This window comes from Mesoplodon densirostris, chromosome 17, assembly GCF_025265405.1.
Source record: "Mesoplodon densirostris isolate mMesDen1 chromosome 17, mMesDen1 primary haplotype, whole genome shotgun sequence".
Taxonomy (NCBI): Eukaryota; Metazoa; Chordata; class Mammalia; order Artiodactyla; family Ziphiidae; genus Mesoplodon; species Mesoplodon densirostris.
In genome coordinates, this window is record NC_082677.1 from 3,166,910 (window position 1) to 3,227,857 (window position 60,948).

At 44.2% G+C, this 60,948-nt stretch overlaps 1 protein-coding gene across 2 annotated transcripts; it reads right to left on the reverse strand.

Annotated features, from left to right (window-relative positions):
- Positions 1–31,478: 31,478 nt before the first annotated feature.
- MTMR6 (myotubularin related protein 6) lies at positions 31,479–60,648 on the reverse strand. 2 transcript variants are annotated; one of them, XM_060079906.1, is made up of 14 exons: positions 60,481–60,648; positions 48,901–49,017; positions 46,987–47,149; positions 45,424–45,581; positions 45,080–45,208; positions 43,631–43,765; positions 41,356–41,488; positions 40,276–40,385; positions 39,740–39,865; positions 37,149–37,198; positions 36,513–36,713; positions 35,999–36,130; positions 35,785–35,911; positions 31,479–33,705 (listed from the first exon to the last, which is right to left on the reverse strand). In XM_060079906.1, the coding sequence occupies exons 1-14, from the start codon at positions 60,502–60,504 to the stop codon at positions 33,445–33,447; spliced, it is 1,866 nt and encodes a 621-aa protein (XP_059935889.1). In that variant the 5' UTR covers positions 60,505–60,648; the 3' UTR covers positions 31,479–33,444. The 2 variants fall into 2 exon arrangements, with proteins under 2 accessions (XP_059935889.1, XP_059935890.1); XM_060079907.1 differs by lacking the exon at positions 31,479–33,705 and adding an exon at positions 33,715–34,338.
- Between the last annotated feature and the right edge of the window lie 300 nt (positions 60,649–60,948).

The following is a 60,948-nucleotide window of genomic DNA, read 5'->3' on the forward strand; positions in this document are numbered from 1 at the left end:
CTCCATCATTAGGCAAAGCGTCCTCGTGTCCCAGAAAGTAGGTCTGCAGCTCCATCTGTCACAGTATTCTGCGATTATCTGGAAACCCGTAGTGAGTCCCTTTTGCAGGAGTGATGACTAAAGATGAAATTTATAACTAGGAATTGCAGAAGCCCATCTATCCTCCGATACTTACAGAAGTGCTGGGGACATGAAACAGGATGCTCTGGGGTTCGGCCCCGGCAGCTGCAGCCCACGATGAACCCGACTGGGGCATGTACGGCCCGTGCAGGGGCCCCCCACACACCCCTTCCTCTGCCCCTCTCCATCCCTGAGCTGCTTGTCCCCAGGAGCCCCGGGCACTGCAGTGAGGCGGCGGGGAGGGAATTGCCCAGGATTCAGTCGATCCAGTCTGATGGGATCATTGAAGCATTACCCCCAGGGGTCTGCTTATTCTCTTTGGCAAAAGCCTCAGTCCTCAGATGTTATCCCCTCTTCCCGCTCTCCTCCCAGATGGCTGGGCAACCTCGTCTCCCCTGGGGGCCTCCAGAGACCCTCTGGTCCTGACCTCAGAGCAGCTGATGGGGCCAACCCCAGAGCAGCTGAGGACTTACACGGCCTGTCCGGAGTGGGGGCATTGTGCCTCTACAGGGTCCTTGCTGTGTCCCTCATACCACACAGGCTTCCACCCATCGGTGAGCCCTACCAGGGGTATGAGGGCATGGCCGGGTCCCAGCCTCACGCCATAGTGGAAGGGGCCACACGGGGGACCAGCGACAGTTACAAACCGCACTGGGGACCAGGCTTCACAGAAGAGGCATCTGTTTCTCAGCAGCAGAAGAGAGAAGATTGACATCAACACTGGTGACATCTCCCTTTATCACGGGTGGTGGTGCTGACTGGGACAAGCAAAGGGTCGGGGTCCCTTTCACTCTCAGAGAAGTGAGGGATCAGTTTGCCATCAAAAGGATGCTGTAAAGCAAAGATCCTGGATGTGACCTCTTCCATGAAGCCCTCCAGGGTTCCTGGTCAGTGGGCAGCACAAGGGGAGGGAAGCCTGACAAACTGTCACAAACCAGAGGAGGTTACAGAGACATGACAGCTAAATGTAATCTAGGAACCTAGACAGGATCCTGGAACAGAGAAGAGCATTGGGGGAAACTGATGAAATTTGAGGACAGAATGCAGGTTAGTGGTAACGTACCAGTGTGGGTTCCTGGGACAGACCTGCTGTAGTAAGACATCGGCAACAGGGGAAACGGGAACGGTGTGTCTGGAACTCTCTGCATCTCTGTAAACTCTGACCTAAACCTAAGGCTATCCAAATATTAGCTGTTTTCTAAAAAATTAGATGAGTCACAACTAAAACAGTATTAACCCATTTATATAAATAAGACTAATGAAGAGACGAAAAAAAAGTCTAAGCTGCACAACACCTGGACCCTGTAATTTCAAAGAGCAGTTAAGACGGCACAGGTGGAATCAGAAGCAGATAACGACTTCGCCAAACGTCAGTTACCTCAGATTTGGGACTTAGGATGCTGAAATGATCAGTGGCTGTACATGGAGTAATTAATTATAAAAGATTAACTAGACTATGATTCAATTTAAATTTTGAGTTTCGAGGTATGCTTCAAGATGGTGGAAGAGTAAGACGCGGAGATCACCTTCCTCCCCACAGATACACCAGAAATACATCTACATGTGGAACACCTCCTACAGAACACCTACTGAACGCTGACAGAAGACCTCAGACCTCCCAAAAGGCAAGAAACTCCCCACGTACCAGGGTAGGGCAAGAGAAAAAAGAAAAAACAGAGACAAAAGGATAGGGACGGGCCCTGCACCAGTGGGAGGGAGCCGTGAAGGAGGAAAGGTTTCCACACAGAAGGAGCCCCTTCGCGGGCGGAGACTGCAGGTGGCGGAGCAGGGGGAGCTTCGAAGCCGCGGAGGAGAGCGCAGCCACAGGGGTACGGAGGGCAAAGCGGAGAGATTCCCGCACAGAGGATCGGTGCCGACCGGCACTCACCAGCCCGAGAGGCTTGTCTGCTCGGCCGGCGTGGCGGGCGGGGCTGGGAGCTGAGGCTCGGGCTTCAGTCAGAGCGCAGGGAAAGGACTGGGGTTGGCGGCGTGAACACAGCCCGGAGGGGGTTAGTGCGCCACGGCTGGCCGGGAGGGAGTCCGGGAAAAAGTCTGGACCTGCCGAAGAGGCAAGAGACTTCTTCTTCCCTCTTTGTTTCCTGGTGCGCGAGGAGAGGGGATTAAGAGCACTGCTTAAAGGAGCTCCAGAGACGGGCGCGAGCCACGGCTGAAAGCGCGGACCCCAGAGACGGGCGTGGGACGCTGGGGCTGCTGATGCCGCCAACAAGAAGCCTGTGTGCGAGCACAGGTCACCCTCCACACCTCCCCTCCCGGGAGCCTGTGCAGCCCGCCACTGCCAGGGTCCCGGGATCCAGGGACAACTTCCCTGGGAGAACGCACGGCGCGCCTCAGGCTGGTGCAATGTCACGCCGACCTCTGCCGCTGCAGGCTCGCCCCGCATCCGTGCCCCTCCCTTCCCCCGGCCTGAGTGAGTCAGAGCCCCCGAATCAGCGGCTCCTTTAATCCCGTCCTGTCTGAGCGAAGAACAGACACCCTCAGGTGACCTACACGCCCAGGCAGGGCCAAATCCAAAGCTGAGCCCCGGGAGCTGTGAGAACAAAGAAGAGAAGGGAAATCTCTTCCAGCAGCCTTGGGGGCAGCGGATTAAATCTCCACAATCAACTTGATGTGCCCTGCATCTGTGGAATACCTGAACAGACAACGAATATCCCAAATTGAGGTGGTGGATATTGGAAGCAACTGTAGACTTGGGGTTTGATTTCTGCATCTAACTTGTTTCTGGTTTTAAGTTTATCATAGTTTAGTATTTAGCGTTTATTATCATTGGTAGATTTGTTTATTGAATTGGTTGCTCTCTTCCTTTTTATATATAGATATATATACTTTTTCCTTTTTCTCTTTTTGTGAGTGTGTATGTGTATGCTTCTTTGTGTGATTTTGTCTGTATAGCTTTGCTTTTACCATTTGTCCTAGGGTTCTGTCTGCCCGTTTTTTGTTTTTTATTCAGTATAGTTTTTAGTGCTTGTTATCACTGGTGGATTTGTTTTCTGCTTTCTTTGCTCTCTTCTTTCTTTTTTAAATCACTTAAAAATTTTTTATTCTAATAATTTTTAAAATTTTTTATTTGAATAACTATTTTATTTTTTAAATAACTTTATTTTATGTTATTCTTTCTTTCTTCCTTTTTTTCTCCTTTTTCTTCTGACCCATGTGGCTGACTGGGTCTTGGTGCCGGGTGTGAGGCCTGTGCCTCTGACATGGGAAAGCCGAGTTCAGGACATTGGTCCACCATAGACCTCCCAGCTCCATGCAATATCAAATGGAGAAAGCTCTCCCAGGGATCTCCATCTCAACACTAAGACCCAGATCCACTCAACGACCAGCAAGCTACAGTGCTGGACACCCTATGCCAAACAGCTAGCAAGACAGAAACACAACACCACCCATTAGCAGAGAGGCTGCCTAAAATCATGATAAGGTCACAGACACCCCAAAACATATGACCAGATGCACTCTTGCCTACCAGAAAGACAAGATCCAGCCTCATCCACCAGAACACAGGCACCAGTCCCCTCCACCAGGAAGCCTACACAACTCACTGAACCAACCTTAGCCACTGGGGGCAGACACCAAAACCAGTGGGAACTATGAACCTGCAGCCTTCACAAAGGAGACTACAAACACAGTTAAGCAAAATGAGAAAAAAGAGAAACACACAGCAGATGAAAGAGCAAGGCAAAAACCCACCAGAATAAACAAATGAAGAGGAAATAGGCAGTCTACCTGAAAAAGAATTCAGAATAATAATAGTAAAGATGATCCAAAATCTTGGAAATAGAATGGAGAAAATACAAGAAACGTTTAACAAGGACCTAGAAGAACTAAACAGCAAACAAACAGTGATGAACAACACAATAAATGAAATTACAAATTCTCTAGAAATAATCAATAGCAGAATAACTGAGGCAGAATAACAGATAAGTGACCTGGAAGATAAAATAGTGGAAATAACTACCGCAGAATAAAGAAAAAAGAATGAAAAGAATCGAGGACAGTATCAGAGACCTCTGTGACAACATTAAGCACACCAACATTCGAATTATAGGGGTACCAGAAGAAGAGAAAAAGAAAGGGACTAAGAAAATATTTGAAGAGATTATAGTTGAAAACTTCCCTAATATGGGAAAGGAAATAGTCAATCAAGTCCAGGAAGTGCAGAGAGTCCCATACAGAATAAATCGAAGGAGAAACAAACCAAGACACATATTAATCAAACTATCAAAAATTAAATACAAAGGAAAAATATTAAAAGCAGCAAGGGAAAAACAACAAATAACATACAATGGAATCCCCATAAGGTTAACAGCTGATCTTTCAGCAGAAACTCTGCAAGCCAGAAGGGAGTGGCAGGACATATTTAAAGTGATGAAAGGGAAAAGCCTACAATCAAGATTACTCTACCCAGCAAGGATCTCATTCAGATTCCACGGAGAAATTAAAACCTTTACAGACAAGCAAAAGCTAAGAGAATTCAGCACCACCAAACCAGCTTTAAAACAAATGCTAAAGGAACTTCTCTAGGCAGGAAACTCAAGAGAAGGAAAAAACCTACAATAACAAACCCAAAACAATTAAGAAAATGGTAATAGGAACATACATATCGATAAATACCTTAAATGTAAATGGATTAAATGTTCCAACCAAAAGACACAGACTGGCTGAATGGATACAAAAACAAGAACCATATATATGCTGTCTACGAGACACCCACTTCAGACCTAGGGACACATACAGACTGAAAGTGAGGGGATGGAAAAAGATATTCCATGCAAATGGAAATCAAAAGAAAGCCAGAGTAGCAATTCTCATATTAGACAAAATGACTTTAAAATAAAGACTATTACAAGAGACAAAGAAAGACACTACATAATGATCAAGGGATCAATCCAAGAAGAAGATAGGACAATTGTAAATATTTATGCACCCAACATAGGAGCACCTGAAAACATAAGGCAAATGCTAACAGCCATAAAAGGGGAAATCGACAGTAACACAATCATAGTAGGGGACTTTTACACCCCACTTTCACCAATGGACAGATCATCCAAAATGAAAATAAATAAGGAAACAGAAGCTTTAAACGATACATTACACAAGATGGACTTAATTGATATTTATAGGACATTTCATCCAAAAACAACAGAATTCACTTTCTTCTCAAGTGGTAATGGAACATTCTCCAGGATAGATCATATCTTGGGTCACAAATCAAACCTTGGTAGATTTAAGAAAATTGAAATCGTATCAAGTATCTTTTCCAACCACAACTCTATGAGATTAGATATCAATTATAGGAAAAAATCTGTAAAAAATACAAACACATGCAGGCTAAACAATACACTACTAAATAACCAAGAGATCGCTGAAGAAATCAAAGAGGAAATCAAAAAATACCTAGAAACAAATGACAATGAAAACACGATGACCCAAAACCTATGGGATGCAGCAAAAGCAGTTCTAAGAGGGAAGTTTATAGCAATACAATCCTACCTTAAGAAACAGGAAACATCTTGAATAAACAACCTAACCTTGCACCTAAAGCAATTAGAGAAAGAAGAACAAAAAAACCCCAAAGTTAGCAGAAGGAAAGAAATCATAAAAATCAGATCAGAAATAAATGAAAAAGAAATGAAGGAAACTATAGCAAAGATCAATAAAGCTAAAGCTTGTTCTTTGAGAAGATAAACAAAATTGATAAACCATTAGCCAGACTCATCAAGAAAAAAAGGGAGAAGACTCAAATCAATAGAATTAGAAATGAAAAAGGAGACGTAACAACTGACACTGCAGAAATACAAAGGATCATGAGAGATTACTACAAGCAACTCTATGCCAATAAAATGGACAACCTGGAAGAAATGGACAAATTCTTAGAAAAGCACAACCTTCTGAGACTGAACCAGGAAGAAATAGAAAATATAAACAGACTGATCACATGCACTGAAATTGAAACTGTGATTAAAAATCTTCCAACAAACAAAAGCCCAGGACCAGATGGCTTCACAGGTGAATTCTATCAAACATTTAGAGAAGAGCTAACACCTATCCTTGTCAAACTCTTCCAAAATATAGCAGAGGGGGGAACACTCCCAGACTCTTTCTACGAGGCCACCATCACCTTGATACCAAAACCAGACAAAGATGTCACAAAGAAAGAAAACTACAGGCCAATACCACTGATGAACATAGATGCAAAAATCCTCAACAAAATACTAGCCAACAGAATCCAACACCACATTAAAAGGATCATACACCATGATCAGGTGGGATTTACCCCAGGAATGCAAGGATTCTTCAATATATACAAATCAATCAATGTGATACACCATATTAACAAATTGAAGGAGAAAAACTGTATGATCATCTCAATAGATGCAGATAAAGCTTTTAACAAAATTCAACACCCATTTATGATAAAAACCCTCCAGGAAATAGGCAGAGAGGGAACTTACCTCAACATAATAAAGGCCATATACAACAAACCCACAGCCAACATCATTCTCAATGGTGAAAAACTGAAACCATTTCCTCTAAGATCAGGAAGAAGACAAGGTTGTCCACTCTCACCACTATTATTCAACATAGTTTTGGAAGTTTTAGCCACAGCAATCAGAGAAGAAAAAGAAATAAAATGAATCCAAATCAGAAAAGAAGAAGTAAAACTGTCACGGTTAGCAGATGACATGATACTATACATAGAGAATCCTAAAGATGCTAACAGAAAAGTACTAGAGCTAATCAATGAATTTGGTAAAGTAGCAGGATACAAAGTTAATGCACAGAAATCTGTTGCATTACTATATCCTAATGATGAAAAATCTGAAAGAGAAATTAAGGAAACACTCCCATTTACCATTGCAACAAAAAGAATAAAATACCAAGAATAAACCTAGCTAAGGAGACAAAAGACTGGTATTCAGAAAACTATAAGACACTGATGAAAGAAATTAAAGATGATACAAACAGATGGAGAGATATACCATGTTCTTGGATTGGAAGAATCAACATTGTGAAAATGACTCTACTACCCAAAGCAATCTACAGATTCAATGCAATCCCTATCAAACTACCAATGGCATTTTTCACAGAACTAGAACAAAAAATTTCACAATTTGTATGGAAACACAAAAGACCCTGAATAGCCAAAGCAATCTGGAGAAAGAAAAACAGAGCTGGAGGAATCAGGCTCCCGTACTACAGACTATACTATAAAGCTACAGTAATCAAGACAGTATGGTACTGGCACAAAAACAGAAATATAGATCAATGGAACAGGATAGAAAGCCCAGAGATAAACCCATGCACATATGGTCATCTTATTTTTGATAAAGGAGGCAAAAATATACAATGGAGAAAAGACAGCCTCTTCAATAAGTGGTGCTGGGAAACTGGACAGCTACATGTAAAAGAATGAAATTAAAACATTCCCTAACACCATACACAAAAATAAATTCAAAATGTATTAAAGACCTAAATGTAAGGCCAGACACTATCAAACTCGTAGAGGAAAACATAGGCAGAACACTATGACATAAATCACAACAAGACCCTTTTTGACCCTCCTCCTACAGAAATGGAAATAAAAACAAAAATAAACAAATAGGACCAAATGAAACTTAAAAGCTTTTGCACAACAAAGGAAACCATAAACAAGATGAAAAGACAACCCTCAGAATGGGAGAAAATATTTGCAAATGAAGCAACTGACAAAGGATTAATCTCCAAAATTTACAAGCAGCTCATGCAGTTCAATATCAAAGAAACAACAATCCAAAAATGGACAGAAGACCTAAATAGACATTCCTCCAAAGAAGATATACAGACTGCCAACAAATACATGAAAGGATGCTCAACATCACTAATCATTAGAGAAATGCAAATCAAAACTACAATGAGATATCACATCACACCAGTCAGAATGGCCATCATCAAAAAATTTACAAACAATAAATGCCAGAGAGGGTGTGGAGAAAAGGGAACCCTCTTGCACTGTTGGTGGGAATGTAAATTGAGACAGCCACTATGGAGAACAGTATGGAGTTTCCTTAAAAAACTAAAAATAGAACTACCGTATGACCCAGCAATCCCACTACTGGACATATACCCTGAGAAAACCATAATTCAAAAAGAGTCATGTACCAAAATGTTCATTGCAGCTCTATTTACAATAGGCAGGATATGGAAGCAACCTAAATGTCTATCAACAGTTGAATGGATAAAGAAGATGTGGCACATATATACAGTGGAATATTACTCAGCCATAAAAAGAAACGAAATTGAGTTATTTGTAGTGAGGTAGAAGGACCTAGAGACTGTCATACAGAGTGAAGTAATTAAGAAAGAGAAAAACAAATACCGTATGCTAACACATATATAAGGAAGCTAAAAAAAAAAAGGTTCTGAAGAACCTATGGGCAGGACAGGAATAAAGATGCAGATGTAGAGAATGGACCTGAGGACATGGGGAGGGGGAAGGGTAAGCTGGGACGAAGTGAGAGAGTGGCATGGACATATACACACTACCAAATGTAAAATAGACAGCTAGTGGGAAGCAGCCGCATAGCACAGGGAGATCAGCTCTGTGCTTTGTGTCCACCGAGGGGGTGGGATAGGGAGGGTGGGCGGGAGACGCAAGCGGGAGGGGATATGGGGATATATGTATATGTATAGCTGATTCACTTTGTCATAAAGCAGAAACTAACACAGCATTGTAAAGCAATTATATTCCAGTAAAGATGTTAAAAAATAAAATTTGAGTTTCAAATCTTGCTGCCTTTTTTCCTGGGGAATCCCGGTTGAATCTATCTGTGAACTGTGAATCGAATTGGCAGTGACACCCGAGGAATTTGAATCAGAAAGTTCTCCTCCAGGAAGGGATGACCAGCCCGCACTGCTCCTCTCTTTGCTTTCGGCTACTTGATGGGACCTAACCCACCGGCAGCAGCAGCAGCGAATCCTAGGTTGTGGGAGCTGAACGGGGATTTACAGTTTTGGAGCTTGAACTCGGAAGGTGCTGGTGAAGATGACGTGGGTGATGCTGGGAGGGGCCGCATTTTCCCACGGCCGTTTCTCCGCGGAGATGGTCCTTGGATGCTCACTCGGCCTTGGCAACGGGGTTGCCGACTTCCAGTCCCGCTGCGTCTGAGTGGCAGCTCAGTGGGAAACCCAGCTCAGCACAATGAAAGCCCTGGTCCTCAAGGCTGAGGCAGGAGTACACGCAGCTCTTTTCCCAGGCCTCCCGAGGAAGGGGGAGGGGCAAGGCCACGGGTGCTGTGAAAGTGCCCTCTTTCCTGCAGGCATCCCGCTGTTGCATTTCCCATCGCCTTCAGTAAGCAAGCATTCATACGCTAAAAGTGGTAACATCGGGGTTTTGACAGTGTGTTTGATTTTGTCTTCCTAAGAAAGGATTTGTGATGAAGACAAAGGTTCCTTTCATCCCATTCTGGGGAGGTTGGCAGGGAAGAGGTTACATCCCCAGCGAGGGGCTGAAATTTTATTCCAAGTGAGCTGGGCAGTCATTGGGAGGTGCAGCCATTCAAGGACGGTGTGTGCTCCGGAACACAAGAGGCTTGCCTGGAACTGGGGGAAAGTTTATGAGCTCTATCTTCTCCCTCATAAATTTTCATAGCGTGGTAGAAATGTAGGGTCAAAAGAAACAATTTCCCACAGTAAGATGGAATCAGGTTTTAATTTGGGAAGGGGGTCCTGGCACTCTGGGCCGTCAATACCAATATTGATTTGGTATTGTAGTAGAATGATGGTGAACAAGACTCAGCCCCTGCCCTTAAGATGCTTATAGCCTGGGGTTGGACAGAGGCAGTAACAGGTACTGGTTGGAAAAGATTTGCTCCCAGTTCACCTGGCTTTATTAAGTTTTATTAACTCACCCCAAGTGGAAACATCTACAGAATGACACCCGCATTTTCCCTGGTACTGAGATCTTGCAGCTCTTTATGTGGTGAAGACTCCTTCAAGCATCTTTAAAGTGTTTGTGATTTAAGAACAACTCTTTCTGTTGGCGCTAGTGAATTAACCAAGGTCCACACCCACCCACTCAGGTGCCGGGAAAGTTGGGGCACTCACAGTTTGATTTGGTGAACCCCCCTGTTCATCTTTCTATGTCTTTTCCACTCCCTTGAGGATTCCAACATCTTTCATTCTCTCTCCCCACTCTATCCTCTCAGGAAAAGAATCTGAAACTTAACCCACACCGAGATTTAAGGAACTAATGAAGCTCAAAGTGTGCTGCAATGAGGGGCAAAGTTGTTTTCATGGTTTTGGCCTGAGTTCCCCTAAATTCCACATAGGTGGTTAATATATGTGGAATAACAGAATAAATGAACACACAAGCAAAAAATAAAATAAAACAATAAGAGGTATTGGAAAGCCCAAAAAACGAAGGGGAGTTAGGCAGGCAGAACAGTAGCATTCTAGTGCTCCAAGGAAGGTTGTTAAGCAATCAACAAACACACAAACAAAGAAAATATGTTATAACAGCAAAATATGTAGAGATTTTCAGAATCATCCATGCCAAAGACAGTAAACAACCTGATCCCAGCACAAAAGGGGAAGCAGAGTTAGGCAGACAGAGCAGTAGCACTCTAACACTCCAAGGAAGGTCATTAAGCAATCAATAAACACACACAGGGCCTCCCTGGTGGCGCAGTGGTTAAGAGTCCGCCTGCCGATGCAGGGGATACGGGTTCGTGCCCCGGTCTGGGAGGATCCCATATGCCGCGGAGCGGCTGGGCCTGTGAGCCATGGCCGCTGGGCCTGCGCATCCGGAGCCTGTGCTCCGCAACGGGAGAGGCCACAACCGTGAGAGGCCCACATACCGCAAAAAGAAAAAAGAAAATAAATAAATAAATAAATAAACACACACAAAGAAAATATAACAGCAAAATAAGTGGCGATTTTCAGAAACAAAGATCATCCATCCCGAGAGAAGACAGTAAACTACATGATCCCAACACGTGTACACACTACACTGCCCTTCATTCATTTTGCCAAAGCGTTACCGTGGCCTGAGGCCTGCAGCAGCCATAGGCTCACAGGTGTCCGGAGCCACTGGGCCAGAAGGTGACCCTCCTGGCAGAAACTCTTTGACAGGATTTTGTACCCAGCGTGTGTGTTGCTCCTTCCGTGGAAGCTGAGCCTCTGATCTGGGATGTCGCTGCCGGGAGAGGTTAGGGCGTTTCAAGTCACCACAATCTCCCAATGCCTTTGCCACCTACCTGTACCCCCTTCTCCCATCCGGTTCCAGTCATGCGATCCATCACTTCCAGAGACCAATTAACTCTTGATTTCTTTTCCAAAAAGAAACGCTTAAAGGTCTTAAATTATTCAACTGGTGCCAAGTGATATTGACCCCTTGAGTAATTCTCTTGTCAAGCCGCCCTTTAAACAGCACGAGAACACCGTGCTGTATGTTCATCACCCCGCTCCTCAGACGCCCCCGCACACACCCCTGCTTTATCCAAGTGACTCTCACCTTTAAGATCAGTTTCAAGCAGGGCAGCTTCCTCAGCCTGTGCACTTCCCCGTGGGCAGGTACTGTGCGGTAGACTTCCCAGAGTGAGGAAGAGGGAGAACCACATCAATGGGAAACTATAATAGTTTCTTAATGAAGAAGGTTCTGGTCCCATTTCTGAATTATGACAAACAGTTTGGTTCAGATCAGATAAAGAATGCAGCAGCATGCTGGTGTAGAAGCAAGCTATCAATTTTTAGATATTCGTTATCTTGCATCCAGCCAGTTTGCTGATTCTTTATCAGGAAATGCTTCTTCAGTTGATTGTCTGGGGTTTTCTTAGGTAGTCAACAATATTGGCTGTGCTTTTTTCCCCCTCCTTTTAAGTAATTATATATCTTATATATCTTATTTCCACTTGATATCTAAGTGCATTGCCCAGAGCTTCCAGGAAATGGTGAGTAATAATAACGATGTCAGACATCCTTGGTTTACCCATGGTTTTAATGAAAATACTTCTAGGTTTTCACATTTAAGTCAGCTGTTGCTCAATAAAGCTACATATTCTATCCCAAATTTGCACCTTCTTATCTCTAGTGTTTTAAGGCTTTTTCTTATCTCAATAGGGCAAGAGCCTTGAACTTCACAAATCTCTTCAGCATCTAATGAACTTTTCCTTTTAAGTTACCGATTTGATTTATTAATATATTAGTATTAGTGTAGTTATTTTTGTATTCCAGTAGTAAATCCTACATGATCATAAATGATTCTTTAAATGTGCTGCTAAATTTAATTTGCTAGTATCTTATGTAGGATTTCACACCTATGTTAAAAGGTCAGGTTGATCTACAGATTTCTACTCTGAAGTTTGGGGAAAATAAATCTTTAACAAATTTTAAAAAAATTTTAATTATTGGACTATTCAAGTTTTCCATTTTGTCTGGTTAAAATTTTTTCTATTTACTAGCATTTATTGTATTTTATAATCTTTTAAAACTCCTCCATACTTATTCATTCCTTACTTCAATAAATATTGTGTTTAACTTTATAAACTCAATTCATAATAAGGACTCTGCCAGGGAGACTTGACATTTTAGAGGTTAAATCACTGTGCCTGGTGTTGATTTAGGTGCTGATGATACAGTCGTGAAAATACCCAGAGATCTTTTCTGATGGAGCTTCCATCCTAGTGGGGGAAGCCATAGATGAAGTAAACAAATTGATAGCAGACAGTGACATGAAGATGACAAAGCGAGGGCATGTGATGGGGACAGGAGAACATGGCTGCCTGGGACACAGTGCTCAGAGCAGCTGGGGTTTCATGGGAAGCAGGCCTGTGAAGGCCAAGGGCCAGCACTGCCAAGGCTCCCAAACCAGAACAAGCGTGGTAGGTTAAAGGACAAAAAGAAGGGCAGGAAAGGGCTTCCCTGGTGGCACAGTGGTTGGGAATCCACCTGCCAATGCAGGGGACGCAGGTTTGAGCCCTGTTCCGGGAGGATCCCACATGCCGCGGAGCAACTGAGCCCGTGCGCCACAACTACTGAGCCCACGTGCTGCAACTACTGAAGCCTGTGCACCTGCACGCCTGGAGCCCGAGCTCTGCAACAGGAGAGGCCACCGCAATGAGAAGCCCGCGCACCGCAACGAAGAGTAGCCCCCGCTCACTGCAACTAGAGAAAAGCCCGCGTGCAGCAACGAAGACCCGAGGCAGCCAAAAAGAAATTTAAAATTTTTTAAATTTAAAAAAAGAAGGGCAGGAAGGAAAGGCAGGCAGCTGATGAGCAAGGAGGCCAAGAGACAGGCACAGGTGAAGTCCCTCTTGGGTATCTCTGGAAGGCTGGATGGATTGCTAAGGGCAGTGGGAAGATGCTGGAGGACTTTTTGCATGGCTGGACAGGATCCATGCACACTTTCAGAAGGGCAGTCTGGTTGTGGTAGGGGTGTTGGGGCAGAGAACCAGAGAGGCTGCGGGGAGACTAGTTCAGGGTTGAGGGGTTGCGTGGGCAGGAGGTGAGGGTGTGGCCATGTCCCTCCTCTCATTTTGCCTGTTCTTTTCCTCCCCTGAGTAGATATTCTGGAAGTTTGCCTGCTTGATTTCTTTCATCTAAGAAGCAGCTCTTGGCTTTCCTGATGTACTCACTCTTCTGATGTTCTGTTATCGATAATTCATTAATGGTGTTTTAGCCTCTGTGATTGCCTTCTGTCTACTTTTCTTTTGACATGCTGTTCCTTTTGCTATTTTCTGAGTCTTACCTCATTCGTGTTTTGCTTTCTTTAAAAACAAAAACATTTAGAGACTTCAGTGTATCCTATAAATCTGATAGATAGCAAAACCTTAGTTTCAGCAGACATTGCCAGTTAGGGCATTAACATCAGGGATCCAAATTTCACTAGATCCAGGTCCAACGTGGACAACTGTGATTCTTTTTGAACCCTCCGCCCTTTGAGTAACTCTCCACCCTACTGAAACAGAGCAGGACCCTGTGGTCCTCGCCCCCCCACCATGTCCTCAGCCTTCCTCTTGTCTGTGGAAAAACTATAGGCAAAGAATAAGTTTAAATCACAGAAGTGAGAAAATGCAGAAACAAAGGAAAACAGTCCAACAAGACAAAATAATAATAGTTTAGTCAGTAAGCAAAGTCAAGGACCTTTAGTTCCTCCTCAGGGAATATTCTGAGCCCTATCCTGTGAGCTGTCTCATAGATACTGAAACCCTCACCAGGTGGAAGAAGTTAACTACATGATGACCAGACGGTAGCCATGACAGAAGCTGCCACAGTTCCAAGAATTGGCCTCAAGGAAATGGGAACAAACCGACCCTGGAACTGCAGAATCAAGAGGATGCTGATCAGACCACCAGTGACCAATTTCAAGATGACTGTCAGAGCTGACTGTGCTGTTTTCTGCAGGTAGCCCCTCCCTCTGTCTATAAAAGCTCTTGCCCGCTGATTGTCAGCATCCGAAACAAAGCAAACTTTCCTTTCCACCAACCTTGCCTCTTTACTGGCTTTTTTTTTTTTTTGCGGTATGCGGGCCTCTCACTGTTGTGGCCTCTCCCGTTGCGGAGCACAGGCTCCGGACGCGCAGGCTCAGCGGCCATGGCTCACGGGCCCAATATGGGATCCTCCCAGACCGGGGCACGAACCCGTATCCCCTGCATCGGCAGGCGGACTCTCAACCACTGCGCCACCAGGGAGGCCCTCTTTATTGGCTTTTGAGCAGCGAGCAGCCAGACCCCACTTTGGGTTACACTATGGAACACAGCCTGCCTAACCCATATTAAATGATAATCCCAGATGCCTTCCCAGTCCCCTGTGCCAGGACACGGGAGTTAGACTCTAAGCCAGAAGCCAGGGAAGGGAGAATCAGGGCTGCGCACCCTGCTGGGATGTGGCAGCAAGGGCCACCATCACACACAGGGGCCAGGGAGCTGATGGGAGCCGATGGGCAGAAAAGTTCCACGAAGGAGAGACAACCAAACACGTCCAAGGTCCCTGGAAGACCAGATAAGGGGGGCCAAGAGAATTGGCCACTGGAGGTGGCAAGAGGGAGGCCACGGGAGGGGAGGCCCTTTCCGATGGCGTGTTTCTCAGTGAACAGGGAAGGCCAACCACCTGGAGGAAGGAGGTACCACGGAAAGTCGGAGGTTTGAGGGAAGGTGGCTGTGAGAACCCCCCAGAAAGAGAGACTGTCCCCTGCTGCGCTTGCCAACTTTTTGAGATTTCTTGAACATGTGAAAATTTTTTAGCAGCCAATCTCCGTGGCGTGTGTGTGCGTGTTTGTTTCAGAGAATGCAAGAATACAAGTTAGATAAATTGCATCCTAGTCTAAAGCCAGTATGAGGAGAGAGAACCGTGGGTCGCCAGAAAGGTCCCCGGGTCCCAAGGGTCTACGGAGGGAAATTCAGGACTGTGATCCCTCTGGTCCTGAGCAAAGCAGAACCACCCCCTAGATATGGCCTCATCTTCCATCAGGAAACTGGACTTCATATGTTTGGAAATTGAATTTCACTGATGTGGATGCCCAATATATTTTTTCCCTCCAGTATAGCTTTATAACTGCAAAAGCTAGTGGAGGCTATTTCACAAACCCCATTTTGCTTTTGCTGAATACAGCACATCTCCCTCCTGGTGAGCACATGTTTTAGCTGTCTCCATCTGAGACCCCCACTTTCCTCTGTGGGCCAATGCCTATCTTTTCATAAATTAATTAATTAACGAATTTATTTATTTAATTTTTGGTTGCTGCGTGCAGGCTTTCTCTAGTTGCGGTGAGCAGGGGCTACTCTTCGTTGCGGTGCGTGGGCTTCTCATTGCAGTGGCTTCTCTTGTTGCGGAGCATGGGCTCTAGGCACGCAGGCTTCAGGAGTTGTGGCTCACGGGCTCAGTAGCTGTGGCTCGCGGGCTCAGTAATTGTGGGACGTGGGCCCAGTAGTTGTGGCTCACTGGCTCTAGAGCACAGGCTCAGTAGTTGTGGTGCACGGGCTTAGTTGCTCCGTGGCATGTGGGATCTTCCCGGACCAGGGCTCGACTCCGTGTCCCCTGCATTGGCAGGTGGATTCTTAACCACTGTGCCACCAGGGAAGTCCTCAACGGTCTTAGTTTATTGATGGCCTCTTCCTCCCCAGCAGCCCCCTCTGAGTCTCCTGAAGTGTCTCTTGCCCCAGCCATACCTTCTAGTTCCCTGGGGTGTCATCCTCAGTTCTTTTCAACAACGAGTGATTTTCCGCCTGTTATATGTCAGACGCTGACGATACAGAGATGAAATAAGCCTGAGTCCTTGTCCTGAGGAGCTGACATGTTTGAGGGGGCAGGTGTGCAAACATCTCACCCCACGGTGCTACACTCAAGATAACAGAGCTCTCTCTGAATTTCTGGGAGATCACAAGGGGACCACTCAGCCCCGCCTGGGAGTGACGGGCAGTCCTCCTGCTGATCATGAATTCAACGAGTCATTGGCCTAAGACGAAACCTGAAGGATGAGTAGAAGTTAGCCCAAAAGAAGAACTAGGGCTTCCCTGGTGGCGCAGTGGTTGAGAGTCCACCTGCCGATGCAGGGGACGCGCGGGTTTGTGCCCCGGTCCGGGAGGGTCCCACATGCCGTGGAGCGGCTGGGCCCGTGAGCCATGGCCGCTGAGCCTGCGCGTCCGCAACAGGAGAGGCCACATCAGTGAGAGACCCGCGTACCGCAAAAAAAAAAAAAAAGGACTAGGTTACACTAGTAACCAATAAACTTGCCCCCAGCCGCAGGCAGGTCTCCTCAACCCCCAGCCCACGTCCAGTGACTCCCCAGCACACCTGGATAAAATCCAAGGACCCCACCCGGGGCCACGCCTCACTGCCCACCTCTCCTCCCCGCGCTGCCCTCCCACATGATAAAGGGGCTTTTTACTTTATCCTGAGTTCTCTTTTTAGGAAGACCAAGTTAAAAAATAAGACTATGATCATATGACTTTTAATGAATGAATGTCCTCTTAGTTTAAAAAAAAAAAAAGGTGACGGGACAGTGACGGGAAGAGTGGGGTGCGGGAAACAGGGGCACCTGCACCGCACCACACCCTTCCCTTCGACCGTGTGGGGAGAGAGCCACGCCCGAGGCGGTTAGACACTAAGTGGGTGCCCTCCGCGCCTCGACTGCTCATCATTCACAGGCTGCCCAGCGCAGACCTCTTTCCTGAGCCCTAGGCTCTGGGATCCAACTTCCCACGGACCATCTCTGCCTGCGTTTCCCACGGTGGCCTCTTCAATTCTTACGTGCAAAGTAGAACCTGTGGTCTCCCCTGTACACCCCACCCTGGCAGCTTTATTTCTCAACTGAAACTGATACCACCCCCACCGTCCCCGTCGGCAGAACCCCTCCCCCTCCCCCAAGCGCACTTGGATGGGCCTTTGAGACGTTTCCATTCGCCCCCCTACAACCTTCCGCACTCCTTGCCCTGTCCACGGCCTGGAGGTTAACGTTTTGAGCGGATCCTTTATCATCTTCACCTGAGCTACTGCACGGGCTTCCTCACTGGGACCAGCTGTCCTAGCCTGGGTATCCCCCCCACTCTCTCCCTGATAGAGGCTCGACTGGCACCTGTTGAGTGGGAAGTGGCTTTGGGAGGTGCTCACGGGAGCCTGGAGGGAGGTGGGCGGAGCAAAGCCAGTACAAGGATGAGTTCCTGAGGCCACCTGGGTGGGCAGCTGGGCCCCTCCCACTCGTCAGGCATGTGCAGGTTGCCTCTCTGGACTGTCCTCCACCCAGGAGGGACCGGGACAAGCACTGACCCACTGGCTCCCATCCCTCACCACTAGGGTGTGAAATCCTGCCCTTCGGAGGCGCGGGGAAAGGGAGTGGAGTGAGGCACCGGGGGCATCGGACCCTCCCCCAATCGCATCCACCTTCCTTCCCAACGGCTTCCTAAAATAGAAATCTGCTTACACAGCCTCCCTTCATAAAGCCCTCCAGTTCACTGAGGCTCACGACACAGCACCACGCCCAGTGGACTAGAGGATAAAGCCCGCCTGGTCGGGCCACCACTGCCCTCCCACCTTGCCCCCTCCTCCCAGGCCCACCGCCCCGGCTCCATGTCAGAGCACCTGCATCGCCTGCACTACTATCATCCTCGTCCAGCCTTCATGTTTGTTCATCCGTCCACCTCTTCTCCTCCACCTGGTGGATTCCACTCATCGTCTAAAACTCAACCCAACTACCACGTCTCCTGTAGAACCTTCCTGGCTCCTACACACGTCCCCCACCAGGCCCACAGAGAATCAGCTAAGGCTCCGCCCCCTTGTTCCTATAACACACAGTTACGAGGAATAACGCACACAACTCAAATTCCACCTGTCCACTGTCTTGCTTACATGCCCGTCTCTCCCCTACCAGCTACCCTTGAGGGCAGGAACTCCTGTGTCTTATTTTTGTATTTTTAGTGCCTTAAACAGGGTTTGGCCCATAGGTCATGCACAATGTTTGTTGAACAACAGCATGAATTTGTCACTTATAATGAATCAGCCACTTTGCTAAGTATTTGATGTGTGTGTCACTTAAAGGCAGGCAGGAATCAAAAAGCTGCCCAAGTAAACTGCACCTGGAAGGCCACCAGCAGGTGGGCAGGGCAGGCGAACACAACCAGGCAGATGCAAACAGCTGAAGACCCCCATCGCTCTACTGCTTGTCTTCTCCACCACACACAGCAGCTTTCTCGCTTTGCTGTTCACGTTTTACCCTTTAAAATATAGTCCCATGAGAGCAACTACTGTACATTGTATAAGTTCAGAATCCCCAGGAACTTGAAAATGCTTTAGAGAAAGAATTGGGAGGGGAAATGAAGAGAGAATAGGAAATCAGGGTAAAGCATTCAGGGCAGCAACCAAGGAAGAATGCACCAAACACAAGCTCTTCGCAAAGAGGACAGCGCTTTGGAGCAGCTGCTGAGGAAGTGGAGCATTAAACGTTTATTAACATTGCCCGTTTTCAGAAACCGCTTGGCTGAGAGAGCCTGACCTGCCTTCTGAAGCCGTGGTCCCGGCCCTTCGGCTACTGGGGCTGCCCTCGGAGCACACTGCCCAGGCCTAAGGAGGAGAGGACGCCAGACTCAGTGTCTAATACCCTCGGTAGCTCTCTCCCCACACTGTCGGACGGAAGGGCGAGGTGCGGCACAGAGCAGCCCCGTTTCCTGCATCCCACTCTTCCCATCACTGTTTTTTTTTTTTGTTTTGGGTTTTTTTTTGTTTTGTTTTGTCTTGTTTTTTAACTAAGAGAAAGCTGTCAAACGGCACAAGGGCTCAGAGCCGTGGTGAAACATTCCCGCTGGGATCCTATGTTCTCATTATCGGTAACAACATTCAGATTTTGAAATCCTAACTCATTGCCAAGCTCTGTAAGATACTAAAATATTTAAATACTCTGCTAGAATTATGAGGAAGGGAAGGGAAAGCACATTAAGAGAGAAAAGGAATCATCCTAGCAAATTGGGGGAAATGACAGGCTATTTGAAAATGAAAAGTGTCGTTCTCGGTATGTATCAATATTTTAACGTGATTCTGTCTCACTCCCTTCCTTTTAACTCCATCTGAAACTAGAAAGAAATAAACCTAAAAAGGCTGGGCTTGTATCTCCATCCACCATCCAATCCATAAAGCTCTCCTGCCCAGCTGCCTGGTACCCGGCCACGTGCCCCTGAACGGCGGATAAAAAGAGGAAGACGCCCCATCGTTTTAAAGGCTGACAGTCCAGGACCAAGTCCCCCAGGAGATGTTCTTTCTCTGGGTCCATTCCATAGGCTATGTATGCTCAGGTTTTTTAAATTGTTGGTCTTTCATATACTTCCATTCCTTTAATGGAAAAGTTATATAGATAACGAGTTTCTTTTCTTCCTAGTCCTAAGTGCAGTCTGCATCCATGGTCCCTACTTACTCTCTCCTTCAACTACAAAGCCGCTGAAATCTGATTTCTGCCTCTGCCATCTGATATTGAGACTGCTCCTGCCAGATGACAATGGCACAGAGAATTTCTACTCCTTAAATTAAACGACCTTTATGTGGCATTTGACATAGTGAATAAGTTTCTGAAACTCTTCTCACTGGAGCCTGTCTCTTTGGTTTTCCAAAGAGTGATCTCTCCCTCTTGCTGTGTTTCCTTGGGCTCCTGTTCTTCTGTCTGCTTCTCAAGGTGTCATTCTCAGATCTGTCTCATGCTAAGACCTCCCGATAAATTGTAGGCACACCCTTAGCTTAATCCTCCGCTACCAACCGGTGGCTTCCAGGCTTCCCTCTCTAGTTGAGGTCTCTTCCCTTCATACCAGTCCCATGGTCCAATATTTATAAAATATCTCCACTTGGATGTCCCATTTCCAATATAATGTACCTAAACCCAAGAGCTCCTTTCCCCCACACACCTGCTTCGCCTCTTCTTCTCCTTACCTGGGTGAGTGGTGGTCCCCTGCAACCCAGGGACCCTACGAGAAATCTGGAAGTCACGCTGACTCACATCTGTGCACAGCCCAGGCCCTCAGCAGACCCTGCCTCTCCCAGCCCTTCACCTGCTCAGCCCCACCCGCTCCACAATCCAAGTCTTACTTCAGGCCTTCATAACTGCTCTCCTGCCTGATCTCAGCAGCCTCCCTTTGACCCCCTCCAGTCCAGAGAAATCCTTCTGCAATGCCAGTCTGACCTCATGTCACTCTTCCTTCAAACTGCCTTTCCATCTTCGCCAACAAAACATTCAACGTCACTTCTTTACTAGTCTCTCCTCATGCTTTTCATTTCGCTCACATTCTGAGCTACTTACAATTCCCCACAAAAGCCATGATCTCCCGTATTTCTGTGCTTTTGTTCTAAAAGGATAACTTTTTTCTTGACCCGGCCACAACCTACAGGTTCACCCCAAGCCTACTCCGGTGCGCAAACAGTTCAAAAGGAAGCCTTTGACGACCCCTCCCCAAGCTGGGTTAGGATTCCTCTAGGCTGTAACGGTAATGATTTGCAGCAGCTGCAGCAAAAAATAACAAAACAACGAGTAACATTTACTGAGGGCTAATCAGCCCCGGCGGTTCTCAGACCTAAATGTGCCTAAGAAGCACCTGGAAATATGTTCAATTCCAATGTTCAGATTCCTCCGGTGTGGAACTGGGATCTCCCTGTTCAACGATGTCTTCGAAGCGGCTCTGACGCAGGTGATCCAGGAACGATAGTTGGAAAAACACTGAACCGCTGGCTCCCCTGCGATTCACTCAGAACGTTGCCGCCTCATTGATATTCATGAAATAGCTTTTGTAATTGTAAAACATCAAGTACGTGGCGCCAAACGTGCTTCGCACGTACCTGTCAACTGTGTTAAACCCAGTGAGGCTGGTATTATCTATACATAAAGGGACAAAAGATTACAGAGATTAGCTGGATCAGACTCACGCATGGGAAGGACAGGGGACGAGCCTGGGCCTCGTTGCAGGTTACCGTCTTGGGTCATTCACTCCTATACGAAAGCAGTAACCCAAACTTTCAGCGCTGTCCCCATGACAGTCAGCTGCATCAAAGCCTTGGCCTGATGGACATAGATACACTACCAAACGTAAGGTAGATAGAGAGTGGGAAGCAGCCGCAGAGCACAGGGAGATCAGCTCGGTGCTTTGTGACCACCTGGAGGGGTGGGATGGGGAGGGTGGGAGGGAGGGAGATGCATGAGGGAGGGGATGTGGGAACAGATGTATATGTATGACTGATTCACGTTGTTATAAAGCAGAAACTAATAAAAAAAAAATCCTTGGGGCTTCCCTGGTGGCGCCGTGGTTGAGAGCCCGCCTGCCAATGCAGGGGACATGGGTTCATGCCCCGGTCCGGGAAGATCCCACATGCCGCGGAGGGGCTGGGCCCGTGAGCCATGGCCGCTAGGCCTGCGCGTCCGGAGCCTGTGCTCCGCAACGGGAGAGGCCACAACAGTGAGAGACCCGCGTACTGCAAAAAAAAAAAAAAAAAAAAAAAAAATCCTTGGCCTGGATTTGAAGACCCTTAAGAGGCTGCCCCTATGTGATAGTTCTTTTTTTTTTTTTTTTTGCAGTACGTGGTCCTCTCACTGCTGTGGCCTCTTCTGTTGCAGAGCGCAGGCTCAGCGGCCATGGCTCACGGGCCCAGCCGCTCCACGGCATGTGGGATCCTCCCAGACCGGGACACGAACCCGTGTCCCCTGCATTGGCAGGCGGACTCTCAACCAAGGCGCCACCAGGGAAGCCCCCGTGATAGTTCATTTTATGTGTTAACTTGACTGGCTAAAAGATGCCTAGATAGCTGGTAAACCGTTATTTCTGGGTGTGTCTGAGGGTGCTTCCAGAAGAGATGAGCATTTGAATCCGTGGACTGAATAAAGCAGGTGACCCTCCCCAGTGTGGGTGGGCACCATGCAATCCGTTGAAGCCAGAATAGAACCAAAAAGTGGAGGAAGGGTGAATTCACTTTTTTTCCTTCTTTGAGCTGAGACATCCATCCTCTCCTGCCCTTGGACATCAGCTTGGGTCTTTGGACTCAGACTGGGACTTACACCCTCAGCCTACCTTTCCCCCTTTCTCAACTGGGACTTACAGCCTCAGACTACCTTTCCCCCTTTCTCAACTGGGACTAACGGCCTCAGCCTACCTTTCCCCCTTTCTCAGGCCTCTGGACTCGGACCCAATTACACCACTGGCTTCCCTTGTTCTCCAGCCTGGAGACGACAGATCTTGGGGATGGACATGTCAGCCACCATGACGGTTCTGGTTCTCCAGAGAAACAATACAGATTTTGGTACCGAGAGTGACTCTAGAGGATCGGAATTTTAAGGATAAGTTTTCTGAATTGGTTCTTAGGATTCTGGAATCTTCTCTCTAATCTGACTAGATTTAAAGATGCTAATGAGTCTATTTCCGGTAGTAAAGAGAGCACTGAGGGTCCATGGGGTGAACTGTTTATAGAGATATGCAAAGTGCCTGCATTGCATATGCTTAATCAACCACTTCTAAGAAGCAAGGAGCTAAACGGCTGTACATGATACTTTCAAATATGTTCGGAAATCCAAGGAATGTAATGACACTGGCGGGGTCCTCCTACTGTCCAGGCAAAGTGGTGAGAGAAGAAGATGAGGTCCTTCATTCCCAGCACACCCCACCCTGAATGCCCTCTGGTAATTCTCTCATCCACACCCCCTTTCCTCTTATATTGTAAATCTCTTCTCTAATGCCTTCTTAACTAGCACAGGTACTCAGCTCTTCCTTAAATAAAATCCTAAGATCTTACAGCTATCGGGTACTTGGTAAGATGGCCCTTTACCTCATAGGTGAGGAAACTGAGGCTCCGCGCAGGGAAGGGCCTTACCTGGGGGCACAGTGGCCGAGCCAGGACGAGGTCCTGGTTCTCCTGGCCTGAGGCCAGGGCCCCTTCCACACAAAAGACAGCCTCCCTTCACTAAGCTAACCAACAAAATAAAATGCCTTGCTCTCCCTGAGGAGGAGATGTACAGAGCGATGGGAACGTTCTACGACCAACTCGATAAATTTCCTGAACATCATTGAATTGTGGACTTAAAACGGGTGAGGGCTTACCTGGTGGCTCAGTGGTTGAGAGTCCGCCTGCCGATGCAGGGGACACGGGTTCGTGCCCCGGTCCAGGAAGATCCCACATGCCGTGGAGCGGCTGGGCCCGTGAGCCATGGCCACTGAGCCTGCGCGTCCGGAGCCTGTGCTCCGCAACGGGAGAGGCCACGACAGTGAGAGGCCCACGTACCGCAAAAAAAAAAAAAAAAAAAGCTATCAAAAAAAACCCGGGTGAATTTTAGAACAGGTAAATTGGGCCTCAATAAAGAATGGAAGCTCGCCCTAGAGCGTGGGGCAGACCGGGAAGTGAGTGCAAGCACACGGAAGGCAGACAGCCGTGAGCCGCAGTTACCGTGACTGCTTCCTCCTCGAGCTGGGGGTCCCCGTCCTTCCTGTCGTGTCAGCCCTCTTACTTGCTGCACTGGAAGGTAAGCTCCCTGAGGGCAGGGCGGGGACCCTCTGGGCCTCGTCCTCTCCCATCTCCCCAGCTGCCCACGGCAGGCCCTTCGAATATTTGCCAAATGAATGAATGCGTAGGAAGCACGCAGCCTGTTTCTTACCATCCACTCGTTCCGGCGCAGAGAATCTGGCTTCTCCCCCCGGCAGGGGCTGACGGCCTGCCCAAAGTCCACAGATGCAGAGGGGCTTCGGGGCGGAGCTGGGATCCTAACCACTGCTCTCCACTGCCTCCCATAAGCCCCGAACGCATGTTAGCTGGTGTCATCACCAAATCTGCAAATAGCTAGACTACCTGCATCCCAAGAGACAGCCAAATTAATTTGCATCATTCCTTCATTTAAGCGAGGCACGTGTACATTTTTTTCTAAAGCATAAGAAGGGTTTAGGAGTAACAGAAAGAGTGTGGATTTTGGAATCAGAACACGGAAGTGTGAGTCCAGACTGCTTGGCCGTGTGACGGTGGGCAGGGTCCCCAACTGCACAAAATGAGGAAAACGCCACCATCCTCGCAGGCTCACCGTGAGACTTTAAGGGAACAATGCCTGTGACGCACACAACACCCAACCTGGCACGCACCCCGCCCTGGCACTCAAGAAGGGCCAAGCGAGACCCGGGGGAAGTGCATCAAAGGGGAGGAAGTCAGAAGACAGCATGGGTGAGAAAAGGCAGGGAGAGGGGCAGAAAGTGGGTGGAGTACATCTGTGTACGTTTAAAACACACACACACACACACACACACACACACACACACACACTTGAAGGGCGAGCATCCTGAGAGGCACAATAGCTGCATTAAATGGCTGCTTTGCGGGGACTGGAAGGAATACAAGGGAGATGAGAGGGTCACACAGAAAGAGACCGCGGCCTGTGTGAGCAGCTGGTGACGTGCGACCCCACTCACCACCCCACAGAGCTCTCGTTCGCGCGCACACGCGGGCAAGGGGGAGGGAAAGAAAGTCCAGCCTCTCTGCCCATCGACTTCTGTCCCCAGACTCCCTGATGTTCTCTCTCCCGTCTACCAGCTGCTCACCCACTCTCCCCCCGCCCCCACTGGCTCCCACGGGCCTAAGACCCTCCGCAAATCCCCCCGGCCCTCCTCTGCCACAAACGACCCAGCCACGGCCCTCCTTCCCCTTCAGAGGCCAAGACCGCCTGCCAAGGGCTTGTTTCTTGACAGTCTGCCCGAAGTCTGCTATTTCTAAAGACCGTGTCATTGCACAAACTAAAGGCTTCAGGATGTACACCTTCCTACAGGAACTGTCTTGCGGTTGATCATGTAAGAACAGAGGGCAGGAAAGCGATCCACTTCATCTGGGAAGCTTTGGGAAAGTAAACAGAGGAACAGATCTGGACAAGCGAGACCCCACTGCTTAGGTTTCTGCTGCCCCAAACAGGGAGGCACGTGTGGCTCTGGAGCACGTACGGTGCGGCAAGGCCAAGTTGGTGAGAGCGCTGTAAGTGCAAAGGGTACCAGGTTTTGAAGACTGAGCACCAAAAACGATGTGAAATGTCACATTTATGACCTTTACCTCAAGCACTTGTTAAAATGATAATATTTTGGATACACTGGGTTAAATAAAATATATCACCCGTTACTTTTTAAAACATGGCTTCTTAGAAATACTAAATCCTTGGCTCACACGATACTTCTATGAAAGAGCACTGGTCTGGACCCCTCACCACTGTCTTCAGTCACTGCTTTACCACAGGAACACCCTCTGATAGACACACAGGGCAATCTAGAAATCTGAATAACAGCTTCCCTCTTGCCCAATTTCACACCCATGGTATTCAACACGTCTCCAACTCCATGTCTTTTACAGTATTCTGCCTTTGCTTTCAGATGGCTAGAAAGAGTCTAGAATTTCTCATGTATTTTACATGACCCTTTTAGCCACATTTATTTTAATTTTCACATTTTTGGTAACCACATCAAAAGAAAAATTTAAGATGAGCTGAAGGATGACGGCTCCGTTTATGAGTCTGAGAAACGCTTTTCTGTCCTCTTCCTCTCTGGAGTGTCAGGTTTTCATGGTGGTCACTCTTCTAGTTTACCAACGCATGTCAAAAGTCAACCATAAACAACAGCTGGGCCAAAGCCAAAGACACGGTAAGAAAAGAAACTACAGACCAATATCCCTTATGGACACTGATGCAACAATCCTCACCAAATACTAGCAAACTGAGTTCAACAGCACATTAAAAGGATTATAGACCATGACCAAGTGGGATTTATTCCCAGAAAGCAAAGATGGTTCAACGTACAGAAATCAATCAATGTAATATACCACATTAACAGAAAGAAGGAAAAACCCACATAGTCAATCTTAATTAATGCAGAAAAATCATCTGACAAAATTCAACACCCTTTCATGATAAAAAAAAAATACACAACCAATTAGGAAGAGAAGGAAATTTCCTTAATATGGTAAAGGCCATAAACGAAAAACCCATAGCTCATACCGAAAGATTGAAATCTTTCTCCTAAGATCAAGAACAATATAAGGATGCCTGTTTTCACCACTTCTATTCAACATAGGGACTGGACATTCTAGCCAGAGCAATCAGGCAAGAAAAAAGAAACAAAAGGTATCCAAAGTGGAAAGGAAGAAGTACAACTATCTCTGTTCACAGGTTACATGATCTTACATGTATAAAACCCTAAAGATTCCACATACAAAAATGGTTAGAGCTAATAAATGAATTCAGAAAAGTTGCAAGATACAAAATCAACACACAAAAATCTGTTGTGTTTCTATATGCTAAAAATGAAAAATCTGAAAAGGAAATTAAGAAAATAATTCCATTTCTAATAGCATCAAAAAGAACAAAATACTTAGCAATAAACTTAACCAAGGAGGCAAAGACTTGTACTCTGAACACTATAAAATGTCGCTGAAAGAAATTTTTAAAAACACAAATAAATGGAAATTCCTTGTTCACAGATCAAGACTGAATATTAAGACATCAACAGTATCCAAAGCAATCTATTGATTCAATGCAATGCCTATCAAAATTCCCACAGCATTTTTGCAGAAATAGAAAAGCACATCCAAAAATTCATATGGAATTCCAAGGGATCCTGAACAACCAAAACAATCTTGAAAAAAGAAAAAAGTAAAAAGGCAACTACTGGGGGCTTCCCTGGTGGCGCAGTGGTTGAGAGTCCGCCTGCCGATGCAGGGGACACGGGTTCGTGCCCTGGTCCGGGAGGATCCCACATGCTGTGGAGCGGCTGGGCCCATGAGCCATGGCCACTGAGGCTGCGCGTCTGGAGCCTGTGCTCCGCGACGGGAGAGGCCGCAACAGTGAGAGCCCTGCGTACCGCCAAAAAAAAAAAAAAAAAAAAAGGAAAAAAAAAAGGCAACTACTGGGATACAAATCCAAATATATAATTACCAAAAGAAATGTTCTAAAATATTTAAAAAACAAGACTACATAGTAAGACAGTAATTATACAAAGTTACACTAAATATACTCATAATAAAGACAGTAAAATATGGCAGAGCTGGGCTTCCCTGGTGGCGCAGTGGTTGAGAGTCCGCCTGCCGATGCGGGGTACGCGGGTTCATGCCCCGGTCCGGGAGGATCCCGCATGCCGCGGAGCGGCTGGGCCCGTGAGCCGTGGCCGCAGGGCCTGCGCGTCCGGAGCCTGTGCTCCGCAACGGGAGAGGCCACAGTGGTGAGAGGCCCGCGTATCGCAAAAAAAAAAAAAAAAAAAAAATATGGCAGAGCTAACACCAGACACGAGTCCATGTTGATTATAAATGAATGAATTGAAATTTTGATAAAATATATCTGCACATTATATCATAGGGAAAGGGTTAGTCTCCCTAAAATATAAAAAAAGATCTTAAATAAAGAAAAAAACCACTACCACCTGTTAGGGAAAATGAGAAGACATGGACAGGCAATACACAGAGAAAGTAAAAATGACCTTAAATATATGGAAAAAGAAAAAACAAAATCGATGCCTTACCCACCAATGCTACAATATCTCCACCACACACACATACACACACACACATATATTCACACACAAATACACACACATTTTGAACTATTTGGGTAAAAACACAAATTAAAAAATCACAATTTTGGAACACCCAATGAAATAACTGATTCAGGCAAATATCAGTGGATAGGTTGTCAGGGAATAGGATATCCATTTTGATGCCAAAACATTACCCTGCAGAGCATCTGCTAACTCCAAAGGGAAAAAATGTACCTTTATATTGGTGAGATCAACCAAGCGACCAAATTCAGCACCCTAAAAGTGAGCAGCCTGACATGATAGCCTCCTGAGGGGTTCATTGTGAAGTACACGGCATTTTTCCTGAAACGTTAATATGAATCTCATCTTGTGCCTACTTTACAGGAGGTACAGCAGAGAGAGGAACAAGCTAAACCACACCACGAGGAAACAGCTAGACAAGCACAGAGGGCGGGGTGGTACTTCACAGCTGGTCTGGCTCAAGGAGTCAATGCCAAGGGGCAAAGGGGAGGCGACTGTTGGAGATAAAGAGAGGAAAGAGCTCTGGCCAAACACGATGAACCGTAACCAGACACGAGCCCGAGCACAAGGAACAGGCCACCTGAGGACAGTGAGGGACTGGTCTTCAGATGAAATCAGATTCGTTCCCCTCTTAGCTGTGCCCGTGGTTTCATCGTTCAGGATGGATGGACCAGGTTACCCAGAGTAACAAACAGCCCAGACTCTCAGTGGCTCAGGACGAAAGTCTATTTCTCACTCCCACCCGTGAAGCACCGTTTCAGAAGCAAGATGCTCCCCATCTACTGCTCTTCATACAAGATAAATTCAGCTTTTCCTTTGAGAATGAGAGATGCCTACTGATCAGGGCAGGTGGCTGCAGGCAGGGCGCCTCAGAGAGTGATTCTCCTGCCATTTTGCATCAGAATCTCCAAGATATTTTAAAATGCAAATGCTTTATCGCTATGTAAATGCTTTTTTAACCCCCCCCCCCCCAGTCCCAACCAACACTTGCTGAATCAGAAACTCAAAGCTGGGGCCTCACGAGTCTACTACTAAGTCTTACAGCTCCTGAAGGCTGCTTTCAGTTACACATCCCACTATTTTATAAAAGTTGCTGTGCAAAGGATATTTTACTTGCTCAGTGATAACTAGAGTAGCATTAATACTGTTTATAAAAATGGCAGAAATTCATGTTTTTTTTTAAATAAGACGGCAAGCACTATAGTATACTTTTTTAGAGATAATCAACCATTCTAAATTACAGTCTTTTTTCTAGTACAGGTTCCTAAAGCATATAGTGACTTTTTTTTTTTTTTTTTTTTTTGCTGTACGCAGGCCTCTCACTGTTGTGGCCTCTCCCTTTGCGGAGCACAGGCTCCGGATGCACAGGCTCAGCGCCCATGGCTCACGGGCCCAGCCGCTCCGCGGCATGTGGGATCCTCCCGGACCGGGGCACGAACCCGTGTCCCCTGCATCAGCAGGCGGACTCTCAACCACTGCGCCACCAGGGAAGCCCTATAGTGACTTTTAAAAGAAATTTTATTGGAGTATAGTTGATTCACAATGTTGTGTTAGCTTTTGCTGTACAGCAAAGTGAATCAGTTACACATATGCATGTATCCACTCTATTTTAGATTATTTTCCCGTATAGGTATAGTGACATTTTTAAAAAGAGGTTCTACATTTTATTTAATTAATCGAGGTATGCTAATGCCAACTGGACAACTACACAGAGCAGCTAACAAAATAGCTCAAACCTGGGTCATGAAAATGGACCGCTGTCATTAATAGGCTGCAACTGCTCTGTGTGGAACTGCAGGTGACTGCAGGCATTTCATCCAACTTGGAATGCCAACTGGAAATTGTCCAGTATTCTGAAGCTGACCTTCTGCACAAGGAAGAGAAGTCAGAAAACACTGGTTATACATCCATAAGAACGGCCAAAATCCGGATCACTGACACCACCAAATACTGGTAAGGATGTGAAGCAGCAGGAATTCTCATTCATTGCTGGTGGGAACACAAACAGTAAAGCCACTCTGGAAGACTGATCGGCGGTTTCTTACAAAATTGAACACACTCTTACCATACAAGCCAGCAATCATGCTCCTTGGTATTCAGCCACGCAAAAATCTGAACACAGATGCAGATGTCTATATAGCAGCTTTATTCATAACTGCTAAAACTTGGAAGCAACCCAAATGTCCTACGATAGGTGAATGGATAAATAAACTGTGGTCCACCCAGACAATGGAATATTATTCAGAGCTAAAAAGAAATGAGCTACCAAGCCACGAAAAAACATGGAAGAACTTTAAATGTATATGACTAAGTGAGAGAATCTGTAACCAGTCTGAGAGGTTACTTACTGTATGATTCCTGCTGTATGACCTTCTGGAAATGGTAAAACTATGGAGGCAGTGAAAAGATCGGTGGTTGCCAAGGGGTGGGGGAAGGGGAAGGATGGTGGAGCACAGAGGACTTTTAGGGCAGTGAAAATACTCGGTACGATACGTAAAGGTCATTACACGTTTGTCCAAACCCACAGAATATACACCACCAAGAGTGAACCCTAAGGTAAACTATGGACTTTGCGTGATTCTGATGTGTAAGTATAGGTCCACTAATTTGAACAAATGTACCATCTGGTGGGTGATGTTAATCATGGGGGAAGCTATGCGTGTGTGGGGCAGGGGTATACAAGGAAATCTCTGCACCTCCCCTCCCATTTTGCTGTGAACCTAAAACTGCCCCCAAAATAATGATCTTTAAAAAAAAAAGATGCTAACCTGACACTACCCCCTACCCTGCCACCCCACCAAATAAATTTAAAAAAAAAGAGGTCTTGCAGCCATCTTCATTTAGCCACGATTCCCCAAGCTACTTCTAGCCTAACCAACTTGTTCAAATAAACCCCCATAGAAAGTCACACTCTTCTCTGCCAGGCAACTTCCTGTTCCTGATCATATCCAGGCCTGTCTCTGGAGAGACACTGCACCTTAAGTGTACAAATTCATTGGATACCACCTTCTATCAACAAGTTGAGAAGGACACAATAAAATACTGATATGACAGCAGGAAGTGACAGGATCACACAGAAAATGTAGTGACATTATCAACTATATCTGCTGAACCTTTTAGCGCACTATGCTTCTTTTAAATATTTTGGTAATTACTTCTGTATATAATAGTGATTATTTATCAACATCCCCTTTTGAAAAATTAACTGCTCAAACCGTATACTGTGATGACTGGTGTCATGTGCAGGTCCATTTGCCTATGTGAGGGAGAAAAAACCCCACCACAACTGGATCCCATTTGTTTTTTCAAATAATAATAATAATAATAATTCAATGTAAAACATGAACATTTAATGACCTTTAAACAATGTATGTAATAATGTACATGCTATACAATCCCAAACACACCGAACACAAATGCAATCTTATAAGACATATACACAACCCACTTTTTGCCAACATATACCCTGTAGGTCACTTAGGATGTTAGCTGATTTCTCAGCCCATGTGTAAGCATATAAACACACATATATATATGCCTCAAACTGAAGATTAAGATAATAAACCAAAGAGTTGAATGTAAGAAGTTTGCCGTGGAAGATGCTAAAACCACAATCAGAAACTGGAACCAAGTAACAAGGCACAATAACTTCCCTTTGTGGTCACAAGGCTTAAGTTTCTCGTCCCAGTGCTTAAATATGGAAATAGAAGTGGCTAAATCACAAACTCTATTTTATAGTGCATTTCCGTCACTGTTTAAAAAGACGTCTTTTTCTTATTACATAATGCATTACAGAAAAGCATTGGAAAAATAAATAGGATAAGCTCATATAATAAAGCCTTTTTTTCCATTTGAAAAAGTTATTTATGTTCAAAATTAATATAACAGATGTAGGTGTAATAAAAAGAAGCATAAGGGATCCTATGCAGATTTCCTAGTACCCTTGAATCATATCTTGTGCCACCCATGTTAAATTGTCCATTTTAAAGCCAGCTGGGTGATACCGTCAACTGCAAGTCATTTTCTTTCTTTCTTTTCTTTCTATTTTTTTTTTTTTGGTGCTTTAATAATATGTACTAGTACAGAGAATAAAGTTATCAATAATGTGGCAAAATGAAACTCTTCCTAGCATTTAAGTTTTTTTGTTAAACATTAACTTTGTATTAGGCTATCCTTAATTTTCCTTTTTTTCCTCTATGTTAACAGAGAAGAAAAAAATGTTTCACAGAGAAAAATTCATGCAACCAAGCAAAATCTAAACTATCTGTATTCCCTTTTTTTAACCCCAAAATTCTTGGGTAAATTGAAAGTTTATTCTAGGAAGAACAATTCATTGAGAGATAAAACAGTTTAAAAATATACATATATGTACTATTCATTGTTTCTAAGAACAGTTTAGAGCTTTAGCTTTGTAAACTTACATAGTTATCAAAGGAATAAAGCCAACCCCAAAATAAGGATCAACAGGATGCAGTAATCCATTCATAAAAGACAGTCAAATGTGCTTACACATATACAAGAAATCAACAATGTAAGTTGTAAATAATAAGTCGTCAAACGTAGCACTCAACAAATTGTAACCAGAACAAAACCATCAGTTTCGTTATTTTGACCATGAATGTGGGACCAGCCAAACCTGAGCTTGGCAGTGCCCTTCGACCACCATTTTGTTTCCACAGTGGCACTGCAGCATGCAGCTCCTGCGGGGACCAGAGCAGCTGCTCACAAATACAACCAGACTGACCAAGGGAAACACAGAACCAACCATCTTGCTCTAGGCTCTAAAACTGAAGAGTAATGTAATGAATAAACTGAGACTTTAAGGCTTTCTTAGAAATATTTTTCATGGCACTTCAACAATAAACACCACTAATAGGCAAAATTTGCAAATATTCATAGTTACACAGTTACATAATTGAAAGTACATGCCATGTCAATTGTTAAGTAAGGGACCACTTTGTCAGTTTTGTTTTCTGGCAATCAAATTATACTTATGGAAGGCTATTCCTATTTGGCTGTAATTAACATGTAAATCATAGACAAGTCAGGTCACTAGTGTACAGTACAAACTGGCTCTGGAGTAAACTGGCCAGTACCACGTGCTTCTTAAAGAGCTGAAGGTCATTCATTTCTTGCTAGAAATGCAGCTAAACTGCCTTCTCTCACAAGAGCAGTTAGCATCCTGACTTCAACTATCAACCTACTGGTAAACTCTAAGATCATCATCAGGCAAATTCCTTGGGTCACGCACACAGACCATCCTCACAATAATCCACTTCTCGCACCGCAGGCAGCCAGAAAACTCTCTCTGAGTCTAACACGTCATTCTGGCCACGCCATACTCTGAGCTGACCACAGTAGGCTCCGCTTTGGAAAACTCGTCCGCGTACTCGCTGTAGCGGTTATCTGCGGGGTTGCTGCCCTCTATAGTTCGGAGAGCATCATTCACGGGCAGCAGAGTCTGCTCCTTGAGACTCAAGGAGGTTTTGAGGGCAGGTGATTCAGGATGAACTGAATTTAACAATTCCTTGGTGAGAACTCCATCTGTCTGCTTATTTTTATGTTGCTTAATTTGCTAGAAACAAATCCAAATTTGAAAAAAATTACAAACTGTACACGCTACATGTTCAATATATGTTAGATGAAAGTAGACAAAAATCGAGCTTTTGCAAATGTTCTCTTTATGTACGATGCAAAATTAAATCTCAAAAAATTAAAATCTAGTGTAGGTGAGACATGGTTGAGAATCCCAATTGTTTACAACTTTTGTGATGGAAAACATATTTGACAGAAGATGATCACTAGGACTTCATATTTGAAAAGCACATACATTTCCTAGAAAGTTTAAAAAGTAAACATTTTATAATGAAAGAAATATATATGTGAGACAGTCACCCTGAAAACACAGCTATATAATGTAACAAACACACTCATTTAGTTGAAGGTGTGACGGCCTGAAGAGCTTTCTTATGTGGTTTTCCTACAATGGTTTGGTAGGTGAGCACGACAGGCTATAGAATACAACAGAATTTTTTTGATTTTAACAGATTTTAAAAGGATTCTTTGGCAGAGTTCCACACTCTCCAGATCCTTGGACTGATCTCCAGACAACCTTCTTGTACCGTCTATATCTTGGGCTTGCCTCTCCTACAGGTCACTCAGGCAGTCATGACCTCCTTATCTGAGAGGTGACCAGCAACACTCCTGTCTGAGAGGCAGACAGGACAGTTTCACTGAGTTAAAACAATTGGCCAGGATTCTTTAAAACATGTACTTACTGATCCTTTTTGTTACATATAATGGTAAAGAAACGTCTCAGGGTGGAGAAGGATTTCTTAAACAAGATATACAAAAAGGCATAGGGCTTCCTTGGTGGCGCAGTGGTTGAGAGTCTGCCTGCCAATGCAGGGGACACGGGTTCGTGCCCCGGTCCGGGAAGATCCCACATGCTGCAGAGCGGCTGGGCCCGTGAGCCATGGCCGCTGTGCCTGTGAGTCCGGAGCCTGTGCTCCGCAACGGGAGAGGCCACAACAGTGAGAGGCCCGTGTACCACAAAAAAAAAAAAAAAGGCATAAAACATAAAGGCTGATCAATTTGACTATATTAAAATCCACAGTAACTATGTGAAACATACCATAAAGAAAATGGAAAAGACAAGAAAAGACTGGACAAAGCCATTGGTGATACATTTAACTAAATAAGAATTAGTGTGTGGTATATAAAGAATTCTTATAAACCAGTAAGAAAAAGGCAAATCTGCTAACAGAAAAATGGTTTGAATAGGCCATTCACAGAAAGGGAAAAGCCAAGTGGCCAAAAAGCATGAAAAGTCATTCAACTTCACTCATCATGGAAATCCACTGCAAATAACTGAAAGGTCTAGCATAGCTGAATTGAGGGACTGTGATACAGTCACACAAGAGAATACGATACAGTAGTTACTGATAAAACAGATGAATTAAAGCTACGTGTATCAACGTGGATAAATTTCAAAACAATGTAGAGCAAAGTGAAGCATGACAGTGTGACAGCCTTTGTATAGTTTTAAAACGTGGTTTCTTAAGCAGAGTGAAGCGTACCTGGGCATTCGTGTTGTTTGTTGCCCTTTACGTCTTATACATAACTACTTTCTTTTGTATTTTTTCAATATATAACAAAGCTAATATTTCAAATCATATGCAGCAATATTATAAATTATTTGTGGATATAAACATATACAGAGGAAGTATAAAAATATGCACAGTAATGACTAACACCAGATTCAGTGCAGCAAGTGTAGTGGGGAAGACTCAGTAGGGCTCACAGGGTCTGCAAATAGATCGATAATGTGTCTTCCCTTAGAACAGAAACATGAAAGGTCTGAATCAAATACCGTAAATCTTAAAACCTCACAAAGCTAGGTGGTGAATACCCTGATATTATATCTCTATTTCTCTCTATATTATACTGCAAATAGTTCAATATATTTTAAAATTCAGAGAAAGCGATTTAAACTGACCTATCCAAAGCAGAGGAGACCTGATTTTGAAGCAACCATGAGTACTTACAAGATTTCTATTGATATGTATACTACATTTACACTAAGAGTACAAGTAAGGAAATAAACTAATTTAATATTCCAAATATATTACATTAGATACTTCAGAATACTTACAGATTCTAAGTCTTTGACATCTTTCTGTAATTGCTTATTTTGCTCATTCATATTCATAATTATATTAAACACAGACTGTCTAGGATGCAATGTTCGATCAAATTGGTGGTACATGTTTCTCCAAAACCTTTATGACAAAAAAAGACAAAAAAATACTTCAATAAATTGTGTTGGAGAAAAATTGAGTATAAATACTTCAATAATGCCAGCTTACTTAAAATTGAAAGATACTGTATTTGGCTCCAAAACTGCCAACTTCTGAGATGCAGAACTGTAGAGAGGATTGAAGTACTTCTTCTGGTCATCCAAAAGGAACGGCCACAGGGAGTAAGTCTTCTCCTTTAACCTAATGTGATGAGAAAAACATGAAGATCTTTCCCAGAGATGCTAATGCTCACTTTTATAAAGCAGGCAATCACTTCCCATGTAGATTTAAGTTTTAGTTTTTACTTCTATTCACAGTCTAGCCTCACCTCTGAATTCTTCACACTTACACTGTACATACTTTTCTGTATGTATGCTACACTTCAAAACAAATTTTAACTATTAACCCGAGAGTGTGAGGGGTACTCAGAGTATACTCCGCTTCAGAAAAACAGACAATAAAATCTTTACAATAAGACTCAGTTCTATATCATACTGTCAAGATAGTTTAAGTTCAACTATGATTTATGTTAGACCTCAGCTAAATAGGAAAGAAGAAAGCCCATCTCAATCAACTGTCTTACTTGAGTTCTTCTCTTTCCTTCTGACAATTTCCAATAAAGTTTCCAAATTGGCATGAATGAATATGTTCATGGATCTGAAGAAGAAACGCTTCATTGAATTCGAAGGCTTGTGGAAACTGTTCAGTCAAATGCCACACACATTCCAAGAACTGAGTAAACACCGGTGAAACTTCCTTTGGGTCACCATCCAAATGGCCACACCTAACCCCCCAGAAAGTACAAGCTTTTGAAAATGCCACTGAAAGAGGTCAACTGTTTGGGTATTGTTAAATTTAAATACATATCCCCCCCCAAAATCCTAAAACATTGTTACATTGGAATTAAAAAAAAAAACTGTCATGTTTTTATTGAAACAATTTACACCTTTGAGTTTTTCAACCACAATTTTAACGGGTCTGTTACATTCTAACTACTACAATGCACACAAAAAGGAAGGTAATAAACTGCTATGAAAATTAACAAAAGTATCAGACTTGAAAAAAATGACAGAAAAAGAGTTAAATCGGTCTTCATACAAAAAAACACCACTCTCACCTCCCATCAGACATGGGAGTTCATGAAGAACAGGAACATTCAGGTACTCTAAATTAGTTCTACTAACTTTACAAAGTACCTAAATGTGTAACTGTGACTCACCTCTCCGAATATTTATGTCCAAAGGAGATCCAATCTTTTTCTATTAAAACCTTAATGAGAAAAAGTAAAATCCATTTTGTAACCACAATTCTTTTTTTGTTTAGAATGGATTAAATCCTATTATCTTAAAAACAGCATTTACACTTTTAATATATGGTGGCAAACAAAATGAAATTTTTTAAATTACAGGCAAAAGACAGCAAGAACCTGGGTTAGAGGCTGGCTTAACAAGGAGTGAAAATGATACATAAAAAGAAATACGGTAGTCTTGTGACTTAAATTTACTTCAGTTGCATTCATTACATTTTAAGTGAAAAGCGCATGTTATAAAACACTATTGCATTTACATTTTTTGTATGTATGATGATATATGCACAGAAAAAAGGTTAGGAAAATGAAAATCAGAAGGTTACCAGTGGTTACTGGGTGGCAAACTGGGGTGGATGTTTAAACCTTTTGGCTTACTTGTACGTTACTTCTGTAATACTTTAAAAAAAAAAAGGATGGTAAAGAAACCAATGAAAAGTTTATATTCAAATTCAAATGTTGATATGCAACCTCCTGAGTGCACTCTTTCCTGTTACAACTCTACTGAAATAATAGGTTTCTAATTATTTTTGGTCTAATCTAAAAAACATTATCTTCTTAGTATTTACTATACTTTCTAATTTCGTTATATAATCACCAAGTACATTCTTTCCAATGTCAAAATTGCCACTTTTAGCTCCTCTGACTTTGTCTTGAATCTCTCCAGAAGGTCATGGCACGTGTGGGTAAAGACGCAGATTCTGGAGTCACAGTGCACGGGCTCAAACCCCAGCTTCCCCACGTCCACACCCGGCAACCTCGGGCACGTGGTCTGGGGTGCAGCCTCGGCTTCTACCGTGGGCCCTGTGCCATCCTGCCACACACCCACGTCTGAAACGTAACTCAACACCGTTCTCACTCAACTCACTCCGCCGCTTCTCTCAGCACGGTCCATCCTGGCAACTGCGCGCAGAGCCTGGAAGCAATCCGAGAAGAGACTTCTTCTCCTCCACCCACACCCAGTCGGTGAACAACTCTTACTCCGCTGTCTCGCCCTCCCTGGAGGGGCCTGTCGCCCACTCCTCCATCCGCGGGGCACTGCCTTAGTTCTGGCCCTCTTTTCTCTCCTAAGTCATCCTAACGGCTTCTATGCGGGTCTCCTAGCCTCCATTCCCACCCCTCTGCCTTCCAGACACCATCTTTTTAAAAAGATGAGCTCTGAGCATGTTCCCATTTCCCACGTTTGAAGCCTGTTGCTGGCTCTCACCCCCCAGCAGGGGGATGTCCAGTTGCCTGCCAGACTTCTCCTCCTCGGGCCCTAGCCCACCCCGTTCTTCTGTGCCAGCCTCACCCCTCACACAGCCTGCACCCTACCCATCACCCGCCGGCTGCAGTTGCCTGCAGGAGCCACATTTTAGTCCTCACCGTTCCTCTAGGCTGCGAGGCTCCCACACGGTCGCCGGTCACTTACTGCACGCTTTCATCTGGACGCCCGGCGGACAGTGAAAGCCAAACATCGCCAAGGAAACACCCCTATCTCACACGCTCAAGGGAAGCGGAACCTTACTTTATTAGAAGCCCTTGCATTTGACCTGTCCCAGATGCAACATGCTGGCACCACGAAAACAATGGTTCTGAAAGGGGTCTGGCTGTGTTAAACCTTCCCCTGCTTTAAGACAGCACTGTGTTTCATAATTCTAAACTAATAAAAACTGCCTACCAGCTCTTCATTTATTTCACCTGCCCTGAGTTAAAACATAAATTGTGAAAACAGGAGTTAATCTGATCATGCTCATGCATTAAAAAGCACACAAGGGCCTCCCTGGTGGCGCAGTGGTTGAGAGTCCGCCTACCGATGCAGGGGATACGGGTTCGTGCCCCGGTCCGGGAGGATCCCATATGCCGCGGAGCGGCTGGGCCCGTGAGCCATGGCCGCTGAGCCTGCGCGTCCGGAGCCTGTGCTCCGCAACGGGAGAGGCCACAACAGTGAGAGGCCCGCGTACAGCAAAAAAAAAAAAAAAAAAAAGCACACAAAACCTAGGAGCCGGGGCTTTAGCGCCACAAAGCAGGAAATCTGCTCAACTAGAAATTTCATCTTCAGATTTAAAACATGCTCCCTAAAGTGTAGTTACAATTAACAAGTGAAGGTGTTTTAAATAGAAAGTTTCCTCTAGAATATAATTTATAAGTACTCTTATCTATGTCCTGTCTTACTACATTATTTACATTTGTTAGGTTAAAAATGAGGGAGAAATACTGAATATTTCTATTGCAACATTTTACGGGGGGAAAAACCTTTTAATCTAAAACTTTTTGTCAAAGAGATGGCACAAGTGGAAATTCATCTAACTCAGAGTTGCTCAACCTCAGCAGTACTGACATTTGGGGCCAGGTAATCCTCTGTTGTAGGGACCGTCCTGTGAGTTATAGGTTATTAGCAGCTGGCCTCCACCAGCTGGATCCCAGGTACACCCTTTCCTTTAGCTGTAACAATCAAGATGACTCCTGGGGGGGACAATATCACTCCTATTTGAGACCAGTGGTCTGGCCAAACAAGCCCTTACCATGAATCCTCTGATTGTCCTGTAGTAGGGATCCAACAAGAGAGAGCCCAGGGAACAGACCTGGGAAGTCCGGTCCCAGCCATCAGAGCAATGTACCAACACACTTGCGTTTTCAACCATTATCGCCTGAAAAGAAAGACCACACACTTCGATTCTAGCAAAATCCATTTTAGGTAAATCAGTAAGTGCTATTTACTCAAAAACCAAAGTAGCAGGTATTGCGTTATAAAGAAGAGCTAGGATTGCAATGATTACGTTGTCATAGCATAATCTCCAAGGAACCAGACAAAACACAAAGCGAACGAACAAAAAGCACAGACAAACATGCTGTTTCAATGTGTCGGGGAATTTCTTTTGAAGTTCCTACATTAAGTGCTACATGATATTTTCAAAGTTAAAATTAAAGTGAACCTCATTAAAGAGGTAAAACATAATAAAAGTTATCTGGCAGGAAAGGATACCAGCACCCGACAGAATAAATCCATTCCTTCCCGACCAGTGAAAGCCCAGATCAAACATGAGTGAAGAAGGGTTACTTTGGCTAAGAAGATTGCAGCATCCATAACGGCTTTGATATGGCGCAGCCATCCTGCGTTCTCCAGACCCGAGTAGAAATCACTGACGGAAAGCCCTTTGGTACCGTTGACTGCAAGGGGAAAGACATTTCAGTTAGAAAGGAGCTTGAGTGCCCACTTCTATTCAAGAGACCCCGAGGGGAGCGAGGTGGGGAAGAAGACAAGAGGACAAAATAAACAGGCAAGACTCTATACATGAACACGTGCTATTAAAAGCTCAATAATGGAGTTTTAGGTACATTTCTCTGTCACTCCTCGTGCTTAAAAAAAAAAAAATTGCTCCAATACCCTTTTTAAAAAAACTTTCAACACAAATGTGTAATTAAAAATAGTCTGAGGGGCTTCCCTGGTGGCGCAGTGGTTGAGAGTCCGCCTGCCGATGCAGGGGACACGGGTTCGTGCCCCGGTCTGGGAAGATCCCACATGCCGCGGAGCGGCTGGGCCCGTGAGCCATGGCCACTGAGCCTGGGCGTCCGCAGCCTGTGCTCCGCAACGGGAGAGGCCACAACAGTGAGAGGCCCGCGTACCGCAAAAAAAAAAAAAAAAAGTCTGAGATTTCAGTTTTTTAAATTCCACACCAAGACTGGAAAGATAGCTTAATATTTAAATGGAACACTGTCACAAATTAATCTTCACTGTACTGACTAATCAAGAATATCTAACAATAGCAATTTTTTGTAAAACCAGTAGAATTATACTGTCTAATAAATATAGTAGCCGCTACTGAAATACAGCTATTAAACACTTGAAATGTGGGTAGTCCACAGTAAGATATAAGTATAAGAGACACACTAGCCAATTTCTAGGATTTAAAGGAAAAGAAGCAAAATATATCATTACTAATTTTTTATACTGATTACATGTTAGCGTGTTTTTAATACATTAGGTTAAGTATATTATTAAAATTAATTTCAACTGTTTTTTACTCTTCTGAATGGGACTACTAGACAATTTTTAATTATATAATTTTAAATTTTATAATGTGACTAGCATTACATTTCTGTGGGACAAAGCTGCCTAGAAGGTAAGCAACAATCGTACCTTCCAATAATTTCTGAAGGCTGGACCGCATGACATGAATATTTTCAATTCCAACAAACTGAAATCTAATATTAGAATAGTTGTCTTCATTTTCATAACCTTTTCCAGCTGCTCTGTTGGCCATTGCATTCAGCTAAAATTTTAAATTTTAGAAATTTAGAGACAAATTGCTTTTATCTTTTAGTTTACCAAAATATCATGAAAACACTAAATAAACCACAATTTAGCTAGCAGAGTTTAAAGGAACTCATCAAAACTGAATATACTACCATTTTTTAATAAGTGAAAAGTGTCATATGTTATTCATAGTACAGAAGGATCCTATAAAATAACAAAATGATTGCTATATAAGAATCAGATAAGAAGTTCCCCACATATAATTCATGAAACTAATTCACGTATGTATTTAGTCAGTTTTCCGTATGTTTGTAATATTTTAAAATTTAAAAAATGAAAGAAATGTCTCCTGTCCAAACCCTATATGATTCAGTGTTGAGCAGAGCTGGGGAGTTTTTACAGAATGAACTTACAAGATTCACTTCAGAACAAGACTAGAGCACTTAATCATTCAGAAAGCCACAGGGACCCTGAAAAATCACATCTGAAACATGCATCAGATTGTTCCAGGTCCTCCATATTCAAGGTTACTGGAAGCCCACACCCTATACGACACAGCATATGATGAGCTAGCCTGATACATCTCCAAGAATTTGGTCAAAAATAGCCCAGTTTCTAGGGAGAGAAGACTGCCTATAGGCCCACGGTCTTTGGTCTATTAGATCAAATGCTATCAGAGGTTAAGATTTGGCATGTTTAATTCTTTCAGACTAGGATTTCATATGGTACGTCATGATAATTTGCTAAATAGTCTTTTGAACTTGGATGAAACAGAACCTAAGTTGGAAGAAAAAGTTGCTTTTCACGCAGTGGATTTGGGCCCAAGTTGGTAAGAAGAATAGTTAAATTGTGTCTACTGACCCACGGGCCATTCAGCACCTGTGATGGCTAAGGCAAAAGTTAGGTGTTTAAATGCTTCCACATTATTACCACTTCAGTTTAACTAGTAAAACGAACCAATCAAAGAAAGATCTATTTTCTGTGTAGGAGTCAATTATTTAAGTAAGAGATATGAGGGCCTGAGAAACAAATCACCCTCAGACCTCATGTTCAGAAAGTCTTACATTACAATCACCTTTTTATAGCTAGTATTACCTAAAAATAGTTCTAAGCAATTAACCCACCCAGATTATACAAGTAAACTAAAATTTTTCTTACAAGAGGTATCACCAACACCCTTGAATTCTAAGAAAGTCTTTTTTTAAAACAAAAGAATATCAAATTATCAATGTCTAATTTTTAATACTTCTTAATTTATGCAGATTAATCTTATCTTCTGTTTTCTCCATTATCTTTTGTGAAATTGCATAATGATGAGAATTACTTCTAAAAACAACTACCATTCCTTTCAACAAAGCTGCCTAAAATTGTGTTCTGTATCGCTCACTCGCTTTTTCCCATTGCTTTCTCTTATTTTCTCAACATTCCAGATTTTTGAAGAAATTCTCACTATAATTCTGCCAATGTCCTTTTGTGTAGCCCACCAGCTCTGCATGCGATGCTATAATAAAAATTAAAAGTAATGTTAGCTATTACCATTGAGGATTTTAATTACTTTAGTTTCAGTATCTTACATAAATTGGTTGTTTAACTATGTTTACAAAAAGAAAAAGGGATTCTAACATTTGTTCCAATGATAAAACTTTACCCTGACATTATAGATACCTAACAGAACAACTATTTACTGTTCGCTATTTATAATTCCCTAGTTCAATATTTCCTAAGTTAGCTCACTATCTATTTTCCTTATTTTCTTGAATATTCCAAATTACAGTCCATTATTTTAACAGCGTTTTGCCAATTAAAAATTCCACCAGAAAAAGTAATAAGAATTTCTATTTTTCACAACACATACTATTCAGTATTTCTTCACAATAACATAAGGCTTATGTATCATCTAGAGCTCCCAATAGAAAATTCAGGTTTCCTAAATTTGTATATATATCAGAAGACATAAGAAATCACCACCTGGGTTATTGGGAAATTGTTCTCCTAAGTTGGTATCCTTTAAAAGATTGATTTCCTTAGTATCATTAGCCTCGGTTAACTTACAACTAGGATTCAGATATGCTAAATATGGACGAAGTGATCAGTTCCCTCTAACTGAATTAGCAGAGACAAGTGAACTGGCAGACCATTCTAGACTTAAGACACATACTCTGGGCCTGGTGTCCATGACATACATGTAGCGGTTGGCTGGGTTGGCTTTGCTGATGGCCTGAAGCAAGTGTTCGTCCTCCAGGCACCGGGCACTGAATCCTGAAAGCGGTTGACTACATCGACAAATGGCAGCCTAGTTTTAAAAAGAGAAGAAATAGATTATCCACAGATGTCTAAAACATGCCTCAAAGACATGCTTAAAGGAAAAAACCCACAGTTAAAATTAAATGTGCCATCTATTTAAAAGTCAGGGAACTAAGATCCCGCATGCCTCACAGCACAGCCAAAAAACCAAAACAAAAACAAAAACAGAAAGCAAAACAAAAACAAAAAAACAACAAAAAATGCTATAGCAAAAATAAAGGAGCCGGGAGATGGACTGGAGATATGGTTGAGGGAATCTTTTAGAATGAGATAAAGAGGAGAGAATTTAGAGGGTAATGGTTGAGGGAATCTTCTAGAATGAGATAAAGAGGAGAAAATTTAGAGGGTATTAACTTCCTAGCATAGCAAGTTTATGCTAGGAAGCCCACTTGTCCACAAACACACACAAAAGTACAAAGAAAATTAACACAAGAGAGGAAGCAACCAAAGAAATAGAGGGGCAATTTCCCAAAACTGAGTCCTGAGTTTCCACGTAGAATTTAAAACAACATGCCAAGGCCTGAAATCACTGTGAAATTTCAGGACACTGGGGGAAAAGAAAATTCTAAAACCCTCTCAAGGAAAAAAATCAGGCCACAAAAGACTGGGAGTCAGAACTGGCATCCATCCCTCAAGTTACCAGCTGTGAGGACAGGAAAATGATTCACCCTCTCTGAACCACAGCTTCCCCATTTGAAAGGTACAGGGAATACCCAGAGACTACCTTATAAAGTTATATGAGGATCCCATGCGTATAAGGCATTAAATATGCAGTACCTCCTGGCCTTCTGTGGAGACCACAAAGGTAAACTGTACCCGGACAGGCAAGCCCAATTACAGAATCTCAGTGAAAAGCCTCCTCCACCTCTTCATACAGCAAAGATCCTTCTGATCTGAAGAGCTGACTATTAAAATGCGAGCCTGAAACACCCTTGGCTCTCTCCCTTTTCTCAATAGTTGGCTTTTCAAAACTATCTGGTTTCCCCCAAAACAAGCAGGATCAAAAGAGAACCACGGGAAAGGAAGAAGAATCTATCTGTCCACAAATCCTGTTATTTTCACGTCACTACTAGAAGGAAGGAAGGAAAGGATGAGAGGGAGGGGAGGAAGATCACAAGTATGAAAGTTTGTGTTTCAGATAATTTTGTTTTAAAATTTCAAAAATGTAATCAAGGGAAAAGCTAGCCTTTCTCTATCGGCAACACTGTAACAATGACCTCTAAATGTAAAAATGAGTGTTCTTTTGGACACAATCTGAAGAGGGGTTACACTCCATTTGTAAAATCAAAAGACAGCTTCCTACCTCCTTACTCTGATGATAGTAGGAGAGAACTGGGAACCTTCCCTTGCTCCGGAACTTGGAACTACCAACAATGATCGGTTTGCTTGCTATTCGGGGAACATAAAGTTCTCTGGGATAAGTTTCACAAATCTGTAAAAAATCAAATAGAACATAACCATTCTACTCATAGTTCAAAAACCAAGAGGTTAAAAATCACCTTTAAAAACCACTAAAACTTATTAAATGCAAGAACAGTGCTTGGCAGTACATAGACAAGTCACTGCCATGACGGTCTCTGACCCTCCCCGCTCTAGTATGTTTTCTGAGCCCCTCCAACAGGTGACAACGTTTTCTGAGCCCCTTACCTTGTAGTCGCGGTTGGCATCGGACAGCTGCCAGTTGGAATTCGGCAAGCCCATCCTCTTATACTCTTCAGCGAGGTCGACGAGCTGCCAACCTCGCAGCCTTTCTGAATCATTTTGTTTGGGATTATAAGAGAATGCATAGAGATCTTCATATTTTGCTATGGTATACAAAACACACGAATGTCAAAATGCAATTTATAGGACTTAATACACTACAAATGAAAGAAATTTTTCAGTTTTATCCCTCCATTTAAAAAAAATCTTCAAATAGATAGCTAATACCTGAACATACTTGAACTTAATATTTTCTCAGTTCTTTGATGCAGATGATTATACCTAAAGGCACACATACTGATCTGAGATTCAATTTACACCATCAGCAAAAGCTAGTAAACAGTACAGACTCATACATTAAATACTCTACTGCAATATTTCCTTTTCTTAAAAGTAAAATTTTAAAGATACAAGTAGACCCTTCCCACCCACCACTTTTCCCAAATGAGATGCAAAATGGAAGCCCACTGCTTTAATGGAAAGCTAGAGGTGCCATACAGAACCTGAGATTGCATATACACCCCAACAGGACAGTGTGGGCCAAAATCGTCAAAGGCTGCTCAGAGCTCCAGAGAGCACCCGCTTCTGAACGAGGCCAAGCTCCAAAGTCACAGAACCATCCCCGCTGTAAGGGCTGCCCTGGGGACAGTGGGACCAACAGCACAGGCTTCCAGGGTTACGGGAGCAGAGTGAGCGTGCACCTGCTCCCAGACCACTGCGACCCAGGTGTTCAGCGCAAAGGAACATTCAGGAACTGGTGCGCTTTGCCTCCAGAGACAGCTGTGGAGTCCAGCACGTCGGCGTCGGGGCGTAAGACCTCAGGGGCGTAAGATCTCAGGGCGTAAGATCTCAGGGGCGTAAGATCTCAGGGCGTAAGACCTCAGGGGCGTAAGACCTCAGGGGCGTAAGACCTCAGGGGCGTAAGATCTCAGGGGCGTAAGATCTCAGGGGCGTAAGACCTCAGGGGCGCAAGCAGGGATGCGATTCCTCTCTAGGGCCGTGTCGCCCTCACTGCCGCCTCTGCTAAAGCAGGGGTCACCCTCTCTTCCCTTTGCTCAGCCCCTCAGGCTCCACTCCCTCAGACTAAATGTACTAGTCCCACTGCTACCAGAGGAGCCTGACCATCCTTAACTTCTCCTTCAGGAATCAATTTCCAAGTCATTGCTCTCAGGTGTGGGATACCACTTAAAAAAAAAAAAAAAAAGCTGTGTTACTGGTTATCAACTTTAAAGACGTCCACATAAATCTACGGTTTTTCAAGTCTGTACTACTACAACGTTTAGCACTTTCCTTCTTATTATCCTTTCTTTCTTTATTATTAAACCTTCTTCTTACAATTCAGATCAGAAGTTTCTCATTATCTCTAGGCCAAACTTTTTGGAACACAGTGCACAAGACCTTGACTTAAGAGTACTTAAAGTACAAAACAACAGTAATGAGATATTTTTAAAGTATCTTAGATAATCCATCTCATTTGAGCAAGTAAGCTTTGGTCCTTAAGAACAGTACCTTGTTTTGACAGCTGTAGCAAAGAGTTGTAAATATCGTGGCAGTCTCTTTCTCTGGGAACAATGAAATGCACAATCCGGAAGTTCTTGCACTGGATCACAAGAGGGCATCCAGAAGTCGTGAGGGCTAGTTTCTCCACCAAGGCAATATGGTGGTGCAGTATCTACAGCATGAGAAAACGTTTGACCATCATGATAAACAAGCACTAAGTATCTTACTCGCTTCCCAGAGTGCATAAATGTTAGAAACGCCCTCTTCAAATAAAGCCTCAAAGGTCATACACTGCACACTCAAACTTAAACTTTTAAATGACCACATGCCCAAGCCAGAAACACACCCTGATACCTCCCCATCGCTGCACGTGTTCCACACACCATCAGACCCCGAGAACGGCATCTCCTAAATACCTCGGCACCATCTCCTTCTCTCCATCTCCACTGTCACGGCCCTAGTTGCAATGTCCCCACTGTTTCCCACCTGAATTACTGTAAAGAGCCTCCTGAATGCTCTCTCCACACCTACTCTTGACCCTCTCTAAGCCATTTTCTACAAGGCAGAGGAGTGACCATTAAAAAACAATTAAATAGTTATCATACGATCCAGCAATCCCACTCCTAGGCATATACCCAGAAAAGATGAAACCTCTAATTCAAAAAGGTAACACGCACCCCAATGTTCACCGCAGCACTATTTACAACAGCCAGGTCATGGAAGCAACCTAAATGCCCATTGACAGATAAATGGACAAAGAAGATGTGGTACATATATACAATGGAATATTACCCAGCCATAAAAAGAATGAAGTAATGTCATCTGCAGCAACATGGACGGATCTAGAGATTATCATACTAAGCAAAGTAAGTCACAAAGAGAAAGACAAATATATCACATATCACTTATATGTAGAATCTAAAATGTGATACAAATCAACATATCTACAAATCAGAAACAGACTCACAGACATAGAGAACAGACCTGTGGTTGCCAAGGGGGAGGGGGAAGGGGAGGGAAGGAGTGGGAGTTTGGGGTCAGCAGATGCAAACTGTTATACACAGGACGGATAAACAACAAGGTCCGACTGTACAGCACAGGGAACTATATTCAATATCCTGGGCTAAACCATAATGGAAAAGAATACGAAAAAGAATATATATGTGTGTAACTGAGTCACTTTGCTGTACAGCAGAAATTAATACAACATTGTAAGTCAATAATACTTGAGGCTAGGGAAGTGGGAAATAACATGACTAGATGGCTCTCTTTTAATTGCTTTTTAAAAATTTTATTTATAAAAATAAAATAAAATAAAAAGCAATTTAAAAAAATCCACCTAGGGGTGGGATAGGGAGGGTGGGAGGGAGACGCAAGAGGGGGAAGATATGGGGATATATGTATACATATAGCTGATTCACTTTGTTATACAGCAGAAACTAACACACCATTGTAAAGCGATTATACTCCAATAAAGATGTTAAAGAAAATAAAATAAAAATAAAAGTAAATAAATAAACAATAAAAAAGCCATCTAGTCATGTTATTTCCCGCCTCCCTAGCCTCATTTCAGGTCCCTTGCCACATCCCTACGTTCTGGTGACAACAGCCTTCCTTTGGCTCTTCCAATGCACCAAGCTCCTTTACACAGCACTGCGGTGCTCCTACCTCTTCACCCAGGAACTTCTAGTGTTATTTCTGGCCTTTGCTTAAAATTCATCACCGAGAAAGAATGCCACTCCACATGACATCATTGTCATATTAAAATAGGAGGGTAGGTGTGAACACGTGACTTTGAAAATTTTTTGGTTGAGACAGATAACCAACAATTACAATTTTTTGTGCATATTCAAAATAAAACATGAGCTAGACCATGTCCAATAATATAATTACAGTAAACAGCACAGCAGAGGTCTTCCTTACCCAGGTTTCTTTCTGATGAGAGTCTATAAACAGCAGATGTGTAGCCGTGAGATACAGGGTTCCTGTTAACGACTTGTTGCTCGTACTGAATCGGTCAAGCAATTTCACTTGCTCAACCTGAAAAAGAGAAAGGTGTTATTTCTCATTTCAAAAGTCGTATAAATTCTTTTTCTGTTATCCCAGCATTTAAATGTACATTTTCAAAATGCTTTCTCCTTCTGTTCAAAAACATAAGTTTATTTAAGATTGAAAGTTAAATTGCACGTATCTTGGGGAACATATATATAAACCACCAACAATATAAATATTATTAATATTTACAGTGACAAATATAACCAATAGAGAAGAACTCTGTAAAAAAGGTAACATAAATATGGAGGGGAATAGGCTTCCCTGGTGGCTCAGTGGTTAAGAATCTGCCTGCCAATGCAGGGGACATGGGTTCGAGCCCTGGTCTGGGAAAATCCCACATGCCGCAGAGCAACTAAGCTCGTGCGCTACAACTACTGAGCCTGCACTCTAGACCCCGCGAGCCACAACTACTGAGCCCACGCGCCTAGAGCCCGTGCTCCGCAACAAGAGAAGCCACCACAATGAGAAGCCCGAGCACCACAACGAAGAGTAGCTCCCGCTCGCCGCAACCAGAGAAAGCCTGCGCACAGCAACAAAGGCCCAACGCAGCCAAAAATAAAATAAATAAGTAAATGAATTTATTAAAAAAAGAAATATGGAAGGGAACAGCAAGGATATGGTATAAATAAGCATAAACGTTTTTTTGTATCCAAGAATCAGTATCTTTTATTTAAAGCTGGCAAGTCAAGAAATAAATAAGGTTATTATCTAGAGTTAGGAAACTGAAATACCAGAAAAAAATCAATCAGGAAACAGTTAATAGGTTGCAACCTACAACTTACTCTGCTCACCTCTGCACCCAGGATACTGTTCTGTGTCCAGCTCTGTGCTTTACACACCCCTTTCTCCCTGCCAACAGTCTCTCCTGCTCAGCTAAGTGAGAGGCATTCTTCAGGGCCCACTGATGTCCTGTCTCTTAACAGGAAGGCTTCTCAGTTAATTAATTAATTACTAATGTCAGCTTTGTATTTCTTCCTGGCTCTGGACTCCCTTGCATAGATTATGTTGCATGTTGCTCCCTCGCCCTCTACAGCTGAGGCAGTGAAGTACATAGTACATCTTTATTGATAGTACATACACAGACACACACGAACACACACACACACACACACACGGGTGCCACTGAAGAGAGGGGTTAGAGTTGGCCAAGAATGTGCAGGAGACCACTGTTTTGAAAAGACAGTATTTATTACTATTCATTCTTATGGGGGGGAGTAAAATAACCATTACCAACTTAAAAACATTAATCCACAGAGATAGCAGCAGGTTGTAGACAGTTCTTTATATTTTGTGTTTTCAAAACCACATAGCTAACCATTATCTCATTAATTCTATGCCTTTACCTCATATATATTTTCTTTTCTCTTACTAAAACTGAAGAAAAAAATGCACCCATTATAAAATTATGATTTCCAAAATAATCAATAACTACCATTTAAAAGGCTAATCAGGGACTTCCCTGGTGGCACAGTGGTTAAGAATCCACTTGCCAAGACAGGGACACGGGTTCGATGCCTGGTCCGGGAAGATCCCACATGCCGCGGAGCAACTGAGCCCGTGCACCACAACTACTGAGCTTGCGCTCTAGAGCCCGTGAGCCACAACTACTGAGTCCGCGTGCCACAACTACTGAAGCTTGCGCGCCTGGAGCCCGTGCTCCGCAACAAGAGAAGCCACGGTGATGAGAAGCCTGTGCACCGCGATGCAGAGTAGCCCCTGCTCACCGCAACTAGAGAAAGCCTGCACGCAGCAATGAAGGCCAGCTAAAATAATAAATAAATTTAAAAGAAAGAAAAATAAAAAAACTAAAAGGCTAATCAGCTCCTCCTCCAAGATATTCAATGCCATAGTTTTTTTTTTTACTTATAACAGTACCCATTCAAATAAGTTAAAATTTAAATATAAAATTAAAATATCTGGTTTTGATACAAAACTTTACCTGCATGGGTACGGCAATGAATTGAGTTTTAACACCTTCCTCTGGAATCTTAGAGACATGATCTAACTTAATGTATTCTAGCTCCAGTCCGATAGCTTATTTGAGAGACAAAAACTGTCAGATAGGGGCTTCCCTGGTGGCGCAGGGGTTGAGAGTCCGCCTGCCGATGCAGGGGACACGGGTTCGTGCCCCAGTCCGGGAAGATCCCACATGCCTCGGAGCGGCTGGGCCCGTGAGCCATGGCCGCTGAGCCGGCGCGTCCGAAGCCTGTGCTCCGCAACGGGAGAGGCCGCAACAGTGAGAGGCCCGCGTACCGCAAAAAAAAAAAAAAAAAAAAAAACAAAACTGTCAGATCATCACACACTGTCCTTTAAGCCAACAGGAAAACGTCCTTCTTACAAACCTGAATGAAGACTGGAAATCAACATTTATTTCATTGCTCAGGACCATCTCTCCCATAAATAAAAATCTACCTTTATTATACCACATACTTCTCATCAAAACTTAAACACTGTTAACACAATGGGATCAACTAGTGTTGACGCGTTAACTGTATGAGGTTTGGCTGCAAGGAAAGTCCGGCCAACCAACAGCGACCCCAGAAATATATATCTCACCTGTCTTATTTCCTGCAGCAATTAAAACAAAGTGTTAACGGCTCTAGAGAAAAGAGAAATGAGGAATATATATGGAAATAAAGGTTATCATAAGGTATCAACTCTACTCAAGCAAACAATCTGTGCCAACATCACTTGCAGCACTTCAGATACCCCCAGAGAAGAGAAAAAAGTGTACTGACAGGCAGTTTACAAAGGCGGGCTGGCGGGGGGTGGGGTGGGGTGGGCTGATTTTATTACCATGGAATTAAACAGTAAGTTTGTTTCTTACAAGAAAGTCCACATGAAGGGTTTAAATCTGTGGATTTTAAAAAGATCATAAATATTTCTTGCCGTCCTCCAATCACAAGCCTTAAATAATAATTTCTCTACAAGGCACAAAACAGTGTACACACGATTCTCTACATGCAAAACAACCACACCCTCTTCATTTGGATCTTGACCCTCTCTTGCCCACCTCCTACTTGCTACTACTACTCTTCAGGGCTCCGTTCTCTACAGGCAACCTCAACCACTGTCACTGTTGGAGTCTGTATGTTAACGACTCCCAAAACGAATGTGCAGCTCTGATCTCTCCTGAGCTCACACTGTCTGCTGCACACACAACAACAAGAATTCCTGACGTAGTACTGAGGTCTTATCATATGCTCAGTACTACAATAAGTGTTTAAATGAACATACGTGACTTTTTTTAATGTTCACAACTCCCGTGTGGTAAGTACTATTACTATCCCCACGGAAACTGAGAGGTAGGTTAGGGAAATGTACTAGCATCAGCCGGTAAGTGCAACAGCCCAGTCCTAACCCTACGTCATCGGTCTGATTCCCACCACTCTATTCTGCTCTACTTGGACATTATAAGGGGCACGTTAAGCATACTGAGAACGGAACGGATTTCCCCTGCCCTCTCACAGATGTGTCCCTAATGCTGCATTTCTGAACTGAGTTAATGTTACTCCATCCTCATCCAGCCACCCACGCTAGAAACCTCAGATCCACCCTATGACTTCCTGACCCCTAACATTCAGTGAATCACAACGTCTACCAATTTTATGGCCTGAATATATATATATATATATATATATATATATTTTTTTTTTTTTTTGGCTGTGCCGTGCGGCATGAGGAATCTTAGTTCTTAGTTCCCCAACCAGGGATCGAGCCTGCACCCCGAGTGGAAGCGAGGAGTCCTAACCACTGGACCACCAGGCACGTCCCATGGCCTAAATATGTTTCAATTCTGCCCCATCCACCATTATTCACGTGTTCCCACATTATAATGAAAGTATCTGTTCAAGGGTCCATCTCTCCCACCAAGGCTGCAACATGTTCCAGGGCAGGGACTGTCTCTTACTTGTGTCTGAATACCTAACGGCTAGCATAGCACCGGACACAGTACATGTTTGTTGAACTAGGGTGAACTGCCACAGAGAAATTCCCCATGGGGAGAAACAGAAGGTGCCCAAAATTTACCAGTCATCTCTCTTGTTGAAGTCATCAAGGCACTTATTAAATAGAGTTCTTTATAACATTATACGGTTCCTCACTTCTCTCTGCCACCTTTTCCCTACAAAGTAGGTGAACGGTAGACACCCATTCAGTAACTTATGAACGAACAAATCTAAAGCAAGTATACAAATGACTAACAGAGTGTAGAGTTACAGTTCAGTTCCTTTTTTTTTAAATAAAAGTGTGGACTCTCAGCCCTCTACCACACTCCTCATTTCCTCCTCTAGGGCTGTACAATATTACATGCTTCTTTCTGGCTGGGTGTCTATCGAGATTGGAAATTCAGGTTGATAATACTCTTCCTAATGCTTTAAGCCTATTTCTTGATTCCTCCTGATTTCTACATCCAAAATTTTCTGAAATTCCCTTGGTTAGAGCTTTAATTTGGGTTAACCATACAAGTTTCAAAGCCTAGCTGTGCATCTGAATCATCTCCGAAACTTTACAAAAGGACAAATCCCACCTCCCACCTCACTCCACAGAATCGTCTCAGGACACGGAGACCAAGAATCTGTCTTTTTAAGGAACTCACCAGATTGTTCTCGTGCACCTGATCTTCCTTCTAACGTTAACTCCACATGAATCCCTCTTGCTCTTAACTCACGTCAGGTTCTGTTCCTTCTCTATCTTTGCACTCTCTCCCCAAACATTTAAGGCTCTGGCTTGCCTCATCCTCCCATTTGTTAAAAGAGCTTCTTACAACTTTGGCCATTTAAAATATACCACTGCGTTCCGTGTGCATGCACACACCCCACACACATCTTTGAAGAACCTGGGAAGAGGATGCACATAAATATACAGAAAGAGAGTTTGCTAATTCGCCCAAAAATATACTGGCTATCAACTGGAGGTCAGTCTGTCTGGGTCTCATTTTCTTTATCTGTAGAATAAGGACAATAATCTCAACCTCAAGGGCTGCAGAAAGGCTGGATAATAAATGTCAGGTACTTTACCCCAAGTCTGCTTGACAGATAGTAAGCAATAAAGTGCTCAAATAGTTGTTTAAAAAATTACTATTGTTGGGCCTCCCTGGTGGCGCAGTGGTTGAGAGTCCGCCTGCCGATGCAGGGGATACGGGTTCGTGCCCCGGTCTGGGAGGATCCCATATGCCGCGGAGCGGCTGGGCCCGTGAGCCATGGCCGCTGGGCCTGCGCATCCGGAGCCTGTGCTCCGCAACGGGAGAGGCCACGACAGTGAGAGGCCCGCATACCGCAAAAAGAAAAAAAAAAAAAAAATTACTATTGTTAGTAAGCTGATAAGCTAAGTCGAGCCCTGACAGTCCTCTGTATTAAACTACTGCCCAGTTAAGTTCAAACAGAGAAAGGAAGGAACAGGTACATGGACTTCAAAAGCAAACGCACTATTCTAATGTGCTCTATTGGCAGAAAAATCTATGCTTTCCTAACGTAAGCGTCAAAAGCAAAGATCAACAAAATTTTCTTGACTAATCCAGAGAAAACACAGAATTCTCAATACAGGACGAAAAATGTAAAAGGGGAGACATAATATTTCACCTGATGAAAAAGAAACACCTGTAAAGGTAGAGAAACTGCGGTAGGTAAAAGGACACGAGTGGAGGATTGTAAGCACGGCAGTCTGTGCTCAGATGGGGGTTTTAAGAAGATCTTTCCAAGGGCAACATGGAGAGAACGCTGCGTTGGGAAGAGTCTGCTAGTGCTGTAGCCAGGTGAGAGGCTGATGAAATAACCTAGGGGTGCCTGGGAGAGACGTGACACGGGCCTGGAGGATAAAGAGGAAGCCCACCTGGGGACAATAACTAACTGATGTGAGAAGTAAAGAAGGAGAAACAGGGGCTTCTTAAGATGTTAGCTTGTCACTGGTGGCCATTCGCTAGGATAGAGGATCAAAGGAAATGTAAGTGTGAGGGGAAAGAGAGTCTATCTCAACTATAATAATTTGAGGATTATTCATGACCTTAGTCAATGGAGGATTATACTCAAATCAAGGCCATATAACAGAAAATCATTGCATTTCTCCTTCCATATGGCAACCTCTATATGGATGTGACAGATAATAAATCTGAAATTATCCAAAAACATTTATTTACTATTTAAAGTTCTGGATAATATAAAAGATGTTCTGAGAAAACACAGATTATTCTGTTCTTGGCTGAAAATCCTAAGATAAATATTAAAAACACAGAAATCGGATCTTTTTCTTTGCTAAAATCATCAGCATACAAATTTCCAACCACAGACTTAGCCAGTTTCTCAACACCAACTGCTGCTTCTTATTTCCCCCCTTCACCGAGGAACTGAAAGTACTTTACAGATGTCGCTACAGATTTTTCCCAGTGTTTTTCTGGAAGTGTTTTCAGTCAGATATTTAGGCAGCACGTGTCTCTCTCCCCCCTCCTCTCCCCACCCTCTCTCTGTCATCAGTAGCCCTGAGGAAATGCCAGCACATCACTTTATGGGCCATTTAGGGGGACTGTGGCCAACTCTGGGCCTGCAATAAAAGGTGGCCTAATGGTCTCTACAGCAAGTTCACATTTCAGCTGACTACAAAGCTGGAAATGAAAAGCGCAGGGAATCACACATACACAGAATCACATTCTGAAAATTCAAGACACCTATCTGCCCCTAAGAGGGATAAGCGGGCCTCTGGGACAGAAGGGACCAATGGCCTCCCCCAAAGTTCTGTGACCACCAGCTGTATGTACCCACTCTACAGCTACAGGCCGAGGCCAATGAAGCAGGAAACGCCCTGTCAAGGCCTCTCTGGCTCCGCGTGGTCCCTCTTGATAGCCAGGCATCCACCTAGGACTCCTGGAATCATTATCCCACACTCAGAGCACTGATATCGTGCCAGGAATTAGCTGTCAGAAAGAAAGAGCATCAGGAGGGATAGATTAGGAGTTTGGGATTAACATGTACACACTACTATATATAAAACAGATAAGCAACAAGGACCTGCTGTACAGCACAGGACACTGTACTCAATATTTTATAATGATCTATAAGGGGAAAGGATCTGAAAAAGAATACATATATATATATATATATATTATATACACATATGTATAACTGAATCACTGTGCTGTACACCTGAAACTAAACAACGCTGTAAATCAACCATACTCCAATTTAAATAAACAAATGAAAATAATAAAATTTAAAAAAAAGAAAGGGCGTCACGTTGCCTTTGTGAAGTGGAAGGTAAGCATCAAAAGGGCAGAAGATTTTTACCTTTTTTTTGGCCACGTATTCCCCAGCACCAACGACAGAGTCTGGCTGCATAAATCACCAAACGGAACAGACCAGAAACCCAGGGGCACTTTCCAGCACCCGACCTACTCTGCTCTCCTGCAGCGCTGGACGGGCTGCACTCGGGGTCACCAGCTCTGGAAGGGCGTCCCTAACCACCTCTTTCCAGCTGTCCTCTCCCAGGCCCGGCCCGGCACCCTCCACAGGATTTACCACCATCCACCATGGTATATACCTGACTCATTACTTTTGTGGATTGTTTTGCCTTCCCCAGCTAGAACATGAGTTTTCAAAGGGCAGGGCTTTTTGTGGTTGATTCAGCGCCATTTCCTCAGTACCCAGAACAGTGCCTGGCCCTGGGAAAAGGAAGGAGCAGGGGGCGGGAGCAGGGGGGCAGGGGGAGCAAAGAAGGAAATGAGAACCGGCGGGGCTGTGCCCGCCCGCCTGGGGCTCTCCTCTCCCCTCTGTCCCTAACGCTCCCTCCCTGGCCCCTTGAGGAGTACCCCCAGGGCTCGGTCTTCACACTCTCCTCCGGTGTCTGCACGCTCTCCCGGCATAAACGCACCCTCAACGGAAGACCTCAGCGATCCCCTAAACGCCCACCACTCCGGAGCCTACATCTCCGGGGCACACCTTCTCCCCGACTCCAGACCCTCGTGATCAGCCACCTGCCAGACACAGGGCTCGTCCATCCCCCCTTACCTTCCTCCTCTAACCTCCTGACCTGACGCAGGCAAGTGACAGCTAAGAGAACAGCACAGACCTGGACTCAGGTTCCCGGCTCCACCTCTTCCTCGGTGGAGCCAGCTGTCTGATCCGGGACAGGCGATTTCATTTGATCTCTGGGAAGAGTCACTCTTCCCAGCTGTAGAAGGGGATAATATCAGGGGCAGTCAACGTGGCACTCTGCGCGGGGAGCATTCAGGCGCCCCTGAAAACATGCCGGCTCTTACTTCAAAGACAAAAGATCATCGGTTTCCCTGCTCTTGATCCGTTCTTAGTTTTGCACACCTTCGCTCTTCATGACACACAACATATATTTGTACACACACACGTGTGACTGATCTCACACTCTAACGACAAAAAAGGGGAGCAAGCCAGGAACAAACTGAGCATTACTTTTGAAATAACTCAACTTGAGTCCCAATGGGGTCAGCTTTTCAAGGGATAGTCCGTGCTTTAACCAGCTCTAGGAAGCAGTCTTTCATACACGGATAGCTGAGGACAACATCCTTCCATTCCATTCTGTGAAGTTCCATTCACAGCAGAACAATACCATGGGCATCAACATATGATGTCAGCCAAAGCACCGGAGCCTGGCGGGGAAAGGAGGAAGACACACAGCTCCCATTGTTTCTTGGCAAGACTCTCTCCTTAGGGCAAAGTGAGAGCTCAAAGTCAGAGGCAGCAGCTATGCCGCTCATACGAATAGCCTGGCAACGCACGTGCACGACTGCAGATCCAGACGTGACAGCTTTATTGACGCCGCACAGCTGTAAACCGAATGTGAGCAAAACACGATGATGCGTCTGTTCCTGAAGTTTAGAGCTATAAAGCCATTTAATTAGTAGTCAACTAAAATACTTTATCCGATATATCTCTGGTTAGGAAGCAATAATTTTTAAAAGTGACTAAAAAGAGTACAGAAAAACAATAGCATATAAATATGATTTACTTATGTCAAGAAGAGGTTTGGGGAAGGAAAAGTTCTTAGAATTATTAAGATTTCTGAATTAGTATTAATACATTTGAACAAAACAGACCGAAAGCAGAGAGATAATGGAAAAGTCATTATGTAGACTATGGAGCAGACAAACCTGGATTAAAAGCTTGGCTTTACCCCTCATGAGCTAAGTGGGCACTCAAGCCGATTTCCTCCTCTGTAAATGGAGATAATGTCCCAACTGGCAGCGTTAAGAAATGAGTGATAATTCTGTATAAATTAACATATTTGTGAACTGTAAATACTGGGAAATCATCCTGTAGGGTTGGCTATACTGACATACAGTTGCTCAATAAATGGCAATTGTTACTTTTCAAATACAGTGGTCTGAACAACACAGAACAAGTCACTAGTTACACGGCACTACAGTCAATTCTTGATCGTGACTAAACTACACAGAGTTCAAAACAGCTAAGTAAACTGAAAGAAATTCGTTTTTAGTGTTCAAATACGATTACTTTTGCAGCAAATTAACTGTCCAGGTGAAGGCTATGCATAATAGAAACAAAAAGTTGGCTATGTTCAAATCAATCTTTTAAGAATAAGTTATAATTTAGGAAAATATTATAGTCTACACAACAATTCTCAGAATGCATTGTGAGGGCCATGCCTGTCCTGCTCACCTGTCCTGTGTGCCTGTACAGTGTCTGTAAAGTGCCTGACACATAACAGGTACCTAGTAAATATTTGTTTAATTGCAGTCTACATACAGCCACTTAAGAGAGCAGGAGTGGTCTAATGCTAGAAAAATAACCCCGAGTAATAAAGGAGCACAGTAGAAAATTAATCTTAATATGAAATTAGGCAGAAATCTTTTAGTCCTTAAAAAACATCATAAAAAGACCTTACTAAACCACGAGCATGGGCCCACTGTGAAAAGGTAAGACTAAACCAGAAAACTAAAGAAAAGTCCATCAACTGGTAGTTACAGAGGAACATCAGGCCAAATGAAAGTCACCAGAAAGAATCGTAAGGGAATAAGGGAGGGCTGCTATAACTATAGAAATAAAAACAAAGGTATATACTCATCATAAATTTCAGGTGGAAAGACTTAAAATAAGCCAAGGGAGCCTAAAGATTTTCTAACATTCTGTTCTCTCTTACCGATCCCGAGGAATGGGGTTTGTTCTGATTAAATTCAGTTCACTTTTACTGTTTTTCTATTACATGCGCTGCACTGTAGCGAGCATGATGAAAGGTGCAAAGATGAGGTTTCATTTGGCGCAGAAGGAAGTCACGTGCATACAGCTCCTATCTGTGTGCAGAGATAGTACAAAGACATCTGGAACCTGGGAACCGGGACCAGACCCTGATCTGATGCCTACTCCAGTCCTCTGCATCGTCTACTAGTTTGGTTATTTACTTAGTTACCCTTCTATCTTCAAACTTTAAGCGGCAGCAACTTGAATTCTAGAGTTACTTTACCTTTCTGCTCTTAAAGACACAAAGAGAAACTTTTTAAATGGGGTTATTTTTTAGCATCTTTAATTTTATTAGATATAGTACGTGCTATATTAAAAAAAAAGTTTTAATATAAATCCATGTCCACCTTAAAAAAGCTTGTGAAACATCTGAATGACATAGATCTCACGTCTTCTCTAGAACAAATGAAGAAGACGGATGTCTGCTCTTTCCCTAAATGAGCTATAACTTGAGGATGGGCAGCAACTGACCGATGGTTTCGGCAAAACCCGGAGAGTCAAGGTTCACAGTGGTCCTCGTCCCGATTCTGTTAGGCTCCGCGCGGAGCTTAACAGCATGCTATTCAGTTCTTCTGGTCTCGACTTGTTTCCTGCCCTCCCAAAGTGGAAGCTGAACTTCAATGTCGTCGGTAAAGTAACTTGGCAATATTTTGAGGTCACTTCCTTCCGTGTTCACAGTTGTACCAGAATCATAAGAATATTTGTTTGTTCTCAAAGTAAATGCACACAAAACTGAAAATCACACACAAAACTGAAGCACGGGATTTAGTCAGCTCAGCTGGAGAGCATTTCCATCACCCGTCCTCCGTAACTCGTCTGCCCAGCTGACTTGCCACTAAAGACACCCAAGTGTGAAGCGGAGCCGGAAACCCCAAACCCCCAGGGAAGTGAGGTGGAGCCGAGCGCCGGTCCCAGCTCCCCCGACGCCTGCACCTTGCATCCGTGACCCGGGACCGCAGGACCCGAGCAGGGGAGGTGCACCGGCGCCCAGGTGTGCTCCGGGCTACCAGGCCGCAGCAGCCCCGACTCCGCCCGGGAAGCCGCAGCGCTGAGGGTCGGCCGCCGGCCCCACGGAACGGACCCCAGACCCTCCGCACCCAACTCCGGACCAGAACCCCGCCTCACGCCCGCCCAGGCCGCCCCGCGTCCCCGGCCCATCCGCCGGCCAGCCGCGCCCCGCCGCCCACGCCAGTCAAACCGCCCAGCGGCGAGCGGCCCTCCGCGCGCCCACCTTGGTCGTACGGATGTGCTCCATCCCGAAGACGCGTCCGCCGGCGGCCGCAGCACCTGCGCACCATAGAGCGGATAACCCGGGCCGCGGCGCCTCTGACCCGGCAGGCACCACCTCCAGCCGGCCGCGCCCACCGCGCACGCGCAGCTCGCTCGCCGTCTCCTGGAAACACTTCCGCAAACCGGGGCCGCCGAGAGGGCGCGGCACGGTGGGCAGAGCGGCGGCGGCGCTGAGAGAGCGGCTACGGTATCGCCTGGGGCCGCCGTGAGGACCACAGCGCCTCCTGTCGGTGGAGGCCTTCCAACCCCCGAGAGAGCGCGGTCCTCTCCTGGGAAACTGGCTAACAATTCTCCCCAGTGGACAGGGTCGTGTGGACGTACTGTGCGAAGAGAATTCGGTGGGTGAGGGCGAGACAGGATGACACCAAATTTCAGTACTTCGTCTTTTGTCTGAGCTGCAGTTCTTCTC

Coding starts and splice junctions, on each gene's coding strand:
- MTMR6 (XM_060079906.1), bottom strand. CDS start 60,504: ATGGAGCACATCCGTACGACCAAG. Junction 40,386..41,355: donor CCTTCAGAAATTATTGGAAG/GTACGATTGTTG, acceptor TTCCCCTTGCAG/TCAACGGTACCAAAGGGCTT. Junction 39,866..40,275: donor CTGCAATCTTCTTAGCCAAA/GTAACCCTTCTT, acceptor CTTTCTTTTCAG/GCGATAATGGTTGAAAACGC.